Raw genomic sequence first — 57,148 nt, forward strand, 5'->3', positions numbered from 1 at the left:
TAGTATCTCACAAACTTAAGTAACCCCTCACATTTTTTAAATATTTTATTCTATCTTTTTATGGGACAATGCTGAAACCTTGATACAATGTAAAGTAGTCATTGTACAGCTCGTAAGGCTGTGTAAATTTGATTTGCCATCAAAATAACTCGACAGACAGCCTTCAATGTCTTAACCACTGACAACAAAAGTGAGAACACTGGTCATGGTGTACTCACAGTTTTGAAGAAAGCACCCAGCCGTTCCAGCCCTACAAAGAAGACAATGCGACATAAGGAAAGTTTATTTTTTCTTTTCCGTCTGTGCACGGTAAGGGTTAAGTTTAGATGAGCGATCAAGGATCTTCATTACGTTATTTTTTGTGTTTTGAATTGGAAAAAAAAAAATCAGGAAAGGGGCAAACACTTTTTCACACCACTTTACAAGAAACTACACTGTAAAGTTAAGTTTGTAGGTTGACTATAATCCATGGAAGAAAATCTAAACTCTTAGACTTTAAATACAAATCTTTGGTTATATACTACTTGAACTAAAGAAAATAGCCCCTCTCCAAAAGGAGCTGTCGATGCAATACAAGCATTTTGTATCCTCCATGTATTTTGGTGCCCTGAGCCCTGGCCATCATCTTCTGTCAGGGAAAACTCCCAGGGATCAAGGGAGGTAAGAAACCGTATTTAAACACCAAAGGTGGAAATAGTTGATAAAAATACATAAGTGAACTAAATGTGTGTGCTTACAAACAGAACAAATGTATTTAACCAATCATAAAATGTATATTGCAATCTAAATTGTGTCATTGGAAAAGTACAAACAATAAATTAAGGTACTTGAGAGTTACCTACTTTCCTGTTGTGTGGTCATTGGTTTGGCCTATCACATAGCTGATCTTAACCAGAATTTTTAGGTTACATTAATAGAAAAAAGGCTAATTAAAGCATTAAACCTTGTACAAAGGGATGTAAATGTGCTACAGTTATATATTGCCATAAAACTCTAAAACCATTTGACCAACACCATACCTTAGGAACAGAACTTTACCAGCTGAGTGCTGGTCCAGTTTTAAGCAATACTAAACTATTTATTGTTGCCAGAGGAAAGTGTCAACTAACTCCTCCTACATTTGTTTAATGAAACCTTTTGGACAACTTTTAAATGTTTGTTGTAATGATGTCCTTTATTATTTATATTAAATATAAGGTTTCTCCCTCCAAAGACTTTGTTAGTTAATAACCTGATTTCTGAAAATCAGATTGATTTATTTTGTCTCACAGAAACCTGTCTATAAGAGTACTGTGTTAGTATAAATGAGTCAACTTCCTTTAATTACTCAGATTTCTACATTCCCAGATCTACGGGAAGAGGAGGAGGAGTAGTTCGGAGCGACTGTGGCTTGATGGGTTGAGTAGTTGAGTAGTCGTCTGGCAACCAGAAGGTTGAGGGTTCGATTCCAGCTTCCCCTTGCCACATGTCAATGTGCCCTTGGGCAAGGCACTTCACCCCAAGTTGCCTACCGAGCTGCATCTCGGTGTATAAATGTGTGCGCGTTAGTGAGAGCAACTGGGTGAATGTGGCTATAGTGTACAGCGCTTTGGGTGGTCAGCATGACTGGAAAAGCGCTATATAAGTTCAGTCCATTTACCATTTAGCAACCAGCTTTCAGTCTGATTTATTAATTAGTCCCAGACCAAGTAATAACTATAATTCTTTTGAACATTTAACCCTTAGTTTCCCTCATCCAAAATGCAAAGCAATACAACCTCTTCTGTTTGTTGTTTTGTACCATCCTCAAGGCCCTTACTCTCAGTTTCTAGATCAGTTCTCAGACTTCTTATCTGATTTGGTGTTAAACACTGACAAGGTTATTATAGTGGGGGGATTTAACATTCATGTTGACACTGAATGTGATAAACTTAATGTATCCTTTAAAACTATCCTAGATTCAATTGGTTTTGCTCAAAATGTACATAAACAGACACACTCTTGCCTTCATACTTTGGACCTGACATACAGCATTGATTGTGAAGAATTAACAGTGTTTCCTCACAACCCTGTCCTATCTGACCATTTTTAATAACCTTTGAGTTCAATTCAACTGAGTTCTTCACCCCCAAAAGAAGGTTTCATTATAGTAGATCTTTATCAGATAATGCTGTATTAAACTATAAAGAGCCTGTCCCCCTTTTAATATCCACAGTATCACAGAAATGACCCACAGATGGCAGTAATGTTGTTTCTTACCAATCCCAAATTGATGCCTTTGTTGACTGTGTCACTTCCTGGTTGCTTTTTTTGCATTAAACAATGTAGCCCCCTTGAAGGTAACTTTACATCAGAGATGACAAAATTCACATGTGGGGTTCCCCAAGGGTCCATCCTGAGTCTCCCCCTATTCGATATCTACATGATCCCTCTAGCTCAGATCATAAAAAACAACATCAGCTACCATAACTATGTAGACAACACACAGCTCTACAGCACCATGTCACCAAGTGACCATGAACCCATTCAAGCCCTGAGTAAATGCTTAGAAGAAATTAATGCATGTATGTGCCAAGATTATCTTCAGTTGAATAAAAACAAAACTGAAGTAATAATTTTCGGACAAATAGAGGAGAGATCAAAAGTTAGCACACAGCTTCAGTCACAGCTAGAAACTACTGATCAGGCCCCAAATCTGGGTGTAGTGATGGACTCAGATCTGAACCTCCAAAAGCATCCAAAGACAATTACAAGGTCAGCCTTCGATCACCTGAAAAACATTTCCAGGAATTATTTTTAGTCAAATTGACTATTTTTAGTCAAATTGATTACTGCAACAGTGTTTTCACAGGGCTGCCAAAAAAGCTGATCAGACAGCTGCAGCTGATCCAGAATGCTGCTGCCCGCGTCCTCACTAAGACTAAGAAAGTAGAGCACATCATCCCAGTTCTAAAGTCCTTACACTGGCTCCCTGTATCTCAGAGAATAGACTTTAAAATAATTATGTTAGTCTATAAGTCCCTGAATGGCTTAGCACCTAAATACATCACAGACTTGTTATCAGTATATCAACCCCCCAGTCCACTAAGGCCTTCTGGCTCCAGCCTACTCTGCATACCTAGAACCAGAACCAAACACGGAGAAGCAGCATTTAGTTCCTATGCTCCACTTATCTGGAACAAACTTCCAGAAAACTGTAAAAGTGCGGAAAGCCTGAGTTCCTTTAAATCAAGATTAAAAACACATTTGTTTAGGATTGCCTTCGACTGTTCTAGTTAAACTGTTTTACTGAAACATCATTAGTTCAACTTTGTAGTCCAACTGTTTTTAATGTTTCTTTTAGTTTTTATTTTCCCATGTTCTAATTTGTTTCTACATTTTATTCTTACTTGCTTTTATTCTGTTTTATTTTCCTATATTTTAATCATGCAAAGCACTTTGCATTGTCTCTGTTCTGAAATGTGCCATACAAATAAATTTACTTTGCCTTGCCTTGAAAAAGAAGGTGATTATTCACAGGAAGCTTGCTCCCTGGTTTAATTTTGATCTGTGTTTTTTGAAGCATAATGTTAGGAAATTGGAGAGAAAATGGAACTGTACACATTTAGAGGAATCTGGAAAAACAGTCTAATGTTCTATAGAAAGACCCTTCACAGAGTTAGAGCAGCATATTTTTCATCACTTATAGAGGTAATAAAAATAATCCCAGGTTTCTCTTTAGTACAGTTGCCAAACAGAGTCATAGCTTTGTTGATCCATCAATTCCCTTTGCTCTCAGTAGCAATGACTTTAAGGGATTCTTCATAAATAAAATCGATTCCATTAAAAATAAAATAATTGGCATCCTGTTAAAACTTGATTATCTCATCCTCGATAAGTGATCATATAAAAGATTCCTGGATCAATGTGTGCTTCTGGTTCTACTGGAGGTTTATCCTTCTTGTTCAAGGGGAATTTTATCTCTCCACTGTCACTTCATGCTTGCTCTGTATGAGGGATTGCTCCAAAGCCATGGACAATGCAGACGACTGTCCACTGAGGCTCTACACTTTTTCATGAGGAGTGAATGCTGCTTGTCAAGAGCTGATGCAATCTACTGGGTTTCCTTAGATAGGAAATTTTTTGACCAATCTGTATAATCTGATTGAATTTGACTTTGTAAAGTGCCTTGAGATGACTTGTATCATGAATTGGTGCTATATAAATAAAATTGAATTGAATTGAATGTCCTGATAGAGCTGGGTATATCTTTAGAACTACAACAACTGGCTGCTCTAAAACAGAGCGTGTTGCTTGGAGTTAGCGTCACATCCACAGTTATCTGATTGTTTATAACCTGTTTCCACTGACCCTGTTAGTCCCGCTTTTGAAACCAGGCTCTACCGGCAGCTCCAGAAAAGATATGAAGCGTTTACGCCATAGGTCAGTGGCTGACCAGGTTAGCCTATTTCACTTGTTTCAATAAACAAAACCGCTTTATTCAAGCAGGCATTCCCAGTAATAATGCTGACAGCTGAATGTACAACAATATCAAATATATGAAGTTGTAAAACGGTCAGTATGGCAACATAAGCAAATCAAAATGATGATGAGAATGTAAGGTGAGTTCATCCAATATAATGCTGTGCAAAAAATATTTAATTTTCGTAAGTTTCATCATCATGACACATTTCTTAATCCAGTCTAATCGGTTAATTTATCTCCATTGATTACTAACAATTTCTGTCATCTTGGGGAGTGGTGGCCTAGTGGTTAGAGCAGTGTGCTTGCACTCAGAGAAGGATGCAAGTACCCGGTTCAATCCCCAGTGCCTGCACTCTGGGTCCCTGAGCAAGACCCTTAACCCCAGATTGCTCCCCAGGCGCCACACATGGCAGCCCACTGCTCCACAAGGGGATGGGATAAATGCAGAGAGCAAATTTCATTGTAATGTATGTTTCAATGACTATAAAGATGATATTACTTACTTAGAGGAATCCAGTCCAACTTTATTTATGAAGCACTTTAAATTACCAAAGGGACCACAGTGCTGTACAGCATAACATACAACACATTTAAAAGATAAACAAATATAGAAATACAGAAATGAGATATAATTAAAAATGCATTTGCATCCATACAATAAAAGACTAATAAAATAAGCAGAAGCTAACATCAACCTCTCACATGGAAGCATCATCTGAATCACTCTGAAGCTAAAGATGGGAATTTTTAGGAAGGAGCTCTCTGAGGGGACTGTCATAATCTTTGTCAATACAGGCCCAGGGGTGGTGGAGTAAAGACACATCTAAGGGCAATGAAGCTTGAGGAGCAGGGTTGAGAAGTCCTGTTCTTGATCCTGTTCTAAAGAGAAAAAAATCAAAAATCCATATGTGGAGAAGATTGGAGGTGAGAGAACAACAAATGAGAGTAAAATAAAAGGGGGAGATGTCTTTAAATGTTCAGCAATTGTGTAATGGGGAGGCTTTCAGAGTACAGTGTTGAACAAGAGGTTATGAAATGGAGCACTTGAACGCATCACCAAGCTCCTCCCACATCCTGTGGGAAACCGCTATGTGTCGGTAAAAACAAAAGCCATCCCGAGCAGGAATCCGCTACACGGAACTAGACGGCAGCTACAGAGCAAGCGGCTGATTAGTCTAGGTTTGGACTAAAAGACATGATCGGACGGACGTGACGAGCACGGGACTGCTGCTGCCTCCAGAACCGGCTGAAGGACGGAGCGGAACCGCCAGACTCCCATGGACAGGCCCGGCAGGCTGCTGCTGCTCTCCGAACTCCGCGTCAGGAACGCGGCGTGCGACGTGAGCCTGAGCCGGTGTCTGCTGACATGGAAGAGACGGGCCTCCAGTCCGGTGTACCGGCCATTCAGACCCAGTAAGAGCCGATCTCTTCTCTCCTTGTCTACCAGCTGATCTCTACCTACCGCTCTGCCTGTATAATGTGATGAACGGGGGGGGGGGGGGGGGGGACCTGGACCTCACTGCTTTGCACATCCGCTTGCATAACAGAGCGGTGTGGGTCATCCAGCCTGACCCAGCAGGCGGAGGTCCCTGAAGCAGCCTGCAGGAACAACTCCCAACCTGCGGCTGTTTGGGCCCCCCAGCAACACCAGAGCCCCCCGCTCTCATTTCCACTCTTCTCCACCTGGTGGTGTGAATATGTGAGCTGCTGTTCTGTCCCCCAAACGAACCAGAGTTAAAAGCGTCTGCAAAGTCAGCAGTTTAGTTGAGCAGGCTGGTAGGACAGACTCACAGTTTGATCAACTTTGATCAACCCCACAGTATCACTGGCAGTTGGCATTAAGGTTCGCTCAACATTATGGTATTGAATTTTGACATATTTTGAGGAAATATAAATATGTCCTCTGAATTGTAAGGTATCCCGTCAACATTTGTCCTCCACTTTCTAGTGAGATTAATTCACTCTTGTGTGAAAAGTGATTCCTGCCACATAAGAACATTTGCCAAATAAGTTATTTTACAGGGATAAGTAGAATAAAATGCTGCATCCCCCTCCCCCCCCATATCAGCCATTTGCCAATAAATGTCTACACATTCTTGTTAACATTTAACTTTTTGTAGTGACCACACATTTTGTTTATTGCATATTAAGTTAATTGGGGCTTTTTCAATTCGCCACAAGTTACTGCTAAATGCAATTCCTTACAAAATCTTTCCCGGTGTATGCGAACCTGTGTTGGGTGACTGTCTGGGTGAGATTAAAACATTAATGACTCCCAAGGCAAAATTAATGATTTAAAGGAAAACCCACATTATTCTCCTATACATGTGCAGTGGCTTGCAAAAATATTCATACCCTTGAAATTTTCCACATGTCACATGACAACCACAGACATAAATAGATTTCATTGGAATTTTATGTGAAAGACCAACACAAAGTGCTATACGATTGTGAAGTAGAAAGAAGATTATACATGATTTAAAATAGGTTTTGCAAATAAAAAACTGAAACTGGACTTGGTGAAAAGTAATCAGCCTTCCTGAGTCAACCACCTTTTGCTGTAATTCCAGCTGCAAGTCTTTTAGGGTGTCTCTAGTAGCTTAGCACATCTGGACTCCATCTGAATACCCTTATAGAAAAAGGACTCTTTAGCCAAAGTGGTAGTACGTCAGCAGTCGCCATAAGTGCTGTCCGGATAGTGCAGTCAGTAATGAAGGAGGCAGGAAAAGTAGCCTGAATGCTCCTTCCTGCGACGTCCCTTACCTGCGCTAAGAACGCTCAAGGTATCCCACAATCCGTTGCGTGACATGATTTATCAGCACAGCCCACCTCACGGAAATCAACAAAAATGTCTGAAGAGAAGAGAGCACACACTTTTTATAGTTCATTTTCACAGGGCTGTAGGCCCGGGTTTGACTCGGATCATCCATGTGCGTTTCCGTCATGTAATGACGTCGGAGTTAAAGGGTGTCCGAAATTGGCACACCTCCCCAAAGCTCCTTTCCTTCCCACTATAGTGTTCTTACTGTTGACCCCATGAAAGGTCAAGGAACCGGCGCTAGGAGGAGGAGTGAGAAGCTATTATTAAATGTATTTGGATGGAGCCCAAGTGACTGAAGTTTTTGCCCATTCTTCTTTGCACAACAGCTCAAGCTCAGTCAGATTAGAAGGAGAGGGTTTGAACAGCAGTTTTCAGATTTTGCCACAGATCCTCGATTGGGTTTTGGGCCTTGACTTTGACTGGGCCATTCTAACACATGAAAATGTTTTGTTCTAAATCCTTCCATTGTAGCCCTGGCTTTATGTTTAGGGTCGTTGTCCTGCAGGAAGGTGATCCTCCGCCCCAGTCTCAAGTCTTTTCCAGACTCCATCAGGTTTTCTTTCAGGATTGCCCCATACGCTTTCCATTTCCGTATTGATGGATTGGACAGTGCTCCGTGAGATGTTCAAAGCCTGGGAAATGTCTTTATAGCCTAATTGGGCCTTTCAGACAGGACGCGGTGTGTGCTGCTCTTGCCGCGGGGTTCAGCGCAGCACCATGCTGGCTCGGCACAGTGCGCTGCTGCTGCGCTGGCTGTTCGGCGCTGGGTTGGCGGTCATTTGTTTTGTAGTCAGCAGCAAATATGCATCCATCCCGTGCTAAGAAGCAACCCCTGGTAGTTAGGAGAAAAAGAGCAGCAAGGAAGAAGAGCTCTTTCATCAGATATAGCCTTGAAAATAATGGGTTTCAGAACGCAGTGGTGCGCGCCATGCGTCCTGTCTTGAAGGCCCATAAGCCTGCTTCAAACTTCTCCACAGCTTTATCCCTGAGCTGTCTGGTGTGTTCCTTGGACTTCATGCTGCTGTTTGCTCGCCAGTATTCTCTTAACCAACCTCTGAGGCCGTCACAGATCAGATGCATTTGTACTGAGATTAGATTACACACACAGATGGACTCTGTTCAGTCATTAGCAATCATCTGGCAACTTCTGAAGCCGACTGGTTACACTCAGAGAAAAGGTGGCTGAATACTGTTGCCCTCCGCACTTTTCAGTTTTTTGTTTGTAACAAAAAAAAACAATTTTGAATCAAGCAGAATTTTCTTTCCCCTTCACAATTGTATACCACTCTGTGTTGGTCTTTCACATAAAATTCCAAAAAATATGTTTGTGGTTGTAATGTGACAGTATGTTGAAAAGTTCCTGGGGTATGAATACTTTTGCAAGCCATTGTATGTACATAGGAGATAATCAGTAAAACTGTCATCAATTAAATGGTATAGCAGATACATTTTAATGCAATGGCTTTTGAAATTGGACATTTGCAATAAAAAATAGCAATTTAAAACATCCATTGTTTAAAACAAACTAAAAAAAAAAACGGTGAAAAGAAAAAGCATAGGATCCACACAGTAGGAGTAAAAAAGGCCATTTAACGACATTTAAAACACCAGAACTGATTAGAGTGTCATGAATACAAACAAATTAAAAAAGTAGAAGGAACACAAAGCAGCAACACTGCAAAGTGTTTTAAACAGTAAAATAGAAGTTGTTTTAGGACGCTTCCTCTTCCCTAGCACAGTCATGTTCCACAGCTTCTGGTTGGGCAGACTTGTTTCTGTGACCTTTCTATGTTGCTCTCAAACATCCATGTCATACTTTTAGTTTAGTACATAGTACCGTTATGCTCCGGTCTAATTTAAGCGTAATTCTGACAACTTTCAGTGTAATGGGACCTTATGTGCTGATGAGAACTCTGAAATATTACAATAGTTAAATAATATGAATACACCAGTGAGGGTGTACTCACTTTTTAGTACACCCTCGGAGAAATTCCCAAACACATGTATTGAACCCTTTTTAACTTTTCGGTACTCCCCATTGACTTGACGAGTTTGTTTTTTGACGCTTCTTTCTATGTGCCTAGAAAAACCTTTTATCTTAAAAACATTTTTTGAAATGGATCATGATGGCTACAGTTAGGGCCAGAAATATTTGAACAGTGACACAAGTTTTGTTATTTTAGCTGTTTATGAAGACATATTCAGGATACAATTATATAATCAATATGGGCTTAAAGTGCACACTCTCAGCAGTAATTTCAGAGTATTCACATCCAAGTTGGGGCAAGGGTTTAGAAATTGCAGCTCTTTAATACGTAGCTGCCTCTTTTTCAAGAGACCAAAAGTAATTGGACAATTGACTCACAAGACTGCAAAATAAATAACAAGGCTGCATGGACTCTTCCCTCGTTAACCTGTCATCAATTAAACAGTTTAAAGGTCTGGAGCTGATTCCAGGTGTGGCGTTTGTATTTGGAAGCTGTTGCTGTGAACACACAACATGTGGTCAGAGGAGCTCTCAGTGCAGGAGAAACAGACCATCCTGAGGCTGAAAAAAAAGAAGAAATCCATCAGAGAGATGGCAGATATGTTAGGAGTGGCCAGATCAACAGTTTGGTGCATTCTGAGATAAAAAGAGTGCACTGGTGAGCTTGTGAACTCAAAGAGGCCTGGATGTTCACAGAAGACAACAGTGGTTGGTGATCGCAGAATCCTTTCCATGGTGAAAAAAAACCTTCACAACATCTTCTCAAGTCAAGAACACTCTCCGGGAAGTAGATGAGGAAGATAGATCAGTATCTAAGTCTACCATAAAAAGACTTTGTGAGAGTAAATACAAAGGATTCACCACAAGGTGCAAACCATTAATATGCCTTAGAAAAAGAAAGGCCAGAATTGACTTAGCCAAAAAACACCTGATAATATATCAGGCTGATATACCTAATATCAACCTGAACCAGAATGTTTGGAGAAGAATTGGAACAGCTCATGATCCAAAGCACACCACATCCTCCATAAAACATGGAGGAGGCAGTGTGATGGCATGGGCATGCATGGTTCCAATGGCACTGGGTCACTTAACTCTATTGATGTTGTGAGAAAAGACAGAAGCAGACAGATGAATTCTGAAGTGTAGAGGGATACACTTTCTGCTCAGATTCAGCCAAATGAAGCAAAGTTGATTGAACTTATGAAGTGACATGACAGCGTATGGTGCCGCTAATTTAGTCACAGAACGTTCAGCTACTATATTCATCAACTTTTCTTTAAAAAGTGACCGTGGGCAAAATCAAATTCATGTTGGGCTGAACGTATGCTCTGTCTCTACTCTCTTCCTCTGGCGGCTATTTCCTACAGGGCAGCCTCCTCTTCCTCATGTTAATAGCCTACATAAAGATGAAGACGCAAATGTGTGCAAAAGACCTGCGGTTTAAGTCCATCTTTTACGTCTGTCTGGATCTTTCTATTCTGTCAGGAAGTTGTGAAGAGTGAACGTAGGTTTACAACCACATTTATTCTTTCCGTTTTTAAGAGACTCAGTGGAGTCTTGCAATTGACTTTTTTCCGCCACCGTTAAAGCCTATAAAGTACATATCAGAGCAATTGAACATGGCAGAAAGTGCTACCGGTCAATCTAGGGCATTTATGTTAAGGCTTTTAAAGCCTTAAAACCAACGCCTGTGAGCCCTATGTTCACATCTGCTACCTTTACTTCACACAAATTACAGTGACAGCTGGGTTTGTTTGGTTGCCAAAATCAGCATGCGCTGATGTAATGTGCGATTCAGTTATCGCTTCCTTTTTTTTTCTTCCTTTTAAAGTCATTCTGACATTCAACCCAATGAGGATATGTACACATCTATATGCTGTTGCTGATGAGCACACCTGGGCTGGGGTTGGTCTCGTGTAGCGCAGTGCTGGATGATCCCTCCTGGTGAAACCAATGCCTATTGCTGATTCAGGGCAAAGTGTGTTTCTGTGAACCAGTCAGCTCATTGTTGTGTGGCTTCAATGCAGAAGCACATACAGACAGCATGTGATGTCTGGCATCATTAGTTCCTCTGTTACTGGCAGATTTCCAAAACAGTGACAGTAGGGCTGGGCGATATAGAAAAAAAGCATATTGATAAAATAGAAATCACATTGATCGGTATGGATAATTATCAACAAATTCAAAACATATTTTAAGTGCAACCCTGGCCATTCAATGCTGTTGCTTAGCGAGCTATTTTTAGACGCAGAGCAAACAAACAATGAATTTAAACTCAACCCTTCATTTAACCAACTTTTTTACCAAAACTGCGACTTTTTTAAAAAAGAACACTCGTTCGCTGAACTCTTTGTAGGGGGCGGAGCTTGGTGACGGAGCGTTCCTGGGTCTGCGTTTGTGATTGGTTAAGAGGATGTAATGAGTGTAATATTAATCTACATGGTTAGAATGCATAAAGACGAAAAACTGTTCTTCTACTGAACTTTTTATTGACCCTATTTTTTCTATCATCGATATGTCTATGGATCAATATATATTGTTATCGAATTCTCGTCCAGCCCTAAGTGACAGTACAAGCTGATATAAAGGCACCAACTGGCTGGTCAGTCAAAATGATTGGGCCTATTAAAGTTACAACTTCCTGGTGTACTTTGAATACTTTTTTCTTTTTCTTGTTTGGAATTGTCCTGTTCATGCAAGAATATGAAAATTATTAAATGGACCCAAACAAAATATTGTGTCTCTAGTAGGGACAGGCAATACCAACTTTAAATAGTGTTTACATAGTGTTTTCTGGTATTTATTGGGATAAAAATATAAGGGATGATAAAAACTATCTACAAAACTAATTACGGGCTTTGGCTGTAGATCCGTCACAGTGTACATTCAGAACCCCTCAAACAAAAAGCCTTTTACACAAACATATCTGAGCCTTCATCAAGTGGGCCGCTTCAGAACACCAGCCACATTCAGTTGTGTTTTACAGCTAAATGGCACACAATAATTGCACTCATTCACATAATCAATTCTTCATATCACGCGATGCTCTTAGAAATGCAACAGTAGAAGCAATAGTTTACCAAAAGCCAACACAGGCATACTGTCAGTGTTTTGGGTTGGCAGAGAACTAATATAAATTTACCAATTTGATTATTGACTCTCTAATAGATTATCTAATAGCTTCTCATTGAGTTGATTAATACAGTGTAAATAAATGGGTTTAGCTCCTTTAACTTATATAGTGTGCAGCAACATTTTGTATTCGACTGGAACAAACAATTCCTTTGTGAAATGAACATTTTAACATGAAATATAACTGCACTTATTGTTTTCAGATGAACAGTTCTTGTGCACAAAAAGCAGCATGGTTGCATTTTCAGGTAGGATATAAGATCTTTCAGGATGTATTTTTTTAGCTGAGATACTTCTCAGCTAGAGTGGATAACATTGGCAACATGATACTTTTCATCGACCACCAGTGGGTGGCATTGTCTTTGGTTGGAAATAGACTTGGGGGTGGATTTCATGTTCTTTATTCATCTTCTATGTACTGTACTTTACACCAATATATATCTTCATTGCTTTATTTTTTGTATATTCCTCCAACTTTCTCTTATTTATCCATCTTTCTGTCTCTTTGATCCTTTCCAATGTTCTCCACTTTTCAGACTTTATCTACTGTATCATCTCTCTTTATCTAGCTATCAAGATTGTTGCTGCATGTCAGGAGCAGAACATGAAGCGCTTGGGCTACGTGTGTACTTGTAGCTACCTGGAGTAGGAGAGTTACCTGCCTCTACTTGCAGGAGAGTAATGGCTGCTACTGTCACAAAATTCAGTTAGTGTAAAAAAAAAACACAGATATTCTTGCCTGGTGGTAAGTCAGTCTCACACAGCACTCATCCGGTTTAGAAAATTTTCTTCATCTCACTCACTTATTTTTGTCGTTTTCCTGAACCCCTCTTGTGTATTTTTGTCCAGCTTTTGTCAGATTTGCCACTTCAAAGGTTGCGACATATTTCTCTGCATCCGTCTCTGTCTGTTGGCGGGAGCGTATGTGCTTACCTGGGTGAGAGCGCTCGTGACTCAGCGCGACTCTGTGTCGATGACTCAGGGAGAGCTTAGAGTAGAGGAGCGTCTGCAGAGACAGAAACGGGTCACGATAATCTGTTGTTATCTAGATGGGCTGTTAACTCTGAACACGTACAATTACTACATGCCGTGATCTTGTTGGGAGGGCAGCCGGTCTCTTTGGTGTTTCACCTACCATTCGATAATGGTAGGTGAAACACTGGATTTCTAAATCCACTCTCTGGGCTAGAGGGACTGAAGCTCACTGTCTTCTAACTCCACCAGTCTTTCAAGCCTGTCTTTTTTGCTGCTTGATGGGTGCCATTTGAAATTATACATTTAACCATGACTTGTCATCCATAGGGTCCAATTTGCAATTAAATGGTGTAATAATTCATGCCATCATGTTCCCCCCCCAAAAAGAGCTAGTCTTGCATAGCCATTTTCTTCACCCTCTTTAGCCAGCTGCTATGTCTCTCCCTGATCAGAAATCTTAAAAAGAAACTGACCATGAAAGAACCATTGAACAATAAGAAAAAGCTTTACAGGAGAAATCTGCTACAGTCAAAGCTATTTTCAATTTGAAATACTTCTTCTGTTGCTGCCTTACCCTGGCCCTGTCCCAGATGTCATTCCCATATATTCTGGATTTAAATCTAGGGTTTACCACAGGAATGGTTGGATATTCTCATCCTGAAGGTTAAAGTGGGGCGCAAACAAGTTTAGGGTGAAAGGAGATTAAATATGAACAAACTGTAGTTTATGTTTTTTTTGCATATGACTTGCCTAAACTTTGCACTACATAGAGGCATTTTTCAAGTGCAACCCATCCCCAAATCCATTTGTTTTTGCAGGTGCTACTTTAATGTTGCTGTGCAACTTGTTTAGTTCTGCAATATTTGTCTTAAAACCATTTTAGTGCTCCTCTCTTAGAGTTGAACGGTGGTTATTGCAGTTGAATTTTCCTATTGATTCAAATCAAGGATGCTTTTGTCACCAGAGCCCCACGTTTGGGTATAAAAGCATCTCAGTCAGACACATCAACCCCATGGCGAGTAAGGAATCACAAGCATTTAGAGCTTTTCAATTCAATTCAATTTTATTTTATTTATATAGCGCCAAATCATGAAACATGTCATCTCAAGACACTTTACAAAGTCAAATTATATCATATTATATTACTATCATATTATACAGATTGGGTCAGATTATACAGATTGGTCAAAAATGTCCTATATAAGGAAACCAGTTGATTGCATCAAAGTCTCGACAAGCAGCATTCACTCCTGGAGAAGCGTAGAGCCACAGGGAGAGTCATCTGCATTGTCCATGGCTTTGCAGCAATCCCTCATACTGAGCAAGCATTAAGCGACAGTGGGAAGAAAAACTCCCCATTAACGGGAAGGAAAACCTCCAGCAGAACCGGGCTCAGTATGAACGATCATCTGCCTCGACCAACTGGGGGTTAGAGAAGACAGAGCAAGAGACACAACAAGAGAGACAAACAAGCACAGAAGCAAACATTAACCCAGTAATCTGTTCTACATTAGATGGTAGTAGCAGGTGATCTGTCTTCCCTGGATGACGTCACAACTAACAGAACACCAGACCAGGTGTACCTACTATGAAGAAAAAAGGGAGAACAAAAAGTTAAAAGCTGAAATGACTACAGTCATTTCAATGCAATGCAATGCAAAACTGGAGAACAGTAGAAATCAGTAGAATGAGGGAAAAATAGGCCCTGATGTCCTCCAGTAGCCTAAGCCTATAGCAGCATAACTATAGACCAATTCATTGTTATTGTTTTGATTCGGGTTTTTCGTGCATGCGCACCTGACTGGTAGGCAAAAGGCGAGCACAATGGCGGACGAAAACAAAAGAAACGACCAGTTCTCAACGTACTTTTCTTCATTAGATAACGTATCACAAGATCGTTATAAGAGTAAGTTGATGGTTGATGGTATCAAATGAAGGGATGGAACAAATCTGTGAAATGCTGGCCAAGTGTTCCGTACAGTGACATATACAGCTGCCTTATAAACACGCAGGCCAGTACAGACGAGAGAGCATGAAAGCCATGAAATCACTTGACGGCTACAACTACTTCATATCGTGGGACATGTTCAGACATGTTTGTGTAACATACTGGAGAAGGACACGACTGTATGCTTTGTGAAAGCCAAGGTATCCCCTTCTCAACGAGCCAACAACAGTATAAATCTCAGATCTAAATATTTTTAGAGTAGCCACTGTAAAATAGCTCTAAATCAACAATTTAATATATATTCAGTTACTGGATATATTGTCTTATTAATCCTTTTCACAGACTCATGCCAGAGGGTTTGCATACATTGTACATGTACGTATATTATTATGAAACATTTACGTCTTGACTTAAGTATGTATCCTAATTTTTATTTAGATAATTATTTAAGTAGAACAATGACTAGTTCAAAATGAAGTTGTATTTACCGAAAATGAAGTGTAGACTGCAAATTCTGTCGTGGTATGACTATGATGGCTCCCACAGTCGATTGGAATTGTCTGCCTGCATCCTTTTCATTTAAATTATCCATTTCTTTCTTTGTCCTTCGGTAAACGAAAGAAACGTACATCCGATGATTTGGAATGCCTCTGTGTGCAAGCGGGAGCACAACAAGTGGTAGGCATTGTTTAGATTGCAAAAATAAACTAACTAAAAGTACGCTCTAAATCACCCATTTTGTCACACTGGTAGGCGAAAACAGTACTGTTTTCGCCTACCAGTGTGACCCGGATGTTGCTTGTGACGTCATGCGTGAATTGGTCTATAGAGATAGCTCAGGGTAACATGAGCCACTCTAACTATAAGCTTTGTCAAAAAGGAAAGTTTTAAGATTAGTATTAAAGTAGACAGGGTGTCTGCCTCACGGACCAAAACTGGGAGTTGGTTCCACAGGAGAGGAGCCTGATAGCTAAAGGATCTGCCTCCCATTCTACTTTTAGAGACTCTAGGAACCACCAGCAGACCTGCAGTCTGAGAGTGAAGTGCTCTGTTAGGAACATACGGGGTAATCAGAGCTCTGATATATGATGGAGCTTGATTATTAAGGGCGTTATACGTTACAAGAATAATTTTAAATTCTATTCTTGATTTAACAGGAAGCCAATGAAGGGAAGCTAAAATTGGAGAAATATGATCCCTCTTGTTGATTTGCTGTTTATTTGCTTGTTGATTTGCTGCAGCATTTTGGATCAGCTGAAGACTTTGATCTTTGATCTATAGTGTTTACCGTTTGTATGTCAGAAATAAATAAATAAATCACTTTACCACTCAGAAACAGCAGCATTCTGTCCGAGGTACCAGATTTGGTACCTACAGTCCTAGGTACCAGATTTACTCACAGTCTCAGGTACCAGACCTGCTAGGGGTCCTACGCTTGCCGATGACGTCACAGTACATGAATGGCTAATGTTTGCACGTGCTATGAAACGTTGTGGTTGGTCCGGACTCCACCAGCATCGCTGAGTCAGCGCCTTGAGCCAGCGCCTTGAGTCAGCGCCTCGAACTGATGAGGCCCGCTGGGCTCTCTCAACCCTCTGGTGACGAGGGGGGTAAAAAATCCCCCACCTCAAAAGACCGATCCGTGACAAAACCACCAGATATCGCACTTGTTACTCCATGTTTCAAACAAGTCACTTTCCTTGTGCTGACCGCAGCCCTGAGCCCCACTTAACCACCAGCGCTCATCCCCACATTTAGCCATGTCTCTTGGCACCGCCCACTTTGGGGGGAGGGTTATGCCTTTACATAGGAGTAAGATAGACTTTAAGATATCAATAAGTAACCAAATAACATTCATAAGAATGTCTGTCTGTGGCCACAATGTTTGGCTTGATGGGCCGGTTTTCAGACCTGATGGATCATCTCCAGAACATTCACTGTCTTTGTGACCAAGACTTCTGCTGCTTCTTAAGGAGAGTTGGGCACATACTGACGCTGAGTGTGTTGACAGCCGTTAAGCACTTCTGTGTGTCCGTACGTCAGCCAATCCTAATTTCTTATTAACAATCATACATGTATTTATAGTCACATTGTAACAGATATCCAGGCAGGGGTTGTAAATGTTTAACCTCTGACCAGCTTTCTGCCTGCTAGTGTTTCTACAGCCAGCCTATTCTTCACAGAGACATCAACAATATGACACTATTTTTAAGTCAATTCAAATCTTTTATTTATTTAGCACCAATTCACTCCACATGTTGTCTCAAGGCTCTTTACAAGTCAATTCATTCCAACTATACAGGCAGAATGAAAGTCCATTACATACATTGCAAATTAATTTTAGTTGTCAATGCAAAACCCAAAAGTAACTGCATAGTCATCAGGCAAAGATCCGTTTGGCCAAAGATGAGACCATATACCAGCAGCTGGCAGTTATCTTATCAAGAAGTTTAATGTTAGATTTAAGTGTAGAACATGTGGTTGGAAGCCAGCAGGACCTGTCCTTGCATGCTACTTCAGGTTTAATTTGGGATTTCCACTATCACAAAGCTGATTTACTCCTCACCTCACCATGGTAACTGTTGCTGGAAGACTTCACTTTTCCCGGAGCAGGCTAACTTTCGAGATTTCAAAATCAAGACAAAACCTAGAGAGAATAAAATGGGTGAGGAGAATCACAGTGTTACAACTCATCAGACAAGCGTTCCCTGAGCAGAACTGATCCTTGAGACCCTAAAACTAGGACTGTTTTAGTCTAAGGTTTGTTCCTGCCAGAAGTGAAGATTAGATTACATCATCCTCTGCAAACTATTACACATTGTGTCTCGTCTTTTCTAATTATGTAAAAGTTTGTTTAACATTACAGGTGATGCACAACACCTTATAACCTGGACATTTATAACATCTAGACCATATCAGTTGTATCAGTTTTGTTAAACAGAGATGATAAAATTATAAAAGAAAAAATGTTAAGTCATTCTTTAAAACATGGCTGTGATTCCATGTGACAATCTTTCTTCCTTCCTCCTTATTGTGATTGGTCCTCTTTTTGCAGCTCATGTATTTTACTTGAGCACCCAGATCCAGTCAGTAACCCTGGGTTAATTTACTTGTTTCATAACCAGCTTCATAAGAACAGTGTAGCGCGTTATTCAATGTCAGATTTAGTTCATCCCAATGGCTTGGGTTAGTTATCATAGTCTCTGACTCATTTCTGCACATCTTTGCATATTCAGGTTAAATCTAATAAGATAAATCAAACTTTGTTGGTAAAGTCTTTTTATTGTTGCTGAAATGTTTTATTCCAAACATTGAGATGAATGCTGCATGTTTTGTTAGCTATAAATACTTTCATACAAAATTGAGTTATGTGGTTGTCAGTATGTTGCTAATTAATAAAAAATATTATCTTGCGCTATCCAGAGTGTTTATTAATGTGCTATAGAAGTAAGAGATATGTGGTAGGAGGAGAACTGTTACCTTTGTAAATCCTTTGCTAGGTTCGCAGCGTTGGCCCTAAACCCAGCTCTAAAATTTGCACAGCTGGCATCAGGAATCATTGACTGCCTCACAGCAACAACACTTTGCTTTTTGGTCTTGGTCTAAACTGGTCTGAATCATGAAGGCTCTTGATGTGAACTTGTTATTTTGCAAAAATTTAAAACTTCCAAGAGCAGCTTTGCTTTTTGATTGCTTTGTTCAAGCAGCTCCCCACTGAACCCTGAGGTTTTGTTTTCTAAATCCATTTTTTTAGATGTCTTGTGTGATTCTGTTTTTCCAGCTTGCTCTTACACATTTCCGTAACTTGCCGCGGACCGCACACTCACGTTTCATTCAAAATGGGGAAAATCGAAGGAGCCCCCGAGCATGTTCGCCTGTACTGTCATCTGTTTGATCCATTTATGAGGGATCATTGGCACAACTAAATGGCACAGAGGTTTCGAGGAGCACAACTTTGATAAATGCTATAGTGCTACTGTTTATACTGTGAACGAAAAGGGCATAAAAAAATATTAGCATACTTTCAGGGGTGAGTTTATTGGCCAGGTTTGTGGGAGCAAACAAGGATTTTGATTTCTATTTCCATCATTCACAGTTTAAATCAAGTCTAAGACAACAACCCACAGTACTTAAATCCATCAGCTTGTATTTAGTAAAGCAAAGGGTTTTTTAAACCTGTCATTAAAATATATATCATCCTCTTGGGATAGAAATGACTATTGCAATGGTTCTCAAATGTTTTCTGTTGCACCTCCTTTTGAACAATAAAAAAAAAAAAAAAAAGTTCAGCATCCCAACAAAATGGGTCAGAAATTTAACTTTTATTGTTTTCTCTCTTCATGCATTGAAGCTGTTAACGATTACTCAGTTAATTATATTTTAAAATAACTGTTTCCAACAGTTATTTTTTCCTATTTCTGTTTCCCCGGATCATATTTTCATCTGTTGAGTTTATCAATTCTGTATAGTGGAGCCTTTTGGGTAAAGTGGGGCGTGCATAAAAGTATATATAGGAAACTCTGACATGATGCAGTTACACAAGCACAGAGTGGGGCTGCTTTGCTTTTCGTAAAGGAGCAATAAGCAAAATTTCTTTATGTTACGACGAAGCAGGTCATCAAATAGGTGTGGGGTCATTCAGTGCATGCATCTGCTTTACAGGCAGGCTAAACGGCTGATACAAAGCGGGACGGAACCATGCTTTCACGTTCATACTAAATAATATAGTAAAAAGATAATAAAATGTCTAAAATTAAACAGACATAAAAAATTAGTAAGAGCAATCATACAAGAAAAACGAGAAAACAAAGCAACAATTTACATCACAGGCCAGAGCAGAGTTGAGTTATAAGAAGTGATAAGAGGGCAGTGGTAGGTCGTTCCACTTCTTTGGAGCTGCAACTGAAAAGGTATGAACACCCCCCCCCCCCCCCCCCCCCAAACTGAGGAGCGCCTTATCAGCGGACCTGAGAGAAGGAGGCAAAGTTTTTCCAATCTGGTATTCTCAGGCTCTGTTGAGTGTGTGTGATGTGTTGCCTAGGTTTCCTGTTCTGATGACAGGACTGGCATCTGCCGTGGTCTTCCAAAGTCTAACGGTTCATGGAGCTATTGCTGTATGTAGACTTTTTGTTTCGGAACAATTTCTGCTTCAGGCCCTCAACAGAATGTACCCACATTAGGTGTCATATTTATATTTAGCTAACAATTTATTATTCTGGTACTTAACAGTTGTGAATTATTTTAAGTGATCAATATTCTGTACTATTTCTTGTAACTACCTGGGGCTCTGTTTTTTGGGGACAGAGAAGAAAGTAGGAAAATCAAGGAGTTCAATGAATTTCTCATCAAAACTAGGGAAGTCTTAAATAGTTCAGCTCCAACTTTGTTGCCTTTTTTCTTTTGATTGGAGAGTGTACTAACTAGTAGTTCTGATCCTAGAATTAGTCATTTGTGTAGTTTTGACTTTTCTTAGAAAGTTTCCAATGAAACGTTTTATGTCCGTGGTTGCACCATCACAGGAAACCCTGCTGGTTGGATGTTTGGAGCCTGTAGCTTTCAGCTTTGTGAGGAGTGAGCTCTTCTCTTCAGCTTTCTAACGGTCTTGTTCTCCTGCAGGGTTTTGTGTTCCTTTGTTTCATCGTCGACCACTTTCAGGTAGGAGCCTTAGTTCCCTGAATGCACTGGGCCATCTCCACCCGCCGGCTGTAGTCCTTTTGACTTTTATTTATTTATTTATTGTATTTTATTTTTTAAGTGTCTGTGATTGATGGCTGAGCTGTAAGTTGTGTTTGCTTCTGAACTCTACTAGTGTTTTATTCCCTAATGACACAATGTACTCTTTCAAAAAGTTGATCAGTAAAATCTTCTGACTTTTAACATCTGAAAAAAAAAAAAAAACTCTGAAGCGGAGCTATCATTAGGATCCATTTTGGAACAAACCATTTCCTGTCAGAAGAGTGGAAAGCGTCTCTTTTAAAACTGTTTCCATCGACTTGAGCGTCAACAGAAACATGCGTTTTGAGTTGTTGTGTAATTCAATGTTTCATGGAGAAATATTTTTTATCTACCTTCACCTCAACCAAGATTGATATCTAATGAGACATTTGCTACAAACTCTCAAACAAGATTTGAACCATCTGTACTGAATATGTTTATCAATCAGTGCTGGTTATGAAATAAACAGAGCCGCTTAGACCCTTGTCTAGACCAGCTTTAGCTTAGCCGCGTCGTTTGAAAGTCTTTTAGAACGGATCGGTTGGGTTAAAGCTCCTCACAGTATCCTGGAAGATACACAGCTCATATTAGTGCAGAACGATGCCTCATAGTTGGACTTTCTCTAGCCAGCTTTTACCTGAAACCTAACCCACTGAGAACCACTGCCACCACCAACAGAGGTCCTGACTTTTTTTTTTTCCCTGACATAATATCAGCGAAAGGTGCAGATCTTTATGTTACTGGGAACATTCCCCTTTTTTCTTTTCATTTAAGCAAGTAATGTAAATTATTATTGGTGTCATTGGGTAAGAGGCAGGGTACACCATTGACAGGGGTCCTGTCCACCACAGGGCAGCAATATCCAGCTTGAGCAAACTGGGGCCTACATTTACTGCTTGGCTGAGTATGTTCCAGGTGCAAGTTAGGAAACTGGTCAGAATTGCTCATTTCTGTGCTTAAGGTGCATTTCTACTGCGGGAACCTTTTCAGGAATTCTCTCCCCCACCACAGCTACACTGCAAATCCAACAGCAGTGGGTAGAACTCTAACCCGGGCACAGCTCTGTTAGAAAGGCAGTTATATTTCGACTGACGCTGAAATAAAGGTGGAGTTAGTTGTGGAAGGATGCTGAACGTTTCTCCCTGGCTGAATATCTCCCAAATTGTATCAACGTTCCTACATTTAACAGCCGATGTTGTACAAATGTGGACATTTCAGTAAAACCCAAAAGGTTTTACTTAAGAAGGCGTTTAGCTCAGCTTCATTTATTGCTGTGAAATGTTTAGTCTCTCATTAAATGTATAAGCTCATTTGACTTCATTCCTCGAGACAAAATGGAAACCCACATGTTGCCTGCTTTACGTCCAAGGAGTCTCAACTTGGATTCTTAATCCATGTGTGTTTGTGTCTGTTGTTGCAGGCATGAGTCACAGTGTGCCTTTGTCAGAGATCATCTCGGTCAGAGAGGAGGACGAGGAGGAGGAGAACGGCAGCGGACGGAAAGATGATGGCAGCTGGAAGAAGATCAAAGATGGAGACAGGCTGGACGGCAGGCTGGCCTTCACTGGTAATCTGACTTTCACCCATAATCAGATTTTCACCAGTAATTGGGCCTATCATAACACAGATCTTGTTCTGGACATTATTGAGGACAAGTTATCTTCACTTTCATTTGTAATGGATTATCTCTGTTGTCCATGGGATCACATTTAACACAGGCTCCTGAACTGCCTGCTTTAGATTTAAAGAGACGGTGCCAAAACGAGTTGCTCTTGGACGCTAGTCAGAACAGGTGAAAAAGAGGGGGAACGTGGGGGTAAATTAACAAGGTCTTCAGACCAAAAATTGCTGTTCCACTTTATATAGACCGCAAATGCATGATTTCAATTTAAGAAGGAAGAAATGAAAAGCATTGCATGTACCCTTTAATGTTGGCTCGCACTTGAGGTCAGGAGTCTGTCTTGTACTGCAAGCCCGGGGTGTAAAGAGTGAAAATAAATGGTTAGAGTACAATCCCCGGCACTCTCACAAGCTGCATAAGGATCTGTGATAAAGCTCCTTGGTGCATTTAGGATGCAGCAGTTCTCTCACCTGCACTGGGTCCGGGGGGCATGCTAGAACAGAGCTGGCCTTCCTGATGAGCTTATCTAACGCATCCTCTCAGCTGTAGATAAGCTGCTTCTCCGACAAACTAAACCATAGAAGATGGCTGATGCCATCACAGAGTTCATAAAGGTTCTCAGGGGCACCCCTCCACTCTAAAAGACCTCAGTCTGCTCAGCACGTAGCGTCTGCTCTGACCCTTCCTGTTTACAGCATTACTGTTGTGACTCCAGCCATGTTTATTGTCCAGGTGAATATCCAGGTCATTTTTTAAAATTCCGCTGTCTGTCAGTTCTCTAGATGTTCAACAGTGTCTATGTGGTGGCTCTGTGCTTGTGGACATCCACCACCAGCTACTTTGTTTTCCACCATGTTGAGCAGGAGACTTCTGCTGGCATCAGTCCACAAAGCCCTACATCCACTGAATGTACTCTGAGTCATTCTCACCTTTGATGAGGCCGACTATGAGTCCTCTGAGAACATCTGAAGATGGCAACCTGGGGAGTTGATGGAGAAGTTGGCCTCAGCCATCCAGGGTCGTTGGTTGGCTCGGTTCTTAGTGGTGCTGACGTCTTCGATGCCTTTGTTGATGTATTTATTTGACTCTGCATCACATTTGCATCTTTATTTGGCACCACAAATGTTGCTGAACTTTCATTATCCATTTGCCTTTTTGCACCATTATTTTTTGCACATAAACAATGGCTGAACATTCTTCTGTATACTGCACACTGTTTTTCTCCTGTAGTGTTACATCCTGATCACCGCTGCACTTTATATTGCAATGCTGCCTTATTCCACCTTCAATTCCATTACACTGTCATAAGCTGTATGCAACGAAACTTCATTCTGTATGCACTCTGTACATACAAAATTACAATAAAGTTGTCTAAGTCTAAGTGTAGAGGATGAACCAGAACGTCAGCCTGTCAGAGGCGTAACAGTGTCCTCACCTACTACGGCTGACCAGTGTAGTCCAGTATCCACTGGCACAGGAGGTGGTCCACTCCTGACAACGCCGTCTTGTCCCTGAAGGGTTCTGGAGTAGATTAAAACCATCCACTGCGTTTGGAAGTGATCTCATTTCCCGCGATGGTGGCTCTATACCTTTTCATCTGGTTGCAACGTCTGGCACAGGACCCTCCTCCTCCTCCTCAGCTCGGGTCACTCGGGGGGACATGGCACAGCGGAGCTACCGAGAGATAACAGTTCTGGTAGTCAAAAAAGTCATCCAATAAAAAGGTCACCCCCATAAGGTGTACAAGCAAGGCAGAAAAAACAGAAACAAACAGCATATCTAAAAATCTAGGTAAAAAAAAAAAGAAAATCTCAGGGTTGAGTGGGGAGCTCCTGGGACTAGCGGCCTGCTCGTGTGACCTAAGGAGGAAGAAAAATCTTTTCAAATTCTTACATTATTACACACTAACACTAGTAGTCTGAGTTCTGCTGAAATGCTTCTCATTTCTCTGAGGTCCTTGTTAAGACAAAGAAGCCTTTCTGCACCAGGAGCCCCCCAAGCTTTCATCACCTTATAACATACTTTGGAAAACCCAAATTAATTTATTGGCTTTTTTCTCAGAGTCAAATTTAGTTTGTGAGTCAGCTTTTTAAATGAATTCGAGTTGAGCTGGAGCTTCTGCTTTGTTTCAGTGTCATACGTGGAGAGGTGTCAACAGCACCGCTGGCGGTGCGCTGAGGTTACCTTCACGTGTCCAGAGAGGGCGCTCTGTCGGAGCTGGGTCAGCAGCATCAGAGAGCAGCTAGCCAGTATCTGTATGACTTTGCACCCACACACGCAGACTGAACACTGAACAGATCAGAGGTAGAGCCGTTACGATGAAGGACTGTTGCTGTTTTATGTGTGTACAGCCAGCAGACCTAGAAGCCTGCTGGTCTACATCAACCCGTACGGTGGGAAGCGTCAGGGCAAACGCATCTACGAACGCAAGGTGGCGCCGCTGTTTGCTCAGGCCGGGATCTCTACCCAAGTCATCGGTAGGTCATGTCACCTGTAGCCTTTACAGAAATCTGTTCCTGACGAGCTTCTGGTTGATCGGATATGCTCGTTTGTGTGTTGTCCTAGTCACCGACTATGCCAATCATGCGAGGGATCACCTGAGGACTGCTGCCGAGCTCAGCAAGTTTGATGGGTGAGTTTGGTGTCATTTTTGATAGTTTTGATCGCCTCTGCTTTTCCAACCTTTCACGTTCCTCCTTGTCCAAAACCCAGTGTGGTTTGTGTGGGAGGAGACGGCATGTTCAGCGAGATCATCCACGGTCTGGTTTGGAGGACACAGATCGAATGCGGCGTAGATCCCAACTGTCCAGACGAAGCCCTGTCTCCCTGCTCGCTCCGCATTGGAATCATCCCTGCAGGTGAACAAGAAATACTACGAAAGTTCTCATTAACTCTGTAATTCTTGCTTTATGGGAAATGTCAGTGAAGCTGGTGTAGCATGAATGCAACACAATCAGGATCATAAGTAAAAATCTAGTGTGGCAGAATGGTCTCTTTATCCCTGAACTGTATGATATGACAATATAACCCTGGCTCACGTTGAACACGTTGCAGTTATGGTTGCGGCGCCGCAAGGAACCCAAATAATTCAAAGTCAATGTGTCGACTTACATCAATTACATGCGGTTGCGGGTTCTGTTACCGAGGCCATGTGGAGCTCGGTAAGAAAGTTTGGCCGGACACCACAGCTGTTACCAGATCAAGCCCCTGAATTTCACGAGCTAAACAGGAAACATCAGGCGCTAGACAGGATTTAGTTGCAGTGGATTTCAGAATAAACTCACTGCACCTACATGGGTAGCTTGACTGGTGACACAGGAACACGAGGAAACAGAGGATGAAATAGGATATTTAAGGGCACGGATAACGAGTTTTACCCTAAAAAATGAAAGCCATGGCTGTTTTTTTTATTTTTTATTTTTTTATAATTTATGAGGGATCGCAACAGAAAGGACCAAATGAACTTCTGTTCTCACCAATGCCGTTTCTGCAACCGGAGCCGCAGCTGGCCTAGAAGCAGCGTGAGCCGGGGTTTGCAGAAAACCAGAACTGGATCAGGACCGCAACCCGCAGCGCATTCAGTGTGAGCCCGGGGTTAGAGCAGCATTCAAAAGTTTTTTTTTTTTTCTAGCCTCTCTGCTGTGAATGGTTATTAGTTAGCAACATGAGAGAGCAGTCAGTCAGTTGACCCGTCTTTAGCATCTTTTATCAGCGATTAGCAGGGTTAGCATTGCTAACCAAACAGTCCTGTCTGTATTCCCTACAATGTGAGTAGATATTTACCTTGACTGTGGGATTTCCCAAAAAGCTTCCAACGTTCCCCCCACAGAGTGTGCCAAGAGCTTTTTTTCTCTGTAAGGCTGAAAAAAAATGTTGCCCAGATTCTGTCCTTCTCACCAGCACCTTCAGAGAGTTAAGTGATTAAAATGCCCTCCACACAAAGATGCTATGTCCACCTCGGCAGTGCTTGCATAGACAGCACATTTGGTTCACTTTTTTTGCCTCCCTGTAGTATCAACGCTGCTCCCCTCTGCCTTCCATGTTGTTCACCCTCTGTGCCGTTTATACTTGCAGTCATCAGGGAGATGTTATTCTCGGCGGCACATCCGCTCCATCCGCAGCTGTGATTTCTGCGCGTGAACCTCGCCTTGTGTCTCAGTGGAACTTTCTACCCCGTTTTTAAAGCGGCATTGTCCCATCGGTGCCGTCTGTCTGTTTCAGGTTCAACGGACTGCATCTGCTTCGCCACAGTTGGAACCAACGACCCAATCACATCTGCGCTGCACATCATCGTGGGTCAGTCTCGTAGTCTCCTTCCATAGCATCTCCAACCCTTTTTAAGCACGCCGCATCGTCATTGAAAGAGACTGTGAATAAATTCAAAGCTTCCTTATTTACCCGACGGAGTGATACCTAAAAAAATTTTTTATTTTATGTACGTCACTCCTTTTTACTGTGCAGAGGTGTTTATTTACGGAGGCTTCCAGAAATATTCACACCCTTCAAACTTCCCCACATCTTGTCCCATTCCAACCTCAAACCTCAGTGGGCGTTGTTGGGAGTTTAGGTGAATGAATGAATGAATGAATGAATGAATGAATGAATGAATGAACAGTAAAGTTGAGTAAAAGTGATGTTTTTGTTTAAAGACTTTGCAAATAGAAATCTGGAAAGTGTGGCATGCATTTAAACTGAGCCCATGATGTAAAGAATTTGTTGAACCACCTTTCTGCTAGTGATCAACAGGCAGGCCTTAAGTGAAATGTCTCTACCAGCTATGTACAGAGAAACTGATATCTGTCTCCATGACATAGCTGCAATTCTTCCTGATTAGATGTTGAGTGTCTGCAAACATCCATTTCTCACCCAGGGTTCCCCTCATTGTGGTACCCAGTCATTGGGCTGAGCTTGTCCTTCGAACTGCACCACGCAACGCTCCATGTGCACCCCCCTCTCCCAACCATGTTTCCCCCGAGAACCTCCCACAACTGCTGCTCTCTGTCACCACAGTTTTTCGGTGGATAGAGGTCTGGACTTTGAATAAGTCCTTCTCACATATCGATATTATTTGGTCTACACCATTGTAGCTCTGGCTGGATGATTAGGATGGTTGTTCTGCTGGAAGGTGAACAGCCATCTTCTGCAGCCTTTAACAGGCCTTCTTCCAGGACTGTCCTGGATTTGGCTCCATCCATCTTCCAATCAGCTCTGACCAACTTCCCTGTCCATGCTGACAAAACCAGCCCATGTCTTGGTCAGTTTGCATTTGGTCCATCCTCTCTTCAGGTTCTCATGATTGATCGTGAGATGTTCCAAGGCTTGTCTCCCTGGAATATCATTTTACAATCTAACCCTGCTTTAAACTTTTCCACAACATTCTCGCTGACTTGTCTGCTGTGTCTGTTGGTCCTCTTCAAGATGTTCTCCTATGTTCTCAAGCAAACCTCTGAGGACAGAAATAGAACATCTGCATTTAAATGACACACATCTGGACTCTGGTTACTGATTCTGTGACCTCTGAAGGCAGCTAATTGTGCTGGATTTTCTTACAGGATGAAATTAAAAATGCAAGCGGGACCTACACACGTTGTTAGTACTTAAAAGATTGTTATCCTTCCACCTCGCGGGTTTGCACTACACTGTGTTGGCCTGTCGCGTAACATCCCCAAAACATCCACTGAGAATTTTAATGTGACAAAATGTGAAAGATTTGAAGGGCCGTTTACACACGTCCCAGGAAATAGTGAGAGGTGCCTGCCTACTGGTGTGGTGTCACAGCGTTAATTGAGTCTCGATGTGTGTTCAGGAGACTCTCAGCCAATGGATGTCTGCTCAGTTCATCACAACAACATGTTCCTGCGATACTCCGTCTCTCTGCTGGGATACGGTTTCTACGGCGACGTGCTAACGGACAGTGAGAGGAAGAGATGGCTGGGACTGGCCAGATATGACATATCAGGTAGAAACATGTTTGGACTCAGAAACAAACACAAAACGCCATTCTTTCTCTGGGTCTGACTTGCTGCTCTGGTTCGTGCAGGTGTGAAAATGTTCCTGACTCACCATTACTATGAGGGCACAGTGTCCTACCTGCCAGCCAGAGGTATGATCGGAACTCCACGAGATGCTGGCAGATGTCGATCTGGGTAAGGGAATGATGAAAAGTATACGTATGATCGTGTTTAGAGAAGGAATATCACTTGAAAACAGGTCTGGCTGGTTCATATTTTTTGCAGTGATGTGTTAGACCTGAGGTACTCCAACACGTCAGCATTCTAACGTGAAAAACATGTGGAAATGGAAAGGCAGGCTTGTTTCCCCAAGCATGCATTGTTTTAGCTGAAATAAAAGCACAGCTGTCTATAAGATGAAAGTAGTTATTGTTTTTGTCAGATGATATGCTTCAGAAATCGGTACCTTAGAGGCATTTCGTGGAGTACTGGTGGAGCAGGCGACCCACAGATAAAGGCTAACAGATCTTAGTGCAGCCATCCAGGGTTTAGTGCCTTCCCCCTTTCCTCTTTGAGGATTTTAATGTTTTTAAAAAAAAAAAAAATTAATAGACTGGAGCAGAGGTTGGCCGATTAATTGATAACTAAAGTTATTGCATTGGTTAAAGTTCTCTATCACTGCGACTGATTTCCGTCAATTGGAAAATGAGAGCGAAAAATAGATCCAGCTTGTTTTTTATGTGATGGAGTTAAATGATGATCACCAAGCAGCAGCTAAAGACTGCTGGATGGTTCGGCATCAACAGCGCTGTGGTTTCATTCCTTAAGCTAAACGCATCTGAATGTGTAATGCTGTGAATTAATGTCGGTTCTGTCTCTCCCTCTGCAGCTGTGTAGTTTGTCAGCACAATGGACAGATTCAGTCAGACAGAGCCGAGAAGTATGAGACGGAAAAGGCTTCAGACTGTGGTAAGTCCACAGGACCTCCTAACCACAGACAAGAATTAGCAGAACCAACTCTGTTGAGGATTTAAAGGAGAGGCGTCAGCTACTTCCAAGCTCCAGTGTCTAAAAATATTAGGCTGTCCTTTTTTCTCTTTGTATCTTTTTTTTGGGGGTGGGGTGGTGTCAGCTGCTGGATGTGAGGTCATGAATCTCCCTGGGGCCTTCTTTTCCAGAGGATGATGGAGAGTGGAAGACGATCCGAGGAAAATTCTTAGCTATAAACGCCGCCAGCATGAGCTGCGCTTGTCCTCGCAGCCCCAAAGGACTCTCGCCTGCTGCTCATCTGGCTGACGGCACCACAGACCTCATCCTTGTCAGGAAATGTTCGCGTTTCAACTTCCTGAGACATCTCCTGCGACACACCAACAAAGAAGACCAGGTACGCTGCAGCAGGGAACCCAGAATCTGATCCTCTCTCTTTCCGCCTGAACCCTCTACATGGTGACCTTCTCCTCCTCTTCTCCTCCTTCAGTTCGACCTTGGCTTTGTTGAGGTCCACCGAGTGGTGCGCTTCCGCTTTACCCCTCGTTACTGCCAGAGCGACTCCGACCTGGAGCTGGAGCTGCTGGAGAACGGCAAACGGCAGATCTTCAGCCAGATCTGCCGGGACCACCCGGCTTGTGGCTGCGCGCCCGCCTACAGCAGCTGGAACTGCGACGGTGAGATCCTGACCCACACGGCCATCGACGTCAGGTAACCGCCGTTCTCCAGAAGCTCGTGGTTCTGCTGTTGAATCCGGGCGGACATTTCCCTAAAAGCTTCATTTCCCGTTTGTTCCATCAGAGTGCACTGCCGCTTGATCAAGCTGTTCGCACGAGGGATCGAAGAGCCTCAAGTGTTCGAGGACCTCGCCAACCCCAGTGCAATATAAAGCCGTCTCCCCTTGCCGCCATGGTTTCCTCATCAGACACTGGAGCAGTTCCCAGCCCCTGTCTTTAGGACCTTTCCAGATGAGTTCTGCTGTTTTTCCACGGATATTAGCTGCACTTTGCTTACTAGGTTACAAGGTAGAAACATCTGCAAAAACATGCGATTTCAGAAATGTTAAACTTGGGTCCATGTTTTTAACTGGACACATTACAGGACCGGGTACGGACCGCCCAGCAAGCTCCTGTCTGGGTTCTCTCCGTTGTGTTCTGCAAACTACAGAAAAGGCTTTCTTCATAGAAAACTTGGAAATGGTGTTTGTGCTCCCATATGGGTGTTATGTTGTATGACACAGTCAGTTTCATTACTTCCTAGGATAAAGGTCAACATCAGATAAGCCTGAATTGGCCTGCGTTACGTCAGAACGCGAGACACGGCCCATTTGACCCAGAAGTCGAGACACCAGTCCACTAAATTGGAGAATGTACTGTACACTGAATAATTCAGCTGGTGATGTGATATTACCTCATAAGGAGGCAACTAGCTGTGGTCGTGGAAATGATCCAAATCCACGGCGGTGATCACATCATGAAAACGGCTGTTCCTGCGTTGGAGACGCTGTAAAAGGCTGCCGTTCTGGTTAATGGACCGCAGGGCCGGTCATGCCTATCTGTGTCCGTCTGGACCTCAAGGGCAAGCATGAAATCATACTCCTATTATTTGTAGCATAGCTGAATGGCCACACTGCTCACAGATTTAGTTTTCACTGCAGCGTCAGAGGGGGGGGCGATAACGCTCTGGTTGTATGCTGTCTGCTTCGACGAGTAGAAGAAGAACCAAGCTGGCAGAATAAGGTGATTTCTCACCAGAATATCCATGTAGTGTTGTATCCTTGTTGTCTGTAGCAGATAAATTACCCACACTGATCAGCAGTTATCGGAACAGTCATGTATTTGAAGTGTTGGAGGCAGCCAGAGAACCAGGAGAAAAGCCACCAATGCACAGAGAGAACACGCCGACTTCCTGCAGAAAGACCGTTTTTCACAAATGAATTTTCACTAATTATGTTGATTATTGCATTTATTTACACAAAAAAGCATGACAGATTTTCTTCTCATAATAAACACTTCCAACACTTTCCAGAACTTTCTGAGACAGTTGTGTTTTGAACGGAGGTTTAGAGCTAAAGCTTTTGTAGCACGAAAATGAAGTAGTGTTTTTTTTTTTGTTTTCAATAATCCTTCTGTGGCTTGTTGCATACTCGAAGGATCTGACATTAGGACAAAGCTTTATTCTCCAGAGGACATGTGACGATCAAGGCCCATGGGACGCATCTGGCCGGCAGTGCAGTTGTGACTGGCCTGCGAGATAATGTCATACATTTACCATTAATGGCTGGTCAGGGGGTTATAGGCCCCTCACATCAATCACACTACGTATCCCATAAAGCACTGCAACTGTGATATTCTGCTCAAGATGGAGCTGCACTAGGTGAGAAGCAGCATGCACACATATGGCCCAATCCCACCTCCGAGTTGCTGAAACGTTCTGCATGTTTGGCAGAACACCGTCTTCCTGCATAAGCAACGATTCTCTCAGTAAAGCCAAACAAGGCCGGACAGAGAGGCCGACTGACCGACGCTCACCTCTAAAGCATTAGGTCTCCACAGCTCGAACACCACACATTAGTGAACTAAGTTCTTAGAAAATTAAACAACACCAAACACACTTGTTAGATAGACGAACGTAGAGAGCAGAGAACACGAAACACGTCTTTATTAAAATCTCTTTACTGCTGTTTTTGCAACTTCCTGGCCAGCCTTTAATGTTAGATGTATTGCTTTCATTATGTGTCGTAAACACACATATTGTCCTGCTATGAGAGACGGGGACTTGTTAAAGAGCAAACCCGTCACTCTCATTGTCTTGAGAGGTTCCGCCTCTGTCTTGACTCTTATTTGTAGTACAATTCTTAAACCTCTACCTTGGACCACCCCAACCCTCCTTACATGGTATCAAGAATTGTGATTTACAGATCCAGCTTTTCCTTGATCAGTCAAGGCTGTTTCTAAGGCCTGAAAGTTCTGAATAGCACACTAGTTCCTGTTTTTACCTCCCCTCTAGCTCAAAGGGGGAGTAAAAACCTGTGCAGGTTTCTTCCAGCAGGTGTCCAGTCCACACAAACCGCAGACCTACTCGACGCCGGTTCAGATCAGACCTCAAAATGAATTTAATATGTAGTAAAGATTAGATCTGAGCCTGTTAAGCAGGACATTCTGAACTCATTTGTTGGATGGAATAATTCTTTTCTGAGAATAGTTTACAAGTCAGAGAAGATTTACATCCTGCAATAGTGTTGGTTCTGCATTTACTCCTTCTCCCTCACAGGAATAACATTTTTATGGTCAAAATATTTAGTCCAGTTGACAGAGGGCTGCTCTGGTTGCACACAAGAAAACTTCAAAATAGGGGCGTGGGCAGGACTTTTGGAATATTTTGTTGTGTATAGAATGGTTTACTTGGTCCTGCTGTTTATTATTGGACAAATGCATTGTGGTTGTGAAAGGAGCAAGTAGCGTGTAATAGAAAGGTTTGTCCGGATTTGCCTCATGTTGGCATCAACCAAGCTGTGAGCACGTAGCAGCTTAGCTTTGGCCGTATCTGTAGCTACCGTTGTTGCTGCCCATCAGTTCTCAGCCTATGTTATCTTAATGTAGCAGGCAGCCTCTCCTGTTAACGCCGTTCAATATCTTTAAGCTTGTTTTATGAGAACATGTTGGGAATCTTTTCTTCTTGTTACAGAGTGAACTCTCTTCTATGCAACTGATAACTGACGCTTCTGACACACTGTTTCCTTTCTTGGCAGGTGTGCTGGCTTGTTGAAAACTAGATTATGTAAGTCCAAATGGGAGGAAATGAAGGAGATTTTGCAGGAGATAGATTCCTTCTAGATGTGTTTGTCACCTGTTATGCACTCCTGTTCTGAATAAGGCAAGTGGATGGGAATCAAGGGTGTGGAATTCACTGTGTCCCACTGCACCATCTCGAGTTTTTGGTTTGTTTTGGATTTTTGTTTGTGTTTTACTTCCAATATTTAGGGATCAACTGATGCTGAGTTCCCCCTAATGGTAAGATTATTATTATTAGTAGTAGTTTTATACCAATAAATCAGAAAGTAATGGATGTAGTCACTTCCCAGTGTCCTGCATGCAGAGTTGAATAAAAGTCTGCAGTTTCTCAATGGATTAGGTGGAATTATAGGGTCATAGGTCATATTTGAGTTGCACTTGTGTTGATTATGCTGCATACAAGGCCTGTGAGAGCTGTGGGGCTCATGTGACAGAATTTGCTGACATTTCCCCCCCCCCAAAAAAAATGGGGAAAAAATGTGTGAAGATTGGACTAACGTGGTGTTTATATTAAATATGCTACAGTGTTCGCTATATAGTAAGGCGATGCTGGAGACTTCATGTCTTCTGAAACCAAAGGCAGATAGAGTGGTGCGACGGGTGTTAAGACAGGAAGCCGAGCATCAGCACTAGACATTTCTTTTCTTTGTTTTTTTTTCTTTGTTTTTCTTGGCCAGCATTTCTGTTCCTTTCTGCAGACGTGGAGCTGGACTCTCACTGAAGAAAGAGGGAACCAGTAGCAGATCTTTGTGATTCAGAGCACTGGCCAATCAGATCTCAGCTTTATACTCTGATTTAAACCCAACCAAATACTCGATGGTGTTTAGTACTGTAGCTATCTGTTCACCTGTTTCCACGGTGGTTGTAAGTCTGCTGAGTCCCGACAGGTGTAGTTTTTTGGCAATCTCCATTCTCAACTGTGTAGATGTTTCATTTAAATTTGTGTTGATATGCAATCATTTGTGTGTGTGTGTAATCCACAAATCAGTCAGACCTGCACTTAGAGGTCAATTATTTGTAGACAACTGAATTGCTTTTTTTGTTCTCTTTTTTTCATAGGATGAAAATGTTTATTTACATCTAGGGTCCATTTGTTCTTGTTTTAGATTTAGGCTGAGTTTAGACTTTTTTTTGGCTGAGCTCCAATGCAACTTTTGATGTGGATTATAGGTTTTCCGACTCGGGAATAAAAATAGGTTTAATCTAAATCGGCAACAGACCTGTCAAAGCATTGAATCTAATAGTTTTTCACTCCAGCTGAATAAAATGATTGCAATTTGGAGAAAAGGTGTTAAAATATTTCACCGCTGTTAAAATGCTGCCTTGATTGTAAGTATGGTTAAACTCAAAATGATTCAAACCTCTGGCAGGTTCAAATTAAAAATGATTTTCTTTTAAGTGTGTTTGATAGGAAATGAGACAGACGTCTCTGAGGATAATAAAGGATGTAAGAGGATAAACAACTTTGAAAAAAAGTTGTTTTTACTTAAAATGATGTAAAATGATTTGCTGTATATCCTATTAGAATAAGGCATTACAGCAGTCAAACCCTTCTCACTGTTCAGCCGCTTTTTGGGTGTTGTCCTTTTTAACGATTTAAAATTTTAACGATTTATCCAAATCTCTTACCTTCAGCTGCCAGCGGTATGAATAATTTTGGGTTTAACTGTATGTACTCAAACCAATTAAATCTGTAACCTTTTGATGTCGTGATGAACATATAGGGCATGTTGACTTTACTTCATATAATGAATGTTTTTGCATTCTGCTGTCGTATTTATTGCTATGATGTGTTGTGTATTTTCCAACCCGGGGCATGCAGAAGAGTCCATCTTTTATTATTCTTTATTACGGAAGACATTAGAATTTGTAAACTTCTAGCATAAAGCCTCTCCCCTAAAGAAAATCTTTTTTTCCTCCAACTCTAATTTTCTGAATGAGGGACCTGGCTGGATTGAGCAAATCCGGCAACCTCTGGTTTTCATCTCAGCTCTATTCTTTGCTGTAGTTGCTGCATCATCAGAAATAAACTCTTTTCAGCACATCCCGTGTTCTGTAATTATTGTATGTATGTTTGAGGTAACCTCTGACAAAGGGCTAAAATCATTCTGAAATTAACATTTGATCGAAAATACCAGCTTCAAAAATATTTCCTCAGTGCATTGCAGTGTGCGTAATGAAAGCTTCTTTGGTATTTTCATTTTGTGGTGAGAAAGCGGTGTGTGATGAAGGCATTTAAATGGGTTGGCGTTGAAGGAATATCCCTGCAGTTGGCCACATGATGGCACTAAAAGACATTTCGTCATGACATCAAATACGAGTGATGGTGCCTCCTGATGGAGTAAAGCAGTGGTTCCTAAACTTGTCTTGTGTGCCCCCCCCCTGTTTTGAAAGAAAGTTTCCACGCCCCCTCCAACCAATATTTTCGACAGTTAAATAAAGAAAAGCTAACTGGAGTAAAACATAATATATACTACAATCTTCTTTAAATCATAAAACTACCACTTTTAAAGTGTAATTGTTTTAAGTTTGTGTTTGTACTGTCTAATTGAATTCAGAATTGTCATCTATCTATCTATGTATGCAATTTTTTCCAGTCCATTTCTACTGTGCCCCCCCAATACAATTTACACCAATATAAAAAAGGTCATTCCTAAAGAAGCTGATTATTGAGTGCCGTGTCTAAATATATCAATAGAAAATTGAGTGGAAGGGAAATGTGTGGGAGCAGAGGTGGCATTAGCAACAAGGATGACTGCAGCCTTGAGAAAACTGAAGCAAAGTCCATTTAAGAGTTTCGAGGAAGGTCCACAAGGTGTGCACTGCAGCTGCAGTCAGACTTACAAGATCCATCACACACAGCTGTATCCAAAACATAAACAACAATCATCATATGCCTTATTGTAAAGCAACTTCCGAACCAGAGATGACGTCAGAACCTTACGAGGGCTACAGCTAAAAGGACCTGGGTCTCATTTATAAGGCGGGCGTACACACAAAATGAGGCCTGAATCTTGCGTATTCTACGTCACCTTCCATGCAAAGGCAGTGATCTATAAAGAAAAACTTGGCATCAGGATGTGCGGCCCCTCACACAAAGGCTGCATCCGAATATCCTTAATTATAGCCCCGAGCTGCTGCTCCTTGACCTTTCATGGGTTTAACAGTAAGAACATCGTTGTGGGTGGCAAAGGAGCTTCAGAATCAGACTGCTTTGCCGATTTTGGACAGCCTTTAACTCCAACCTCATTACATGACGGAAACACGTGGACGGTGCAAGTCAAATCCAAGCCTAAAGCCTTCTGAAATTCAACTACAAAGTGTGCACGCTCTTGTCTCTGGACATTTTCATTCATTTCTGTGAGGTAGGCTATGCTTAGAAATCATGTCACACAAAGGATTGTGGGATTCCTTATAGCTCCTTAGCACCTATAAGGGACATCGCAAGCTCCCTATGCTAAAAGAACTATGACAGAAAGCATACAGGCTCCTTTTCCTACCTCCTTCTTTACTGCACTATTCAGACAGCACCTATCATGGCAAACACTGACACACTTCCACTTTGGCTTTAGAGTCCTTACCGATTAGACCTTGGGTCCAATCAAATATCTTTACTTAATAAGGACTCTTTCATCTTTATTTACTCACTTGCAGAAGCTCAGAGAGGTAGGGCGGGCCAAAACCACTTAAAGACTGAAAAACAAATAAAACAATCTTAAAATAAACCCTAAACTGACCGACGCAGCCAGTGCAATGAGGCTAAAACACGAGTTGTGAGCTCTCTCTTTTTTGTACCAGTTGAAAGGCAGGCAGCTGCTTTCTGCACCAGCTGGAGACGAGACAGGGATGTCTGTGAGACTCCACAGTATAGAGAGTTGCAGTAATCGCGACGTGTTGTGATAAAAGCATGGATTTACTGTTTCATAGTCCTGTTTTAAGAGAATATGTATCAAGATTCAAGACAATAATCATCCATATGTTTTCACGCCACATAATGACATACGAGTTAAAGGCTATCTGAAATCAGTACAGCAGTCCAAATCGCCTTTCCTAGGAGCTATAATTAGAATTTTTTTAATGCAGTCAAACTTAAGCCCATGCGTACGCTCATTAAGGCTACAGGGTAAATTGTCAATGCAGATGGTAAAGAGTTGAATTGCAGCCACTCTGTATCATGATTGCTCTCAGATGTTCACTTTCACTCCATATCAGACTAGCCTGACGTATTATAAGCATTGAAAACTGCAGTGTTATTCATGCTTGTGCTGGTGAAGCATAATTGTACATTATTACCTGTCAAATTAATAAAAAAAAAACAACAACATTTGACCAGATTTCTCTCCCCAATGATCATCAGGGTGATGTTTACCACAGATAAACAGATTATTGTGACAAGGTATCAGGCAGTCACCCTGATTGCTGTAAACATTTAAACACTGTGGTCAGACTCCTGTCCAGTGCATGCATGGCCACTGCTGGACAACCTTACAACTGGGAGAATTAGGAGGAAACACGTTCCACCACCAGACTGAAAAAAGTTAATTCTGTCCTGTCTGTCAGGATTCACCCCCACCACTCTGAGTTTCAGCTTTTACCCTCTGGATCCCAGGTCAGGTTCCTTTCTGTTCAGAGCAACAGGTACAAACATTCATTTATTCTTAATGACATTTCCCTCCTTAATTTAGTCAGACTTATATTTGAGGATCTTGTTTTTCAACCCCAATGGCAACTTTTAGTATTTTTTTTTTTTAGCCACTTCAATTTCTCGGATGTTTTGCTTATATATGACGGATTTAACATGTCAATTATTACCTGCTCATACATGTAATAATTGACACACATTTTTTTGTTAGCTTTTTAGGGTTATCAGCATTTTATATGGTTTTAATGGACCGTATTTGTTTTTTAACACTCCATTGGTTGCAGATGTTGAAATCAGTATCCCTAATCGTTACAGTCGTTATGTGTTACCATAATGACATTTTGGTGAGACACCAGCTCTGAATGCACATAGATTACACCTAACATGCAGCACAAAGATTCTATACAGCATTCGATAAAATGTTGGTGTCAAAAAGACAGATAACTGTCCCCTTACAGATGATGTAAATTATTGTGTAGTTACGTGAGTGTATCAGACGAACGCTCATTGAGAAGTTGAAAGGTGACCAAATAGTCATTATCAAAACTTAAAATTTTCAAGTTGAATCTCTAAGTTAATTGATGCTCAAGATAAAAAAGTACCAGTAGCAATTAGTTTACACGATGATTTAAAATGTTGTGCAAATGATTTAAATCTTCAAGGTAGAGAACTGTGTGAGAAGTTAAAGAGTGCAAATAGACATTAGCATGTGAGAGAAAGTGTAAATAATTGTCATTGTATCAAGAACCTGTGGAACAAGTGGTACATTTGTAAACCTCTAACAGATAATGAACTAACCCTCAGCTTTGGGAAAGAAACTGTTTTTAAGTCTATTTTTGATGAAAGAGAGACAGACATAGCATTGGCCGGGTGGGTCAGATATGTTGCAATACACCTGGCCCTTTTCTGGACAAAAAACAGCGGTAAAAACAGGTTATTTTTGCACTCAGTTGTTTCCAGCATCTTTACTACTTTAAGTCACTCCAGTTTTTTTCTTGCTTTTTTAATAATGAGTGGCTGGTTGTATCTCACAAAATATCAGATTGACTCTGCTGTACTGTACCACCTGCGGCCGAGAGGGTGGCTTCGCATCCGCGCACCACCGTGGCTGCGTTTTATTATTAGGTAGAACGGAAAAAAACAACAACAAAAAAAGACAGTTTGACCTCCAACCGGTTCGGCCTAAAAACAGACCAGTGGGTTTACAATCCTCCTGTGCCTTGGTGTGACTGACTTTAGCCACCACTCAAAGTTGGTACTACTGGAAAAGCGGCATTAATTCCGTTAGACCATTAATTTTCACCCCCTATGTATCATTAAAAAAGTGCCACCTTGGGTGGCTGCCGGTTTGCACATGCCAAAAACTTACTGGATAGTTAAATAAAAATATATTAACAGCTTAAATTAGAGGTTGCCTCTAATTTAAAAGCTTAAATTAGAGGCAACCAGAATTTCGCTCAGTTTTTCTGAAAATGTTTCGACACCTATCCAAGAGTCTTTGTCAATTCTGGCGGCTCGCACTTGAGCAACCTGCAGTTGGTGCACTGCTGTTTATAAGCACATGGAGGCCTATCCTTTTGGATCCATTCCAAATCAGATTCGATTAATTTAGATTAAAAACAGTAAATGGAGGCACAAATGATTTCCAAAAAAACACTACATGGAAATCTCAATGATATTGCCCTGAATTTTTAAGTATGGCTCCTGGCAATGTCTCATATATTTATCCTAGTGAATTTTAAAATAAACATTTTAGGTTAAACTAAACCAAAGGTCAACCTTGAGTAATATCTCAAATCTGTCCCCTGTTTGGCTCCTGAGACCTAAAAGAGAAACATTTGAGCAACAAAAGCTTTTCTCTGGGGTAGCAGGCTCATCATTTGAAACAGTTTTATCAAACCACTGAGAAGAATCTAACCAGTATCCTGCTGTAATGAAATGTTCATTGAAATGATTTAACATGGCATATTTATCAGTCAGGTTCACACAATCTTCACTGGGAGACAGAGCACCAGCAGCAGATCTGACAACATTCAAATATTTTATTGGTATCATTTTGATTTTTTTGTAGTTTCAGTTAATTTAAAATTAAAATTTTGCCTTCTTAATTAAGGAGGTATATTTGTTACAGAGCTGAGAAAAAAGCCTCTATTTTTTCTACATTAGTCCAGGCATGCTCTCTTTCTTCAAGGAGCATTCCAGTGGAATGTACATAAAGGAGCATGTCTATTAACCCATCGTGAAAAAAAAATCAGGGAAGCTACAGTACATAAGGAGGGAGATAAGGAGGGAGATTTGTTTCCTCTCAAAATTAGAGACATTATCTAAAAGAGCCTTATAATGGAATGTTTAATGTCTCTTTTAAGTAGAATTTGTGGTTTAGTTTTGGGGAGTTTGACATTTTCTTCAACTCAATAGCTCCAAAACCGAAGCCATCCTGGTTGGAACTCCTCATCAAACCAAATCATTATCCATAACCAGCATCACCTTTTCTGGTACTAACATCCCGCTCTCATCAACCGTTAGTAATCTTGGTGTAAAAATGGGCTTCAACTCACTTTTGAAGCCCACATAAATCACCTATGCCAGACCTCTTTCTAACACCTCCATAACTTTCCAAACTCCGTCCCCTTCTCTCTTCTCTCCCTCCCAGACGCAGAAAAACTGGTTCATGCCTTTGTCTCCTCCAGACTGGACTATTGCAACGCACTTCTCATTGGTATCCCTAGAAAGAGTCTGCAGAGGCTTCAGTACATTCAAAACTCTGCAGCTAGGATCCTGATGAGAGAGTGGAAACATGAGCACATTACCCCCATTTCTCCATTCATTACACTGGCTTCCTATCTCCACCAGGACTTTGTGCTGCTGCCCCACATCTGTGGAATGCCCTCTCTGACACGTTGAGGGCACCTTAATCCACTGAGTGTTTTAAAAAAAAAAGGCCTTAAAACATTTATTTTTAGCAAAGCTTTTGGTCCCCTTCAGATGTTTTTTCTCTCTTCTAAAAACAGGTTTTATATTATTTTATGCTTTTCTCTTTTTTACCTTTAGTACTTTGAGATCTTTTGATGGAAAGTGCAGTATAAATTTAATTTATTATTATTATTATTGTTATTGTTATTCACGTCAAGGTTTAGGACCCCCACTAACCCTCTCCTTCTCTGCTCCCAGCCTCTCCTGCTTGTGCTCTCATGTTTGTATGCCACTTAACTTTCTCTGAGCCTTTTTCTGCAAATCATCCTGATCGAAACCACGCATCTGGTCAGCTGGTCGCTCAAATCTTTTCAACGAGAGGGCCAGGCACAGGGGAGCCAAGCTGTCCCACGGGTACACATGCAGCCCTATACACCCTGGATTCCTGGGGAACTTGGTGTGTCTGTCTGGTAAATAAGCAAATTTGGAAGATCTCAGCGGCAGTTCTGGCCTTGATTAGGCTGCCAGGAGTGTGGGAGGGATTAAATTGAGCCGTCATCGCCCAGATTTATATGTGTTGTAAGCAAAACCGCAAGCTGTCCTGGCACAGCATTGCATGCTGGTTGTGTTCTGAACTCAATGGTGAAATGGAAAAGACCTCAGGGAAGTTCTAGCTTGTTTTACGGCAAAAGACCAACAAATTCGGCTGTTTGGGAGTGCCATGAAGAGGACCAGCAAAGACTTGAAGGCTGACACAAATTCCACAGTCAGCCTGACAGAAAAGAATCTCCATATTATTGAATTTGGCTGCCTGATGCTGGCCTTGGAGGCTGATTTTGTCTCAAACTCTTCTGGATATCACACAAACAAGATGCTTAATCCCACACCCACACCCATTCATGACACTTGTGACATGCAACTGGTGCTCTGCTGAACTGCTAATAGTTTATCCTCTGAGACTATGGCTGGGTGGGGGCTACTGATCAGTCATAGGCCTACACTGACTGACTCACACATGCACACATACACATGAACATGCCGATAAATACACTCTCCTATGACTCACCAACTTTACTGTGTACGTTATGCTTTTGTGTATGTTGCTTTTTTGTGCTGAGTTTTTTTTCTGCCTGCATTCTCCTACTGTCCCTCCTAAGGGACAGTGCGAGAAATGCACTCCTTTTGTCCCTCAACCATCCCAGCGTCCTCCTTGTCTATACTCTGTAAAAGGTAGCGCGTTGGAAAAGGCAGCAGGGCCTCGGTGAACCTGTCTACACATATTATGTCTTTCTCATAAAGCCTCACTGCAGGCTGAGGGAAGCCTATAACAGCCCAGGGGTCTCATTTATATAACTTTGCTAAAAGTGTACGTATGGGACAAAAACAAAAATGACGTACGGCAAAAAAAATTCAGATTCATAAAACGATACGTACACACACCAGCATGCAATTTCCCACTATAGATCACAACCGCACCTGAATATTTGGTACCAGGTTCCGCCTCATGTTCTGCCCTCTATGCACGCCCAGATTCAACCATAATTGGTCAATGCAAAGCAACTCACGAATGCTAATGTGTATTTAAAGGAGCCAGCTGATCATTATTATAACATGGTTAACAACCACAGAGGAACAGGAAAAACAATTCACAGGCGTTTATTAGTTATGTGTCACTAGTGCAAGCATGAATCACACTGCAGTTTTAGGCCTTATAATAAAGTTGATCTATAATATGGAGTGAAAATAAACGTCTGAGAGGAATCATGATGAAGTGTGGCTGAAATTCCCCACATTAGCATCTGCATCGCCAATTTGACCAGTTTCTTACAGAAGTTTCTGCTGAAATTCAAGTTTCAATGCAAAAATTATTTCTGTTTGCTACTGGAGAAGAGGAGAGTAGCATGAAGCTTGTTTTTGTACAAATGGCTTCACCACCACCTTTCCTGGGTTGATCACAACTAAAAACATTTTAACTGTTGACAGAAATATCATGATCTGACACTGATTTACTTAAATACATTTTAGACAACACAAATATATCAGGTTCACTTGTCAGTAGCCATATCTTTATTATATAAATTTTAGAACGCAGTCTTCAGATTGAGCTGTAAGATGCCAAGGCCTGATCTGTTCTGCAATGATCAGGGGAACCATTAGTCTTCAGAGAAGGGTCTGGGTTTGACTGAACATTTCCAGATAGTAAAAGAAGAAAAGGGATAAAACGTTTTCATTTTACATAAAAAACTGACTTGTTGTCGTCAACATTGGAAATTAGTCAATAAGTGAATAATAATTTTCTTTGTGAATTAAAGTGCCTGCAAAACAGATAGAGCTCAAAGGAAGAAGACCTACACAGACATACCTGGTGAACAGCAGTGGATGTAGAGTCAGCAGCCAATGACCCAAAGGTGGATTGTAGACGTGTCAATGTACCCGACGACCACCTCTCAGCAAGACCAAATGAGAATATAAGGAATAGTTTGGAAATAGGCATCACTATTTTTGTATGTGGATATATTGAGGATGACAGCTGACAGATTCTCAGCTAGCGGGCTCTGTCCATTGACAGCCTCTAAGAGCTAGCTAGCTGGCGGCTACTTAGCCCCATGTTTTAGCAGATCTTCAACCAACAGTGGGGTTTCATGTGCCAGCGGCCAGCAGACACCAACAGCCTAATTCCAGATGGTTCAACAGGCTGCAGCCCGTCGGCAAATGATCTGACAGCCAGTGGACAGCAGCGCACAATCAGGAGGTCCAAGCCCAAAGTCCAGGGATAACAGCTAGACCAAAGTTCTAAATCCCTTTGTTACCGCCTCAGTTTCAGTTCAGTATTAAAAGCCTGCTTGAAAAATAAAGTCTCGAGCAGACATTATGACAGTGATGACTATGGGTCACATGATTTAAATTGGTAAATGGAATCCATTGAGATTCATGAATGTGAAGCAAACCAACTTAGTGATGACTCAGACAGTTATGCCTCCCTGAGATGACAAAGACGCTTGATTTGGAAAACGGATAGTAAACTTCAACCAATATGACTTCATGACATCATTTCCATGCTCTTGATAAAACCAAGCAACAAAAAGAAAAAAACATCCTTGGTGTTATCACTCACTTATCTACTAATTATTTCAAAATCCACCCAGAAGCAAAAACCTTCAAAAAAATCTTCTTAGCTCCCAATGTGCACTGGCTACAGAGACGACTGAGTAAAGAGTTCACATCGTGGCAATAAAAGAGCATAAATGAGTGTTATTGGATCAATAGTGCGTTCTGACGTGTGGGTGACTTCATGTGAACAAACAGCACCCATCTCTCTGAAGGTGATTAGACCTCATTAGGGAAGTCAGAGCCAGTAATTTCATTAAGAGTTCAGGAAGTCAACAAAGCAACGCAGCTGGATATTTTGACCTCAAATTCGATGTGTTGACACGGTAAACAATTACAGTGGTCAAGTGCGAGTGAGGTCTGGCAGAAGGTCGATACCCGAGGAGGTACAAAAGGAAGCATGGTGGGCCCAGGCATTCAGTCTGCAGGTCTGATCCGGGTTCTAAAGCAGGACTGGTCCAGGTGAGTATAATTTATTTTGTCAACACACACACTTTTTATATTAGAAAAACGCACATGGAGATATTTGACGGTTGCAACAGGACAAATGTAAAATGTTGGTATATCTTGAGTTTTCTTTTTTTTATTGCTACAATTTTGATATTTCTGTGCCAGAATGAGCGTATAGTGCCTGTATGAATAAACCAATGTATTACAGCAGTATAAATAAGCAGTCTCACATGCTCTCTGGAGCATGTTTTAGAACAATGTCACAATGTCCTGTTAGAGTCATAGACAAATCCGCTGCTCTTACATTTTATTTTTTTATTTTTCAAGGAGTATGAAGTCTAAGGATTTGTCGCTCTTTTTGAGTGTATCCCAGCCGTTTGTTAGATGCCATAAAAATCAGACATGGACTGAAAAATTTAAACAGTTTGGTATGTTTGTGCTTTTAGATAAAAAAAAAAGACAAAAAGTTCGACTGGTTTGGTCTAAATTTTTACAAGTGAGATTTTGAATAAGTGTTTTTTAATTACATTTTTTGGTCTTGTTTTTAGGTATATAGTTTAATTCTCAAGTCATTTAATAATGTTTTCAAAGTGGTGACTGGTTAAATAAAAATTTTAGTGCTTCAGAAGTCAGAAATGTCAACCGAGAACCTGAAAATATGTCAATGTAATTATTTATAAAATGCGACAAGGACATTTTAATGCAGTACGGTATTTTTAATTCCTGATTTATTCCATATTTATTTCAAGAATTTATTAGAATCATGATTTTACAAACAAATTTAATTTAAAGTTATTTATTGATACATCTAAGAAATAATTGAGTGAATAGTTATTGAGTTTTGTGTCGTTCTAAAGAAATTGAGTTTCAGTCAATGCATTGGGCTAAACGTTGCTAAAGTCAAAATGTGACGGGTCCCAAACTAACTTGCTCCTCAATCAGGACACTTTGTATAATTTCTTGGTGCAGTGCCACGCAGGGGCAGTGACATTTCTAGGTATCTCCCACGTAAGGGGAAACTAGTTAATGTATCTATCAAAGGGATTGATAAGTCAACATGTCTCCTCAGGAAATCGTCGTACTAATCCTCGTCACGATGTCGTCTGTCAGCGTCACTCAGGCTGTCCTACTGCTGGCTCTCCTCTACCTCACTCTCACCGCATCCCTTCCTGTCAGGTACCATCACATCAGAAGAACGCCGAGGAGTCCAGACACCCTACTGCGTTTCAAGTGTGACAGGGTTGCTGAGTGCGTTGGCTGAAACGTCTTTTACTTGCAGGGATGAGGAGGAGGTGGAGGACTTTCTGACTGAAGTGAGTCAGCTGAGCAAACCGTGGTCTCTTCCAGGAACCTCAGCAGAAACTCTGCTTGAGGCCAGACTCAGGTGAGTTCTCCCCCGTCAGCTAAGCTGCTGTTTTTCAGGGCGGAACCAAGGGAGCTTAACCTATCCAATGAAATATGTCCAATAAAAGCTCAAATGTGTAGTTGCATTTACAAAAAAAAAACAGTATTTTAAAAAAGAATAAAGAATTTATATGAAAATATTTATATGAAATATTTTATTTTATTTAAGTAAAAAAAAATAAGACATGTACTAGTGATAATCATGCAGAGGAAGATCTTTACACTTTGATTTATGTCAGCAATCATATTTCAAAGTCTTGATCATTTCTGCTGCTTGTGTCTAGGCTGGGGTCACATTTCATAGGCCCTGTACTGTAAAGCCATCAATAGACCAATCATAATTGTTAGCACCATCTTGACTCTACCGAGTCTGCATTGGAGCGCTGCACTCTGAACACTAAATGAGTGAGAGAAATAAACATGTCTCTGTATATCATTGAATGCTATTTACAGTCAGATGGAGAATTACTTATACCTTTGACAGATTAAAATTTTAATTCTATTTTATTTTCATTCAACCACAAAGTTTGTTTTCTCTCCAATAAGAAACCATGTAAAAGCAGAATAGGTTGTTAAAAGCATATAATTTCTGTTTTGTTTTTTTTTTTGTTTTTTTTTTTGTACTTTATTGGAAATTACATCCCAAAAAGAATTAACAAATCATGGAAAACTTCTCACCTACTTCTTCTAATTACTAAGCAACTTTCTGCATGTTTCCTCTGTTTTTTTGACCGTTTTTCTCTGTAGTGATGAGCTCCCAGTCTTTGAGGATGGAAGACCTCCTTTTCACCCTAATCTTTTGCTCCCTCCACAGATTCTCTATCAGATCCAATTGAAAACTCTAAATGAGTTACTCTAAAACACTGAAATCACATCCAGTCAGACAACATGTTAGTCCCATTAAATTATTACTTTAAACCTAAAGCTGGAGCCTTTTCTCCAGTGGTGATTGGGCAAGAGGCAGAGCACACCCTGGACGGGTCTACAGTCAATCACAGGACAACGCAGAGGGCAAATAATTAGGTGCACCCCCACAGATGTGAGGGGTAGTTTTAGGTGACTTTCTTCCAGTTTATATCTGTGCAACATGATAATGCTGTTTAAAAGTGTTCTGGAATTAGATCTTTTTGCAACATCATAGCAACATTCAAATCAATATTCAATTTCCTACAATTTCCTTGTAGAACAAACACTGTGATGAAATAATCACTATACCTGCCAGCAGAGGTGGGTAGTAGCTAATGACATTTACTCAGTTACATTTCACTGAGTAAATGTCATTAGTAAATGGAGTAGTTTTAATGAACCGTCCTCTTTACTCCTACATGAATAATATTATGTTGAAATAACACTTCTCTTACCTGAATGCAATGTCCGGCTACTCCATTCATTTTAAGTTACTTCCCTAAATAAGGAAATAACATGTGACCAAATATGCAGCAGACACACACTTACAGTTTGAAATGAGACTTGCTGTTTATAAACAGTTGTCATTGTTTTAATTTTACTTTCTATCAACTGAGAATGTTGCACCATATTGAGTTCACTGCATAATATTTATGCCTAATGTTAAAGTATCTATCTATCTATCTATCTATCTATCTATCTATCTATCTATCTATCTATCTATCTATCTATCTATATATATATATATATATATATATATATATATATATATATATATATATATATGTGTGTGTGTGTGTGTGTGTATGTATATATATATGAAAAATATTTTTTACCTTAATCTATTTTGAAATATTGTTATTTATTTATTTGTCTTTCTTTTTTATTTCAGAATTTGCACATAACTTTATATTTTTGTCTGTATGGTTACATAATTTTTTGAAGGGCTTCCTTTTACTTCAATTTAAATAAATATATGCTGAAGTACTGTTATTCTTACAATTTTTCGGCTATTCCACCTCTGTTTGCCAGTGACGTGACTGCCAATGTGCTTGTGTTTCAGGCAGCTCTTGTCTGCAGGTTTGAACCGCAGGAGGCAGCTGGGAGACATTGAATTCTCCAACAGATATGCAGAGTTCCTGCGGTCTAAAGCCAAACACACATCTATCTGCGCCTTCCTGCGCCGCATGCAAGGAGTCAAGAAGAGGTGATCAAACAAGAATACTTGAACTAGCTCTACACAACCTAATATTATAAGTGGTGTGTTAAATTTAAACAAAAAAGTCCAGTTCTTAAAAGCAAAATCAGTCTCAAATTTATTCAGCCCTTCATAACAGGTTTCTGTAGTACATAGTAGAGGACATTTTTGCTTCCTGTGAACTGCTACAACCATATTGCATGGAGACTCCAGATATTAAATACTAATTGAGTTTCAAATCTCACCATATATTTTCAATTTATTTCAAATCCGGCAGTTATGATAGGCATCCCTTTTGTATATCAGTTGTTTCTTCTTTCATTTAATATTCCAGTATCTTTCAATACTTATTCTGAAACCAAGCTTTGGTAGAGTTCACTAAGGATGTCGGCCCTGTTCAAAGGTCCAATGTCACCAAAGCTTTACCGTACTTACAAACAGCCGGACATTTTCTTCAAACACTGCAAAGAGGGAGCTAAAAGTAAGTAACATTTTCTTGAGATTATTGTAATTTTCCTTGATTAGAGAAGGCAAATAACACTATTTGCCAATGGAATAAAATGTTTGCACTTAAAATAGGAACAATTCATCTCCATAGTCTTATTTCAAGTGCAGGATATCTAATTATCTTATTTTAGAGATGAATTGTTCCTATTTTAAGTGCAAAAATCTTATTCCATTGGCAAATAGTCTTATTTACCTGCTCAAATCAAGGAAAAATACACTCATTTCAAGAAATTTTTACTTATTTTTAGTTCCCTTTTTGCAGTGAAGATTTTATGACACTTGATTGAATCCACCTCCCCTTCCAGAGGCTGCAGGTTTCCCGTGGCAGAGGAAGCGAAGCAACCCCTCAGCATCACATCCATGCTTTGTTGTAGACAGGATGTTCTTTTCAGGCTTCATTCTTCCTTCTCCATTTATGGTGATGCAAATAATTTGTTATTCCACAGAACACAATCCCAAAACCTCTGTGATATGGTTGTCAGTGAATTGGAGCTGACCGTTCTTGTACTTTTGGGTCAGCACTGTTGAATTTATTGGAGTTGTGGAGACAGCCGAGGGTATCTGACCACCAGCCTCTTCAGGAATCTGGTGGCAGCTGTTAACAGCTTCCTCTGGCTGCCATCTGGTGGCGTAGCCATTGTTTCTTTAGCGTTAATCTAGTGAGCGTTGCTTCCAACCATATCTCTGGGAGTATTCAGGGCTTCTGCTATCAATTTGTTCCAACTTCATCTGATTATTTGAAGCATTATCTTCTCCGCACTTTTTGGTCAATTCTCTTGACATCAACGGTCCAGAGCCCCCGTGTACAAGGACCTGAATGGATTTGCTGCTAAAAACTCATGTTGAAAGGAAACTGCATATGCAAATAAAATATCCAGATGGATGAAAGTGGGTCCTAAAGTCATGGATTGGGAATATTCATGAAATCCCGGGTATCTGAGGTGTTCCGTCTCAAGAACGCCTGACACAACCTAGGAAGCCCTTAAATGGTTGGATTTGTTCAACTGATTTACAAATTTGACTTTTTAGCTGAATAATGATGAGACAGCTGTAGTCGCTCGGCGTGTAAGTTATTTACCACAAAAGTCTGAAAAAGTTAAGCTTCTGCCAATTAACCTAAATTCAGTCAGGCTAGGATCATTTTAAATGCAGTCGTATTAAACACCTACTCTACATTCAGAATAAAAAGTAATAAAAATGAGCAAGTGGTATGTAAAGATCAACAAATGAAGGAAGTAGCTTTTAGAATTACCTGCTGTGGATACAGTAAAATGATCAGCACCTGTATTATCAGTTAGATAAGAAGAAAATAAAGTGTAAAATAGCAGCTGACTTTGCCCTGCTGGTATGCACCAAAGTTTCTATCAGGGTCAACTGCTCCTGATGAAGTTTCACATTAAAAGCTTCTGGAAAAAAATGAGCCATTTTACAAAACACACTTAAATGATCCCATTTTCGTCCACAGTGGCGTTGGAGGAGACGTGGAAAGAGTGAATCTGCTGCTCAAACAGTACATGTGCCCTTCCATGTACAGCAACTGGCCGACCGACCTGTAGGTGGCGCTCAGCGGCGATGGAGAGATTTAAGCTTATCACCTGGACAAACATGTTTATTGAAGTGCTGGAGAAATCTCTGTAAATGCAACTGTTTTATTTCATGTAGAAACAAAGATGTTTGCTATTAAAATGTGTCTAAAAATAATTTCCTCTGACTAACTATTTTAAATCAAAGTTTTTGTCTGCTATTCTTGAAAAACAGAGACTAATGTACTCCAGGATTGCTGTGACCAGAATGACAAGAAAAATAACTTTAAATGTAATTTTTGTCTAAAGTTTGCCACTGAAGTGCATTGTACAAATGAAAAGTCATTTTAAGTAACTAAATAAAGTTTATTTCTATTGCACCTTTTACTGAGAAAAAATAAAAAGTGCTTCACAAAGCAAGTATAAATATTGTATGATGATTAAAATAAAACATGAATAAAGGACAAAGACCAAATTTAAGGCAAATGTAAGATTGTATATGTTGCCAGCCAGGAGTGTAGGTTCTCAGCATAAAAGAAGTGGCCCCAAAATAGAGCCTTGATGTATGACACATGTTAGATCAGTAGAGTCCGTTGCACAATCCTGTGTGTAACATGACGTATAACAAAATGACAAAAATATGACAAAAATGTCTGAAGAGAAGAGAGCGCGCACTTTGTAGTTTATTTTTGCAAGGCTGTAGGTCCAGATTTGACTCACATCATCCATGTGCATTTCTATCACATAATGACGTTTGGAGTTAAACACTGTCTGAAATCGGCACAGTGGTCCGAAGTTCCTTTCATCCCCATAATAATGTTCTGACTGTTGACCCCATGAAAGGTCAAGGAACAGGCGCTGGGAGCAGGAGCGAGAAGCTATTATTAAAGGTATTCGGATAGAGCCATTGACTGCTGGGGGGAAAAAGCATGAGGACCGGGTGAAGTTAATTAGAGGAAAGTGAACACATGGGTGAGAGAGGCGAGAGTGAAGCTGAGAGAACAGATAAACAGAGCAGAAAGGGAGGAGAAACAGGAAAAAATGCAACTGACAGTGATGCAAAATCTACTGACCAAATCGCAAAGAATCTCATGCTTACATTGTAACGAGTTGATGATCCTAGTGACTACAAAAGTTTAAACCAAAGTAACTTATTTTTATTTTCTTTGGTTTAATAAAATAAAGGTTTGACATTCTTTGTGATCTTTAAAGCCTTACTCCATCAAAACGTGTGACTGCACATGTAGTATAAAATACAGAGGAAACATTCAATTCTATTCAATTGTATTTAAATAGCATCGAGTCTTTGACAAGCTGATTTCATTCTCCTGAGTCTGTAGCCCCAGTGGACGGTTGTCTGCATTGTTGTTGGTTTCATCAACTTCGCTTTAACAGGAAGAAACCTCCAGCAGACCCAGAACGAGGCTCAGTGACAGAGCAGAGACACAAAAAACACAGAAGCACACATTGATCCAGGAATCCTTTCTATGTTATAGGGTAATGGGAGATGATCTGTTAGCTGACGTCACAGCTAACACAACGCCAGTCCAGATGTACCTAGTATGAAGAGAAAAAAGACAGAGGACAAAAAGTTAAACGTTGGAATAACAACAAATAATACTAAATTGGACAACTGTAGGAGAAGTCCAGGCCGAGTTGCAGGCCGGGTTTTCTCTTTCTCCTTCTCAGCAGGGTTGGACGGGCAGTTGCTCTACCTCTGAGCTGATTACCTGTAATGTTCTGTTCTGGTTCTTGCTGATATTTTGGTTAAGTTAGCTTTCCTGCTTTAAGGGTTAGTTCTGTTTCTAGTTTTTATTGTGTTGGAATCATGTTTAGCTTGTTTACTGTTGTAGTTATCTGGTCTTCTCTATTAGTTTTTATTAAAGCTTGTGTTTCTCTCAGTCACTTCCCCTTCTTTAATCACTGTCACCTGTCCTAGTTAATTAGAGCCACTTGGTTTCACCTGTCCTGCTGCCTATTTAAACCCTCCTCAGTTTTCTGTTGGTTGCCGGAACTTCACACGTCTCATTGCTCATGCCTCCTGTTTCCCTGCGGTAAGATCCATCCAGCATTCTGTGTTTTGCCTGATCCTATTCTGTTTTTTGAGTCTGCCTGCACCCTGTTTACGTTTTTTGCTTGGATTACCGCTTTGAACTCTGCTCTGGACTATTTTTCTGTACACCTGCCTGATCCATCCTCATCGTCTCTTAAATAAATCATGTCAAGCATTACTTTAAGTGTCTGATTGACTACCGGGTTCATCTCCACTCTAGTTCATGACATTACCACTTATCTTAAGGAGCTGGAACCAGGAGAAGGGCGTCACTATGTTTACGCTCATGCGTTGGTACAGAACAAACCTCTTTCCAAGCCTTGACTCCTTGCATGACCCAAGCCTACTCCTGTTCTCATTTTCCTTCCTCCTAGAAACCCGGATTCCAAGCCAAGAACCATTCCTCTGTTACTCACACATTCTGAAGACTCCACCAAGACGTTCCAAGCCAGCTTGCTGGAACCCGTGAAGCCTTTGATCCACACCCTGCATAAGCCATCCTGCCTGAGCACCCTCTGACCAAACATCTGGAGAACACCTACCAGTCCTGCACCTCTCGCCTTCCCTTCTTCAGCAAGACCCAGAGATCCAGCCTGCCGACTTCATCTCCACCTTTATTATTTTCTTCAATAAAACCTTTAACTGATTCCTGCCTCCGTGATTGTGCTCATTCAGAGTCAATTTGCTAAACATGACACCAGCAGAGTGAGAGAAGTGAGAGACCCTGATCTCCTCCAGCAGCCTATAGCCTATAACTACAGAGATAGTTCAGGGTAACCTAAACCAGGAAAAAGGAAAGTTTTAACATTAGTCTTAAAAGTAGACAGGGTGTCTGCCTCACGGACCAAAACTGGGAGTTGGTTCCACAGGAGAGGAGCCTGATAGCTAAAGGATCAGCCTCCCATTCTACTTTTAGAGACTCTAGGAACCACCAGCAGACCTGCAGTCTGAGAGCGAAGTGCTCTGTTAGGAATATACGGGGTAATCAGAGCTCTGATATATGATGGAGCTTGATTATTAAGGGCTTTATATGTGAGAAGGAGAATTTGAAATTGTAGCGTTTTGGATCAGCTGAAGGCTTTGAACTGCATTTTGTGGACTTCCTGATAATAAAGAATTGCAACAGTCCAGCCTTGAAGTAAAAAATGCATTTACTAGTTTTTTTAGCATCACCCCTGGACAGAATATTTCTAATTTTGGCGATATTCCGGAGGTGAAAAAAGGAAACCCAGGAAACTTGTTTAATATGGGATTTATAATTGGTCAAAAATAACACTGACTTTTTTTACGTTATTACCAGAAGCCAATTAAAATGACATCCAGATTAAGTGATTGGTTATAGACAGAAGACAGAATCCTCATAGCACCAGTTCAATATACTTGAATATTCTGTCACTTGTGTGGGACTGCATCTTTCAACATCAATATTTTCTTGTTTTGTGTGTGTGTGACCCCATTGTGGTCGATCATAAATGTAGATCAGAGATGGTGTCAAGATCAGGACGTGCTTGTTTGAAATGTAAAAAAGTCAATAATTCACGTTATATTTAACTGTCGTGATGTGTTGTGATGATATAACTCATGTCCACCCTGTCAAATGAAAGGCAATTAGTCAAAGAAGCAGATCTAATATGGTTTCCCGGCAAACAAACATGCACATTTTTATGATGGGTAAAAGTCCATCTGCAGCTGTAACAGCCCACAGATAAGCAGACAGATGAGACACACACACACACACACAAAGATCAGTTCATACAAGATGGCCAGGGATAAAGACAGAGACATGGAAAAGCCTCATCTACACCTTTCTGTCATCAGATCCGTCACCTGGCTGCTTCTGGTTCTGCTTCAGACATCCACAGCTCAAAGTGAGTTCTGTTTTATTTTACATTTTTTTGTATTTAAAACGTATCTAATGAGGCGCAACTGTTTAAACAAACAGAAGTTCTAACTTCTCTACATTTAGATGAATAGGTGAAACAGATAAATGAGATTGGTGGTTAAAACAGGAAGTCCAAGAGTTAAAGAGTGGAGGCGATTATCCCTCAAGACTAGATGATGCATTTATATTTGATAAATTTACAAATTTCGAGTTATTAATTTAATCTTCCCACATATAACTACTCTTTGAATGGCTTTGTTTTGTAGCTGAAGCGAAAACAGTAAGAAAATAAATCCTAAGAATCCTAAATGTACAACAGCATAGCAGCTCCTTCCGCTTACATTGCCGAAGACTCCATATTATGGCTAGTATCTTAACTTTTATAGTGTTAGCATAAATACTTTTATAGTGTTAGCATAACTACTTTTCTCCTTGATTTGAACAGTTTCGCAGAGAAATCTGTGTAAACTATGGAGTTGGCTTGAATCCACAGACTGTAATCCAGTAATTTCTTCAACTCATACTTTAACACTTTCAAACAGGGAATGTTTTCCTGTTTTAATCTGGCCCAGTAACATTATGTTTTTGACTTTGAAACCAATGATCGTAAGTGCATAAAGTTAAGAGCACTGAATAAGGCGTCGACAGTATCGCCAAAGCTTTGGACCTTTGGCAATAATACAAGTCATGATTCATCTTATTTATGATATCTACATACGCAATACCGCCAAAAGTGTTCACTCGCTCCTCCAAACACTTGAATTCAGAAAATCCAATCATTTCCGTGTTTATAGGTGTATAAAATCCAGCAGCCAGTCATGCAGACTGCTTCTATGAATATCTGTGAAAGAACGGGTCGCTGCCAGAACCTCAGGGAATTCCAGCCTGGTTCTCTGGTAGAATGCTACCTCAGCAATAAGTCCAGCTGTGACATTTCCTCACCGCTGAATATTCCCCAGTGAAATGATAGTGGTCATATAAAAAGCTGGGAGCAATTGGGATGGATGGGAACTCAGCCAATAAAGTGTGTTATCAACTTACAAAAACATTTAAAACTAAATTTAAAGTATTAATATTAATATTTGAAATGTTTATTTATGAGCTACTTTCTTTTGTACAAATAATATAAAGCCTCAGTGTCCCTATGTTTGTACAGACTGACAAGTGACAGAAAAATGAACTTATTTTTATTTATTTTTTAGCTCTAGATCTTAAAAAAAGGCTACATCCCTGCCTGTTATGTGGTTCCTCTATAACAAACCACAGGAATATAGAAAACAAGACAAACCTTTGGTCAAATACAGAGCTTGCTACCATTTCTCACTGCAATACCAGTTGATGTGTTTGTTGTTCCATTTTTGTTATGGAAACCATGGTCTTTATTCTAGCTGTAAAAATTACTAGATCCAATGTGTTGATTTAAAGCACATTTTAAATGTGTTTATTTTTGTCATGACTGGAGAGTGAATATTTCTTGCTATAATTCTGACAGCTCTAAACATATTTTTTCCAGCATCCTAATTATGACGTTCCAGTGATAGCCAGGAGCTGACCTATAAGAATCTTAAAATTTTATGACCGTTCTTGCTTGTGGCTCAGGTGAAATTAGAAATATTTCCCTTTCAGAACTGAGAACAAAGGTTTTAAATGTGTCTTTAGGAAGGGGTTTCCCCAATATTATTCAAAATTTTACCAGTGCGATATAAGGAAAAGAAAACGCTCAGTCAGTAGAAACTAGAGACTTGTGAAAACATCTTTGCCCGCCACTCGTCCATCCATCCATCCATCCATCCATCCATCCATCCATCCATCCATCCATCCATCCATCCATCCATCCATCCATTCATCACCCACCTACCAGTTCGCCCTCACATCCGTCCGTCCATCCGTCCGTCCATCCATACATCCATCCATCTTTCTGTCCATCCATCCATCCATCCATCCATCCATCCATCCATCCATCCATCCATCCATCCAGCCACCCCAGCTACCATCCATCCCAAAAGATATGCAGGACTATCAACAATGCACCCAAACACATATACCAATGGGTAATTCTGAGTCACCAATAATGTTTTTGGACTGTGGGACCACTAGAGAGAACCCGCACATGTATGGAGAGAAAATGTAAACTCCATGCAGAAAGAGGGTTTGCTTTACACTGTTTTGTAAATGCACTCACGTCTTGCAATCCACTAGAGATTTAGTCAACGATTCTGTTAGAGACTGACAGCAGCCTCATAACCCAGAGTAGGAAAAAGTTGAATTCAGTAAAAACTCAACTTGGAATTATTGGTAGTTTCAATGAAACCATAGTCTTCAACTAATTGTCAAAGGATGCTTTGGTGTCTCGATGTAACCTAGGATGTGTAAACCTATAAAACCTAATTTGTCTTAGATGAATGTGAGCAGTCCTGTCTCTCCACAGTGGCCAATAAAATCTCGGAATGTTACGGAAATGTTTTTTTTCACAAGTCCCAGCTGAGTATTCTTTTCTTACAACAGGCTGTGATGTTCAGAGTCGAGTAAACTTTGCAGAAAACAACGCAGTTGGTGATGTTGTGACAACTATCCAACTCGCACTTGGAGAAACAGTTGAAATGACAAGCACAGGCCTACCGTTTGGGATTCAAGGAAACCAGCTCATAGCTACTCAAGTGTTGGACCACGAGGTAATTTCGGACAAGGCTTAGGATCAGAACCATATTAGTTGTCAGAATTATATATACAGTAACATTTAATAATTTATAATAATATTGGAAAGCAAATCAATTCAAATCATTTTTAAAAACTTTCAATACAAGAAAGTTTATTAAAATGTGGGTTTAATGAAAATTATATTTAAAAACATGTTTGGAGGTTATTTTTAGGGGGTGCTTTTAATCTGAGATTGCAATGCATATTATAATTGTTTTAAATATAAATATGACTCTGAAGACAATTAGGAGCTTCTTTGACTTTCCTTGCACATTTGAGTAAACAAACATGCAGCCAAGTAAAAGGGTTTTAATTGAGTTAAACTCCATATGTATGATACATACTGTACATACATTATTGTTTATTTATCGTTATTTTGCAGGAGGCACAAAACTATGCAGTCACTATAAGTTGCAAAGGAGCAAGCGGAACGGTGAGTTTTGCTGCTATATATATATATATATATATATATATATATATATTATATA

The 57,148-nt window shown here is 40.6% G+C and overlaps 1 protein-coding gene and 1 non-coding gene across 3 annotated transcripts; both read left to right on the forward strand.

Annotated features, from left to right (window-relative positions):
• The first annotated feature begins 5,504 nt into the window (after positions 1-5,504).
• LOC105927043 (ceramide kinase) lies at positions 5,505-35,421 on the forward strand. 2 transcript variants are annotated; one of them, XM_036145703.1, is made up of 14 exons: positions 5,505-5,856; positions 20,926-20,964; positions 22,445-22,591; positions 24,778-24,900; positions 24,997-25,122; positions 25,211-25,277; positions 25,358-25,503; positions 26,867-26,941; positions 28,452-28,604; positions 28,686-28,791; positions 29,486-29,565; positions 29,775-29,980; positions 30,074-30,294; positions 30,385-35,421. In XM_036145703.1, the coding sequence occupies exons 1-14, from the start codon at positions 5,721-5,723 to the stop codon at positions 30,470-30,472; spliced, it is 1,713 nt and encodes a 570-aa protein (XP_036001596.1). In that variant the 5' UTR covers positions 5,505-5,720; the 3' UTR covers positions 30,473-35,421. The 2 variants fall into 2 exon arrangements, with proteins under 2 accessions (XP_036001596.1, XP_012719084.2); XM_012863630.3 differs by lacking the exon at positions 20,926-20,964.
• Positions 35,422-53,815: 18,394 nt separating this feature from the next.
• Positions 53,816-57,095, forward strand: LOC105927027. Its single transcript, XR_004932364.1, has 3 exons — positions 53,816-53,949; positions 56,469-56,635; positions 57,043-57,095. It is a non-coding gene; the product is annotated as an uncharacterized LOC105927027 (transcript).
• Positions 57,096-57,148: the final 53 nt, after the last annotated feature.

This window comes from Fundulus heteroclitus, chromosome 2 (genome assembly GCF_011125445.2).
Source record: "Fundulus heteroclitus isolate FHET01 chromosome 2, MU-UCD_Fhet_4.1, whole genome shotgun sequence".
In the NCBI taxonomy this organism is placed as follows: domain Eukaryota; kingdom Metazoa; phylum Chordata; class Actinopteri; order Cyprinodontiformes; family Fundulidae; genus Fundulus; species Fundulus heteroclitus.

Coding starts and splice junctions, on each gene's coding strand:
- LOC105927043 (XM_036145703.1), top strand. CDS start 5,721: ATGGACAGGCCCGGCAGGCTGCTGCTGCTCTCCGAACTCCGCGTCAGG. Junction 25,504..26,866: donor CATTGGAATCATCCCTGCAG/GTGAACAAGAAA, acceptor TGTCTGTTTCAG/GTTCAACGGACTGCATCTGC. Junction 29,566..29,774: donor GGAAAAGGCTTCAGACTGTG/GTAAGTCCACAG, acceptor CTTCTTTTCCAG/AGGATGATGGAGAGTGGAAG.